This window comes from Dermacentor silvarum, chromosome 10, assembly GCF_013339745.2.
Source record: "Dermacentor silvarum isolate Dsil-2018 chromosome 10, BIME_Dsil_1.4, whole genome shotgun sequence".
NCBI classification, from domain to species: domain Eukaryota; kingdom Metazoa; phylum Arthropoda; class Arachnida; order Ixodida; family Ixodidae; genus Dermacentor; species Dermacentor silvarum.
This window is the reverse complement of record NC_051163.1, coordinates 457,390-529,478: the sequence shown is the minus strand read 5'-3', so window position 1 is coordinate 529,478 and position 72,089 is coordinate 457,390.

Below are 72,089 nucleotides of genomic sequence, written 5' to 3'. Positions count from 1 at the left end.
CTGCAAAATTGCACAACACGATCATCCTGTGCTTAAGCTGTGTTAACGTTGTGTCATGGTCAGCTGTAACACTGCAATGCATATATACGCATAGGGCTGCCTTCTGCGTAATTTAGGCACATTATGTATTACAATGCTTTGGTGAACTTCAATTTCCACTGTACGTGGCAGTTCCTTGTATTTTTTATTTTCATTAAGCTGTCCTTGTTAAAAAAAACATGGTAGTTTCGCTGCCAGGGCAATGGAATATAAGCGACAGCAACATTTAGAGTGACGCTTGAACTTCACGGGTTGCGATAAGATGGCTAGATGCAGCACCCAGATATGCATTTCACGAATCTTTATTACTGCGTAGGCATGTGACACGGTTCGTAAGCCCAATTGTTGTTTTCATTTCGCCCTAGCTTCTGCACGGTGTAGTGCACATATAGAAACAAAGCTACCAGAATAATGTTGTCACCTGTAGGTGCATAGTTATAAACGTTTCATGATATTACAACTTCAAAATATTGACATAAAGGGAGTTGTATGCATCGCTGCTAATTTTATTATATTTAGTTATGTGCTTGACATGGACTGCGACATGTGCATTAGATGTGTAAGCGCTTTCCTAATGCACAATGATCGTTTTCCCGTCTGGAGCTACATACTATAGCACCACAACTTGGGACAACCTGTCTGCTCAGTGTACCAGTAGACACCTTTCTCAGTTTCACTGTGAATCATTTGTGTGATAAACCATCTCGCTCTCAAATTCGTGGGGTCGCAACATTCATATGGGGACGGATTACCAGCGAAGCTGTTTAGCCTGTGTTTATGAGCTGCATAGATAATGAAATCATACATTTTTTTTATACGGCACCCCACTACGCCGGCAGAAGCGCAGCCGCGGTCACCGCACCTCCCATGTGCATCCGGCGCAACCGCTGCTGAAGCCGAACTGGCACTCCGGCGCCCATGACCTTATAACCACAGAAGCGCAGGCCACGTGCACAATCGTCAACATCCCTGTCGCCGATACGGATGCTTATTGTCAATATTTCGAAGATCCCGCCAGTGATCGCTTCTGGAGCCAGACTTTTGGTGAAAAACACTCTCTTGTTCTTTAACAGAGCAGCATCAACACCTCTAGGAAATTTAGCCAGTTGCTGCGAAATATCTTTTAAAAAACTGAACACCAAGATCTCCACAAAAACCACCGTGAACCTTTCCACACGCAACAAAAGGCTTTTAGTTCAACATGCTTTAATCCTATTTAAAAAAACATCTACAAGTTGATAATGTAGTTCAAGTCTTAGGGAAAGCGCATTTCTAGCAGTACACTCTGTCTCCTACAAGGATGTTTAAAAAAAACAAAAACAAAAAACTTCTGGATTGGTGGCGCCCGCTAATGTTTACCAGCTGGGACGTGAAGCCAGCGCTTGCCCAGACTTCACCTCTGAAAGATTGTCGCGCAGGCTGCAGTCCGCGGACACGTTCAGTGCTGTTGTTGTGCGAATGTAAATGCTAGGGTAATTGTAAAATTTTATAAAGGTCGTTGCTTCTAGCTAAAATATTTATTTGGCTAGGTGTTATATCAAGAACCCTCAAAATATACATCACGGCATTCAGGTTTGCTCCTAAATTCTGTGAAACAGAGGGGCTACATTTTATAGGATCTTTACAGCGAAATTAGCCATCTGAAACATGAAAGAGGCGAAAAGCAGGCGTTACCTATATTCCAGTATTCCCTGATGTCTCTTCGTGTCCTTGAGTAAGATGGCGGCGGCCTGGCTTCACTTTCAAAGCAGCATTGCCACTCCAGAAGGTGTTTTTTCAACCTCCTTGTTCTCGTAATTTAACTTTAGTATACTGCTATTAGAGGCGAAAAGTTGAAGAGGCGCCCTCTCACGAGTGACGTCATGGCCAAGGCGCCGTTCGCTTCGGCTCGCTCGGCTGCCGCGCGCGATCGTTCGCTTCGTGCATGCTCGGTGTATGAGGCACGCCATCCGTCCTTCCAGTAGGATGGTTTGGCTATTTTGTGCTGTCACGCCTAAAGTGCAGTGTCTTTTTTGGAAACTGCGTGAATCGTGAAAATTTTCTGCTTGGATATCGAAGCTATATAGAGTTGCAGGGGCTACTGCTTTTTCAAAGCATAGGTGCGCCATGTCTGTCCATAAAGTTTGCGTTATAAGTATGGCTGCAACTTCAGCATGGAAAATTTTAATTGCACGATGCTTCTCACCAAACGTAGCATTCCTTTGGTACATGGTTGTGGCAAGACATGTCGTTTTACGTGGAACAACAATATGGGTATTTGGTGTCAACTTTATATATAAATCAGTATGTTATAGTACGATACTACCTGCCAAGCTTTCATCAAGCTTATTATTGCCCTGGTGAGTCGCTCTTCTCAAATCGAGGCACTGTGGTAATACGTAAATGTTAAGCGCCAATTTTCGAAGAAACAAACTTGCTGCTACTTTCACCGTTCTCCGAAACAGACGCCCAGAAAAAGCATTCTACATGGCTTTTAACCCGACTGTGCTTCATGTATGTATCGCAATCACCTGAAAGAAAAGGTTTGTGGTTAAGATCAAGAGCCAAGCCGTTACAAGCGATGTAATGTTTCATAGTGTCCTGAAGCGGTCTTTATCGATAATATGCTAGAGACCTTCCGCAATGCAAGCAACCGACTATCGTGATGGCGTTATGGCGAGGCACGCATTGTTCGCGAAAACCATCCGTTCGCTACAACTTCCATATGAAACCATGAAGCAGACGTTTAGAACAGCACTTGGAATGCCTATAATATACTCGAGGCACTAGAGGGCAGCCTTTGGCTCCCTGGAAGAGGAAACTACTGTTTGCTTGACGATGTGACGAACCACAATGGCGTTTAACTATACCAACTGAGAACTATTCGAAGCGTCAGTCCATAAAAGACCCCCTCGTATACCCGCCTCATAAATAAGACACTATATGCAAGCCTCATATGAATTATCCTGACTTTTTACCTGCTTTGATGAATGCTGATATGCCCTCCTCAGCGAGGCACCCGAGGACCAGGAGTGGGCCGTCCAGCGGGCCAGGGCCATTGCCGAGGATCTCGAAAGATTTTTCTCCGGCGATGGACCCCTGGCAGCCTAGCCCCAGGCACCAACAGCCTTAACCGCTGGACAAATAAAGTTTATTCCTATCCTATCCAATGTGTAATACACCCCTAGAGAACGAAGCTTCGGCTTCTTGCTGGCCGCAGCCATATGGTCTAATTAAAAGGCATATTTCGCCCAAAAAAATGTTGCGGCGAGCAGCTGTGTCTGTTTCGCCAAGGAGAGAGGTCACAACGGTTCCCCAAGCAACAAGCACTGGTAAATTGTTCAGCTGAGTTGAGCATGTAGCACCGAAAAGAGAATAAGTATTGGTCCATGCCTTTTTGTGTGTGGCAAACAGCTCAAAGCCTCAATTATGATTACCTAAAATTACTGACGCGTAAAGTTAACCGGTTAAGAACGGCGCAATTATTTGAAGCAGCTAAAAAGCAAACGACACTGGCAGAATCTATCCTGCAGTGTTGTTTACTCCTCGCGCTACTGCCGAAGGTTTCTGTGAATAAATGCGAAAAGTCGATATTTTTCCATGAGCAGCTCGTCGTGCGCAAACATGTTTTAGAGGATTAAAGTCAAGCTAAATGTTGTAGAAACTATATATGGCTAGGACTTGTTCGTTTTCGGGTTTTATATTGTTTTTTAAATAGGAGGGGGGGGGGGGGGGCGGTTAAAAATCAGGTGCTCTTTTTCAAGCTGATAATCAGGGAGAAATTGGGACTCATGTGGAACCATTGCGAAATTCGGGATCTGTCAGGTTAAACTTACAAATGTACGAATACAATACTAGAAGGCAAACTAGGGCGAGTAATACATTGCATTCGGTTTTTATGTATTTATGTAATCGCAGGGTATCACGAGCTCCTTAACGCTAACGCTTTGAAACTAGGGATCTGTTTCAAGGTGGTCAGCCAGAAGTTGTAGCAATGTTCTTATCCCTCAAAAATAGCTACTGCCCCGACCCTGATGATCTACAAATTCGACCGGTCAAGTACGTACTTGACATCATTGCGCCAGCCCTAACACATGTGATCAATCTAATCTTTTCTTCTGGCGATTTCCCGATACAGTTACAAGTTGCTAAAGTTACCGTTATTTTCAAAGGCGGTGACAAAAATAATGTATCAAACTACAGGCCTATTTCCATACTGCCCATTTTTTCCTAAGCTATTGAAAAGTTAATACACATAAGAATGAATAGTTTTTTGAGTCGCCATAGCATCATAACGCCGTTTCAATTCAGCTTTAGTAAAAAACGTTCCACGGAATCCGCGTTACTTCTTCAAAAAGAAATCATACTAGGTGGTTTTGAGCGTCAACTTTACATAGTTGGAATATTTATCGATTATTCAAAAGCCTTTGATCGGATTAATCATACCACACTTTTAAAAAAGCTACAGCATTACGGATTCCGTGGGGCATTTTTCACACTTATGCAAAGCTACTGGAGTGATCGCAAGCAGCCGGTACAACTTAATAACTATAAATCAAGCTTTCGGTCCCTAAACAGCGGAGTACCGCAGGGAAGCATCCTAGGGCCTCTACTTTTTAATGTATATATTAACGACGTAGTAAGAATAGATGAAAATACCCACTTTATAGTTTATGCTGACGATACTAGTTTTTTTTTAGGATCAGATTTATTGGAAATTCAAACCAGAGCAAATAACGTACTCGCGAAACTGCATACCTGGAGTTTGAACAACTCGCTAACTATAAATACGTCAAAAACAAAAGCGGTTTTATTTAGAGCTAAAAGCAAGAAAGTCAACTTTGATTTAGCGCTTTTTCTTGGTCCATCAAAAATTGAGGTGGTTCCTGCTGTGAAATGTCTTGGTGTACTCTTTAATGAAAACATGTCCTGGGATTTGCAGTCTGATTCTGTTTGTTCCAGTCTTTCTCGCACGGTTGGTATATTATCGCGCACACGTTTTCTTTTGCCTGAGAAAGTAAAACTGTTATTGCATAACTCACTTTTCCTTTCAAAACTGTGCTATTGCTACCTAGTCTGGGGAACCGCCACAATTTCCAACATTCTGAGGATTTCTAGATTACAAAAAAGGGCTGTCCGTTTGATTGTCAATGCTCCGTATAACGCACACACAAGGCCCCTCTGTAAAAATCTAAACGTAATACCTGTTGACGACTTATACGAATCTTTACTAATGAAACGCTACAAACAAGGCATTAAAACAAACAATCTGTGCTTGAAAGAACTTGCTAATTTGACTGAAAGATTACATGTTTATGACACGCGCGGAATCACTTTTTGGTTTACGCCACGGACCCGTACTAATTATGGCCGACAAATGATCGCATATACATTGCCTACTCTTTTAAACAACCAGCATTGTTTTCTGTAATGCTGCTGCTATCAAGTTTTGATTTTGTACTGGAAAGTTTCTCCAAGTTTTGATAAATTTTGATGTCGTGCAGAAAAGTAAATATTTGCTTTTCAATGTTAATTTCAACACTGTTAGTTTTATTTTTCGATGTATAGTTTTGCCATTGTAAGCTTGTCGCATAGGAATTTTTTTTTGCCTCTGTCAAAGTGCAATTATCAGGTACAGACCCCGTCAAGCCTTTTTTGGCTTTTAGTCTGTGCCCCCAGCATTTTGTACATGTTATAATGTACCATAATGCCGAAATAAAATGAATGAATGAATGAATGAATGAATGAATGAAAAGTGGGGGGGGGGGGGGCATCAAGGATTTCTGGCAAATATTCCAAAGTTAGGCGTTTATTTGGAAATTATTAAGCAATAATGAGAGTAAAGAGCATTGGTACCTGCAAGGAAATTACTGAATTTGTTCACGAAAAGCTGGTCATTGATGTTTTACGCATCGTTGTTAACATTCATTATCATCAACATACGCAACATGACGATCTCCGTCCGAGACCTGTCCAATCTTTAAAAGTATCTCAGCTGAGAGAAAGTTCTCTCGACATCACAGTTTCCATTAGCTAGGCACAACAATGTCAGTGCAACAATGTCAGTTAGTTACTACCTCAGAGTTAGGCGCTCGTTGGGCGGCTGGTTGAGAGCCGTTTAGCGTCCATGGACAGTGCTGAACGCAGCTTGTGAAATTGACTATAGGTCCCTGGAGTTCACTTAAGCCAACCGGTTCTAACTTCGTTGTCCCGACACAGGGTAGCTAGCGCGTGTGCACAGCAAATTCCGTCCAACGTTAAAAAAAGTTGGTATGTGATTTTGGAATTCGGGGATCGGGTTTAACCCGATTTTCCTGAAACATGTTTGGGGTGTAAAAATCAGGTTTTACTCGAAAACAAGCAACCCTATATATAGCCAACGTTTGTAACATGTTTGTTGCCACACGGCAATTATGGTTGCTTAACTGTATTGTTCAATCCTATCTTTTCGCGTTTATGCTTTTATGTATCCACGTGAGCTACCGCTGCAGAGTGTAGAGCTGCGCATGAAAAACCCACACCGCTCAGCACTGAGCTCCATTGGCCGGCAGTGTAACGTCGCCTTTGAGAAATATAGTGCTTTGGAAATAAGCTCGTTCAATAAATTTTGACACACGAGGACATCGCAAAAATATATTTGAGAGGAGTCATAAGTGTACTAGCATATAGGAAACGAGAGGGAACAAACGGAAACACTGCAGAAGGCGCCTGGGCGCAGCCCGAACTGTATAGCAGACGACAGGTGCGAATCCTCGCCATGACGTCATGCGAGCGGTGATCGCCGCGCTCCTTTTTGGTCGTTCTCGGGGCTGATAGTACCACATCCGGGCGGAGAGCAAACCCTTTCCGCCGTGACGCCGCTAAGCAATGGTGTACATTGCTAGTGTTTTCAGATTACACGAAGGAAAATGAGCACAGAGCTCGTCCGCATGCCTAGTGCCGATACAAATTGAAGCCTGATCGTGAGATGTCGACAACTCTCCCAGATTCATCATCATCATCAGACTATATTTTATGTCCACAGCAGAACGAAGGCCTCTCCCTGCGATCTCCAATTACCCCTGTCTTGCGCTAGCGTATTCCAACTTGCGCCTGCGATTTTCCTAACTTCATCATCCCATCTGGTTTTCTGCCGACCTCGACTGCGCTTCCCTTCTCTTGGTATCCATTCTGTAACCCTAATGGTCCACCGGTTATCCATCCTACGCATTACATGGCCTGCCCAGCTCCAATTCTCCCGCTTAATGTCAACTAGAATATCGGCTATCCCCGTTTGTTCCCCCAGATTATTATGCCATATATACATTTTTTTCGGTACATCATAAGTAAATCGCGTGGCAAGGATGTGTATCGTTGGAATCATTGTATGAAATGTTACTGTGCGCTTCAATAATCGGAAGTATCAGAACCAAGTTTAGCTGAGAAAACTACTCTCCTTACTCCGTAGAGCTCTCCACTCATTTGCTATCGCAATTAATGCTTCGCCTTTCTGGTGAAACTGCGACATTTTTCCGTAATAAAGCGGATTCTCATACGCGGCGGCTATTGGTAGCTGCGCTCGTCTACGTATCGTAGATACCGCGGCCACCGCGGGGTGCCGCCACGAGTCGAGTGGCCAAGCGCACTGTGGCTCGCTGAAGACAACCGAGTTTGGCTTATGTATAGCGCGTTGTAGGCACCGAAATCGCAAGTCCTGGGGTATATGTTTACTTCCAAAATTAAAATTAAAGGATAATAAAACTCGTTAAGTGTCATTTCGCTAAAGGACTTTCTAAAATAAACCTTAAGTTCCTCAATTATAGGGTATTACGCTCCAAAACCACGGTTTGATTATGAGGCACGCCGAAGCGGGGACTCTGGAATAATTCTGACCACCAGGGGATCTTTAACGTGCCCCCAATGCACGGCAGTAGGGCGTTTTTGCATTTCCCCCCGATCTAAATGTGGTCGCCATGGCCGGAATTTCATCCCGCGACACCTACACATTTGTGACTGGGTTACGAGGAACACATGCTGGATTTAATAGTAGAAAAGGCAAAAACCTTTCTTACCGTTTTTTTTTTCAGCTGTTCATTAACAGAGCTTGGCGCATAGATGCAGTTTGTTTAAAGCAAGCTTTGGACAAAATACACATTGCACAACAGCCACCGAATTACATTGTACCAGTGTGATACGTGATTATCCCATAAATAATAAAAAAATTAAGTTATGTTTTTTTATCTATATATAAGCGGCCACATTTCATCGCTCGTCTGAGTGTTATGCCCTGCGCATGCGCACTTTCTACGTTTTCACAATTCGGACAGCCTTCGAAAGCGATCGAAAGTTTCCCGGCGAATGTATACAGCGCCTCTCCAGTTTTGCTTCCACCACTCGTTAGGATGTGTGTTGTGGTGCTGCTGTCTACTCCGTAAATCTTCAGCGCAGGGTGCTTATACACCAACTTCTGTAGAATGTATAGATCCGGAGTTGGCCCATCACCCGACATAACCTTGAAATTGGGTAGATAGTTTATCTACTCTAATAGACACACTTCACTGCCCACATTCATAGACACTGAAGCACCTGGGAGAGCCACAATTCCGAAACCAAACTTTGAAGCATTGAGTCTAAACCAAGAACAACTGCAAAACTGCACAAAACCATCCTGTGCTTAAGCTGTGTTAACGATGTGTCATGGCGAGCTGCATAACACTGCGATGCAGAGATACGCATAGTGCTGCCTTCCACATAATTAGGCGCATTATGTATTCAAGTGCTTTGGTGAACGTCAATTTCCACAGTACGCGGTAGTTCTTTGTATTTTTGTTTTCACTATACTTTCCTTGTTAAAAAAAGATTGCAGTTTCGCGGCCAGGGCAATGGAGTATAAGCGACAGCATCATTTAGAGTGGCGCTTGAACTCCACGGGTTGCGATAAGATGGCTCGATGCAGCACCCAGATATGCATTTCACGAATATTTATTTTTGCGTAGTCATATCACACTGTTCGTAAGCCTAATTGTTGTTTTCATTTCACCAAAGCTTCTCAAAGTATAGCGCAGATTTAGAAACAAAGGTACCAGAATTAGGTTGTCACCTTTAGGTGCATAGTTATAAACGTTTCATGATATTACAACTTCAAAATAATGACAGAAAGGGAGTTGTGTGCATCGCTGCTAATTTCATCATATTTAGTTATGTGCTTGACATGTACTGCGACATGTGCATTAGATGTGTAAACGCTTTCCTAATGCACAATGATAATTTTCCCCTCGATAGCTACATACTATAACACCACAACTTGGGACAACCTGTCTGCTCAGTGTACCAGTAGACACCTTTCTCAGTTTCACTGTGAATCATTTGTGTGATAAACCTTTTCGCTATGAAATTCGTGGGGCCGCAACATTCATATGGGGACGGATTACCAATGAAACTGCTTAGGCTGCATACATGGGCTGCATACATAACGAAATGTTATATGCATTTTTTTTTCATACGGCACCACACTACGCCGACACAAGCACCACCGCGGTCACCGCACCTCCCATGGATTTGAGAAACCGCTGCTGAAGCTAAACCGGCACGTCCGACGCGCGTGACCTTATAACCACAGAAGCGCAGGCCATGTGCACAGGCGATATCGCCACACTCTTTGCCCCTCTCCCCCTACACGTCTCCATTCCAGCAACGCTGACACCTCTGACGCGCTTGGCGTTATTACCGCAGAAGCAACGCCATGTGCCCAATCTTCAACATTCCTGTCGCTGATACGAACGCAAGCGACCCCGTATGCGTATGCATATCAAAAAAAGTTGTCGCAGTTTCACCTGAAAGGCGAAGCATCAATTGCGATAGCAAATTTGCAGAGAGCTATACGGAGTAATGAGAGTAGCTTTATCAGGTGTATAACCTTGGACATGCAGTAGCACCGGCAACACGCAGAACTGTTGTCGACGCCGTCGGCGTTTTGCCCGCGTTCGCACAAAATGCGTACGGTGTTGGTGACTGTTGCCGGAGCCTCTGATATAAATAGGCACTTGATGCCGCAGCTAAACGTCGCCTCCCTTCCCTCCCCTCTCCGCCACGGCCTTTCGCGCGTCGGAAGAAGGCGCGTTTGTTCTACATATATGGTGATTGTAAAGGAGGAAAGAGACGCCTACTTCTGCAGCCCTTAAGGGAGCACGGCGCAGAACGCGCGTTTTTATTGCGATAGCAATTATATGGACACTCCTAAGCAGATTTCTGCCGTCGGCGTCGCCGTCGCCGTCGCCGTGAGGTTCCGTATGACGTCAATGGAGATGAAATCGTCGCGCGCGCCGCCGAACGCTGTATGTGCGAGTGAAAGGGCGCGAGGGACGCGCGCTTTCACGGGGAGTGAACGCACGGCGGAGAACAAACGCGCGTTCTGCGCCGTGCTCCCTTAAGGGATGCAGAAGTAGGCGTCTCTTTCCTCCTTTACCATCACCATATATGTAGAGCAAACGCGCCTTCTTCTGACGCACGAAAGGCCATGGGGGGGGGGGGGGGAGGGAAGGGAGGCGACGTTTAGCTGCGGCACCAAGTGCCTATTTATATCAGAGGCTCCGGCAACAGTCACCAACGCCGCACGCATTTTGTGCGAACGCGGGCAAAACGCCGACGGCGTCGACAACAGTTATGCGCGTTGCCGGTGCTGCTGCATGTCCAAGTTTATACAGCTGATAAAGCTACTATCATTACTCCGTATAGCTCTCTGCAAATGTGCTATCGCAATCGATGCTTCGCCTTTCAGGTGAAACTGCGACAATTTCTTCGCCGTGCGTTCACTCCCCGTGAAAGCGCGCGTCCCTCGCGCCTCTTCACTCGCACATAGAGCGTTCGGCGCGCGGTGACAATTTCATCTCTACTGACGTCATACGGAACCTCACGGCGACGGCAGAAATCTGCTTTGGAGTGTCCATATAATTGCCATCGCAACAACACTTCTCAGAATGGTATCGCTTCTGGAGCCATACTACAAGTGAAAAACCAACTCTCGTTCTTTAACAGAGCCGCCACAATAACTCTAGGAAATTTGCCGAGTTCCTGCGAAATATCCTCTTAAAAACTGAACACCAAGATCTCCTCAAGAACCACCTTGAACCTTTCCACACGCAACAAAAGGCTTTCAGTTCGATATCTTTCCATTTTGTTTTAAAAAACAGCTACAACTTGATAATGTATTTGCGGTCTAAGGGAAAACTCATTTCTGACAGTATAGTCTGGCTCTTAACTTTAGTACTGCTATAGTACAACGTGCTGGCGGAGACCAAACCCTTTCTGCCGTGACACCTCTAAGCGATGCTGATGCTAAGGACAATGCTTCCTTAAGTGTCATTCACAATGCTTCCTTAAGTTCTTCTTCTTTCTGGGGTTTTACGTGCCAAAACCAGTTCTGATTATGAGGCACGCCGTAGTGGAGGGCTCCGGATTAATTTTGACCACCTGGGATTTTTAACGTGCACTACAACGCAAGCACACGGGCGTTTTTGCATTTCGCCTCCATCGAAATTCGGCCGCCGCGGCCGGGATTCGATCCCGCGATCTCGTGCTCAGCAGCGCAACGCCTTAGCTGACTGACCTAATGCTTCCTTAAGTGTCATTGTCCTTAGCGATGCTAACGACAATGAGCAGAGAGCTCGTCGGCATGCGTAGTGCAGCTGCAAACTGAAGGCTGATTGTGAGATGTCGACAACTCTCCCACTTTTTCGGTACAGCATGCGTAAGTGGCGTGGGAGGGGAGCGTATCGTTGGAACTATTTAGATGCGAAGCATCTTATGGTCTGGGCTATGTCACTCCCTCCCTCCCTCCATCCATCCATCCGCCGTGCGACGTCCACACCCCTACTGCGCATCCTCCTCCCCCTCCTCTCCTTGTCTCATCTCTCCTCTCGGCATTCCTCCTTCCTCTCCGACCCTCCTCTCCTCTCCGTATTGCGCAACGAATGGCAACACCTGCGGCTCCGCGCGCGATAATGCGAAGCAGCTTAGGTTAGAGGCGCGGCGGTAGGCGCCTCAGAGGCACCGGCAACAGTCACCAATGCCGCGCGCGATCAGTGCGAACGTGGGCAAAACGCCGACGGCGTCGACAACAGTTCTGCGCGTTGCTGGGGCTGCTACATGTCCAAGTTTATACAGCTGATAAAACTACCTTGAGTCGACCCCATGGCTGCTTCGCATACTACTCAGGGTTCCCCTACGGGAAGATGGTGTAATTTTTAGGGGCGAAGCTCCTTAGGGTGTGGGTCGTTCCCTCCTCTGTAGTAGTAGTAGTAGTAGTAGTAGTAGTATGTAGCCACCTGTAGTTTTATGAAGTGTTCACTAGATGGCGTTCCGGTTCCACTTCCACTTCCGGTTCCGGTTCCACTTCCGGTCCCACTTCCGGTTCCGGTTCCACTTTGCGCGCGTTCGGTGCGAACGCGGGCAAAACGCCGACGGCGTCGACAACAGTTCTGCGCGTTGCTGGTGCTGCTGCATGTCCAAGTTTAGACAACTGATAAAACTACCTTGAGTCGACCCCATGGCTGCTTCGCATACTACTCAGGGTTCCCCTACGGGAAGATGGTGTAATTTTCTCTCTCGTTCCCGACGCGCGCTCTCTTTATCTCTCGTCCGTAGCTGTGGTTTACCCGAATGATCCCCCGGTGCTTCGCCCACTCATCATCATTCAATTCGTGGATATGCTGTGATTTTTTTGTATAAAATGGTACTGTGCGATCGAATAGTCGGAAGTACCAGAATAATTTTGCAGTTGCGATCGAAATGCGGAGCACTAACAGCGAAAACAAGATTTCGCGTTGCCCTTCGACTCCTCGGACGCCCTTCTAATTATGTCCGGGTCCCAGGCAGCACGCGAGGCAACGCCTGCTGGGCCGAGGAAAAGTGCCGTCACATTGACCAGGCCTCTCACAATGTATGGATGAATGGATGCTATGGGCGTTCCCTTTGAAACGGGTTAGTGGGTAGCGCCACCAAGCTCTTGTTCTTACATTACCTAATATGCGACCTACCTTGCTGAAAAAAAAGGCACAGACACACATAGAATTTCGAGCATCAAAGATTCTGAACCACTGCTGGGAACATTGTTTCTGTAGGCGTCGGTTGCTTATGATCTCCCTACTATTCTACCACCAAACCTCCAATCTCATCTTACTAATCTGTCTTACGGACATGTTTACATTGCCACGGCTATACCTGAACCGAAGGGCTTTAAGGAAGCCAGAAGAGCCTAAACGGACAGCTGGGTAGATATCTTCATTTCAAGGAAACCCATGAATATAATGCAGTAATTCAAGAGACATCTGGTGTTCCAGAGAGGCCCATGAACCCACATTATAGAGATTTTATGTTCGTTTATGTTAGTTCTTCACAAGAACGGCATGATGACCGCCGCCACTGGTGTTGCAGGCACCGCCCCTCGATGGCGCACGATAGCATATCGACGGGAAAGTGTAGGCGTTAGTCACCGCTTAGTGAAAGATAACGTTAGCTTGACGTTTATTGCTCAATCCACTCAGAACACTGCATACACACAGCGGGTCAAATGTAACACTAGCGTTATTCTAGTGTGCGTGTGCATAACCCGTATGTCGTCCCAGCCAACACTCATGTCCTAGCTCTGCCACCGAAGCGATTGAGCGTAGCCTGCACGGCGCTTCCACTTCCCTTCGACGATTACGTAGCGAAACGCGCGAGACCCTCTTCGCGCCCGTGTGGCGCATGCGCCGTGGACATGCAACGCACAACTCGGACTCCAACCGGGAAAGCACGAATGCACCTCCAGTTTATGTAATTGCAATCACAATAAAAAATAAACCAACCTAACAATACTTTCCTATCATGTGGGACCATGGGGACCTCTTCCCCACAAGCATAATACCTCGCCTTTGTATCCCTGACATGGCTGCGCAAACGTCTCACACCGTTCGTCAGCCTAATTTGGTGTTTAAATTTCGCCATAGCTAGTGAACGGTGCAGTGCATAATGGAAAGCAAGGTATAAAGTTTATGTTCTCACCTTTAGACGCATAAACATTACCATTTCATGAGAACATGCTTCAAATAATGAAATAAACGCCGTCATACGCATCGAGGGAAATATTGTTGAGCGCTTCACATAGACTGCGACATGTGCATTGGATGGATGAACAATCTTTTTCCAAAAGCACATTAATCATTCTTCCGTCAAGAGCAGCATATAGCGCCACAGCTTGTGGCAACCTCTCTGCTGAGTGCCCCAAAAGTCATCTTTTTCACTTGCGCTGTGAATGAATTGTGTGATCAAATACTTCGCTGTTTATCAATAGCGCCAGCAAATACAGCTGCATCGATCAGATTCAATTCAGCACCTGGTAGCGATCGCTCATAGAGCGAAAGTACTTATGCAAAAGGCAACCTTTTCTCAAAGACAGCTGCAATAATACTTGTGAAATAACGTAGTCCGCGGGTAGCATACACTGCTGCAAACATCTCAGCCACGTTGTGCTGTCGTACGCGGTGCGTGGAGCTCGCAAGCGGAGCGCGAAGTCGCCTTTCTCTCAAACGTTATCGTTTCAGCAGAAGCCCAACTCGCTCTTTTGTGGACGCTTTCTATTGCGATACCCATTGTATGGTCACTGAAAGCGGATTTCTGCCGTCGGCGTCGTCAGCGCCGTCGCCGTGACGTTCCGTATGATGTACAACGGCGGTGAAATCGTCGCCACGCGCCGTATGCTGTATGTGCGAGTGAAAGCGCGCGAGGGACGCGCGTTAACGAGGAGCGAACGCACGGCGGAGGGCAAACGCGCGTTCAGCGCTGTGCTCCCTGAAGGGCTGCAGAATAAGCGTCTCTTGCCTCCTTTACAATCACCATATAAATATATATATATATATATAGAGAGAGAGAGAGAGAGAGCAAACGCAACTTCTTCCGTTGCGCGAAAGGCCGTGGGGGGACTGGAGAGAGGGAGGGGAGGCGACGTTTAGCTGCGGCACCAAATGCGTACTCATATAAAAAAATGTGGTTGATCCCTCTTATATAGGAATCGGTATAGAACACGAAAGTGAAACGTGTCTTCACAGAAGTAGTGTAATGTTTATTGCACATTGATATATAATGTCTATTGGTGTTTTGTGGCTAAAGCGCCCTTAGGCGTTGATGCACCCACGCTGACGCCTGGTGGCACGTCTCCTCCATCACGACTACCAACGTCGATGACCATGAGCAACCGTCGTGCATATGGAAGCTGCACTACGCTGCACACGCTAGCACAACGCGAAAGACGAAGCACGTAACTGACACACTAATACAACGCGCAAGACAAAGCACGTAACTGAATCGTCACCGAGTCAAATCAGCGCGTACAGCGCGTCGTAATTGCAGCCTCCGCGATCAACTTCAGAAACATTTTCAGAGCTAATTGCGGAGGCCACGCTCCGCTGTGCTGAGTACGGTGAACGCCACCTAGGTGGCGTTGGTAGTGCTTCTTGATGCCAGCGTCCCTTCGAATGCTGGCATCGAGGCGTCGTAGTACTGAGACCACCGAAGCGTTCACTGTCGGTGCGCGTTAAGGCCGGAATACATGGAGCGAATAACCGGCGTCCGAGCGAAGAACTTCGTCGGGCGGCGAACGTCCGACGGCCGGCGTCAAGAAATTTGCCGTCCGCAGCCGATCTGCCTGTCCAAACATTTTCGTCGGGCGAACGCCGCCGCCGGAAGCGTCTAGCGCGCAGCGGTGGACGACAGCCAATCAGGAGGCACTAGTTCCGGTCGCAATGCATGCTGGTGTTTCGCGCGCGCGCGCCTTTTCGCGTCGTCTGCAATCGCGTTGGTGTTGCCGTGTCTGCATGTCTCTGCACCGATTGAGTAGTTCCTAGTATGATCTCTCAGGAATCGCGTTGTATTTTTACATCCCATATCCGCTGATCTGCGAGGAAACAGACAAGCAGTGCAAGCTCTCTACAACAACCTTCAACAGAAATCTTCTGATCTCAGAGGCCACATGCTGTCGTCATGCCTATCTCCCGACTTCCCCGATAGATGGCGTTGGCATCGGATATTTCTTTCGCTAGGCTTAGACGCGTTCGAAACGAGAAGCGATCTCGAAAACTACTCAAGGTTATCCATAATACTCTGTCGTCGAAGCGGCCTGAGACTAAGCGAAAGCCGTTTACGCAGTCATTTGCTTCCAACTAAGTGAATTCTACAAGGACAACGCCAAATTCAGTTCGAAGCGGGCGGCCGGGACCGCCGCCAACACGGCGGCCAACGCGCGGCGGCGTTCGCCGCATGTATTGCAACACAGCAAACATCCTGCGTCGTGTCGCCGCGTCGTTACTTGACGCGTGAAGTTCGTCGAGAAAGTTCGCTCCATGTATCCCGGGCTTTAGTGTCATAATGCAGTACTTCTCTTTTCTGCTCATAGGCGGCGGCACCGCCCCGAGCAAGAGCGCGGGTACACGGAGGAGTGTTAGATATATAAGGCGCGTCTGTGTAGCTCTCTGCGAATGCGTTTGTGGCGCAATGGGTTAAACGCTCGGCGATCTATCGTCGCGGACCGAGAGGTCGTGGGTTCGATTCCCAAATTTTGCATGTTTGTGGAACTTTTTCTTCTGGTTTCTTTCTTTGTATTATGTTCTATGACGTATTTCCGTGACGGAAATACGTCAGTGAAGTCTTGGTGGACCCCGGAATAAAACACTTTCGTGTTAAAAAAAGTCGCAGTTTCACCTGAAAGGCGAAGCATCAATTGCGATAGCAAATTTGTAGAGAGCTATACGGAGTAATGAGAGTAGCTTTATCAGCTGTATAAACTTGGACATGCAGCAGCACCGGCAACACGCAGAACTGTTGTCGACGCCGTCGGCGTTTTGCCCGCGTTCGCACAAAATGCGTGCGGCGTTGGTGACTGTTGCCGGAGCCTCTGATATAAAAAGTTGTCGCAGTTTCACCTGAAAGGTGAAGCATCAATTGCGATAGCAAATTTGTAGAGAGCTATACGGAGTAATGATATTAGCTTTATCAGCTGTATAAACTTGGACATGCAGCAGCACCGGCAACGCGCAGAACTGTTGTCGACGCCGTCGGCGTTTTGCCCGCGTTCGCTCAAAATGCGTGCGGCGTTGCTGACTGTTGCCGGAGCCTCTGATATAAATAGGCACTTGGTGCCGCAGCTAAACGTCGCCTCCCTTCCCTCCCCCTCCCTCCCCCACGGCCTCTCGCGCATCGGAAGAAGGCGCGTTTGCTCCACATATATGGTGATTGTAAAGGAGGAAAGAGACGCCTACTTCTGCAGCCCTTAAGCAAGCACGGCGCGGAACGCGCGTTTGTTCTCCGCCGTGCGTTCACTCCCCGCGAAAGAGCGCGTCCCTCGCGCCCTTTCACTCGCACATACAGCGTTCGGCGGCGCGCGGTCACGATTTCATCTCCATTGACGTCATACGGAACCTCACGGCGACGGCGACGGCGACAGCGACGGCGACGGCGACGGCGACGGCGACGCCGACGGCAGAAATCTGCTTTTGAGTGTCCATATAATTGCTATCGCAATAATAGGCACTTGGTGCCGCAGCTAAACGTCGCCTCCCTTCCCTCTCCCCCCCCTCACGGCCTTTCGCGCGTCGGAAGAAGGCGCATTTGCTCTATATATATGGTGATTGTAAAGGAGGAAAGAGACGCCTACTTCCGCAGCCCTTAAGGGAGCACGGCGCCGAACGCGCGTTTGTTCTCCGCCGTGCGTTCACTCCCCGTCGCGCGTCTCGCGCCCTTTCACTCGCACATACAGCGTTCGGCGCGCGGCGACGATTTCATCTCCGTTGACGTCATACGGAACCTCACGGCAACGGCGACGGCGACGACGACGACGACGACGACGACGGCGACGCCGACGGCAGAAATCTGCTTTGGAGTGTCCATATAATTGCTATCGCAATAAAACATTGCGAGGCCACCAGGTGGTGAAGACTACCGACGCTGCTCGACGAGTGTCCCGTTCTGATCTCGTCGAAAACCTCCGAGCCGCCCCCAGAGGTACCGGCAACTGTCACCAACGCTATACGCGCGTTCGGTGTGAACGCGAGCAAAACGGTGACGTCGTCGAAAAAAGTTCTGCGCGTTGCTGATGCTGCTGCGTGTCAAAGTTTATACAGCTGATAAAACTACTATCCTTACTCCGTATAACTCTCCACTCATTTGCTATCGCAATTGATGCTTCGCCTTTCGAGTGAAACTGCGACATTTTTCCGTAATAACACTGATTCTCATACGCGGCGGCTATTGGTAGCTGCGGTCGCCTACGTATCGTAGATACCGAGGCCACCGCGGGGTGCCGCCACGAGTCCAGTGGCTAAGCGCACTGCGGCTCGCTGAGGACAACCGCGTTTGACTTATGTATAGCTCGTTGTAGACACCTAAATTGCAAGTCGTGGCGTATACGTTATGAACTTTCGCTATGAAATTTGTGGGGTCGCAACATTCATGTGGGGACGGATTACCAGCATAGCTGGTTAGGCTGCATACATAATGAAATTACACATTTCTTTCATACGCCACAACACTACGGTGACAGCGGCGCCGCCACGGTAACCGCACCTCCCATGCATTTGCCGCAACCGCTGCTGCAGCCTAACCGACACCTCCGATGCGCGTGACCTTATAACCACACACGCGCAGGCCACATGCACAAGCACCGTTGCCGCTCTCTTTCCCCCTCTCCTCTACCCGTCTCCATTCCCCCAGTACTGACCAACGTTTATAGATACTTTTTATTGCGATAGCAATTATATGGACACTCAAAAGCAGATTTCTGCCGTCGGCGTCGCCGTCGCCGTCGCCGTCGCTGTCGCCGTCGCCGTCGCCGTCGCCGTGAGGTTCCGTATGACGTCATTTGGAGATGAAATCGTCGCCGCGCGCCGAACGCTGTATGTGCGAGTGAAAGGGCGCGAGGGGCGCGTCTTTCACGGGGAGTGAACGCGCGGCGGAGAACAAACGCGCGTTCTGCGCCGTGCTCGCTTAAGGGCTGCAGAAGTAGGCGTCTCTTTTCTCCTTTACAATCACCATATATGTAGAGCAAACGCGCCTTCTTCAGACGCGCGAGAGGCCGTGGGGGAGGGGGAGGGAAGGGAGGCGACGTTTAGCTGCGGCACCAAGTGCCTATTTATATCAGAGGCTCCAGCAACAGTCACCAACGCCGCACGCATTTTGAGCTAACGCGGGCAAAACGCCGATGGCGTCGACAACAGTTCTGCGTGTTGTTGCTACCAAAGCCGCTCACCTTACTTCGTATGACATTGCTGTGTTGCTATCGCATTCATTGCTTCGCCCTTAGGGCGAAACTGTGACATTTTATTGCGATAGCAATTATATGGACACTCAAAAGCAGATTTCTGCCGTCGGCGTCGCCGTCGCCGTCGGCGTCGCCGTCGCCGTCGCCGTCGCCGTCGCCGTCGCCGTCGCCGTGAGGTTCCGTATGACGTCAATGGAGATGAAATCGTGGCCGCGCGCCGCCGAACGCTGTATGTGCGAGTGAAAGGGCGCGAGGGACGCGCTCTTTCACGGGGAGTGAACGCACGGCGGAGAACAAACGCGCGTTCTGCGCCGTGCTTCCTTAAGGGCTGCAGAAGTAGGCGTCTCTTTCCTCCTTTACAATCACCATATATGTAGAGCAAACGCGCCTTCTTCAGACGCGCGAGAGGCCGTGGGGGAGGGGGAAGGAAGGGACGCGACGTTTAGCTGCGGCACCAAGTGCCTATTTATATGAGAGGCTCCAGCAACAGTCACCAACGCCGCACGCATTTTGAGCTAACGCGGGCAAAACGCCGATGGCGTCGACAACAGTTCTGCGTGTTGTTGCTACCAAAGCCGCTCACCTTACTTCGTATGACATTGCTGTGTTGCTATCGCATTCATTGCTTCGCCCTTAGGGCGAAACTGTGACATTTTTTAAAGTATCTATAAACGTTGGTGCTGACAGCCTGTCAGCGCTTGCGGCGGTTACAGGTCACGACTGAATAATTTCGGTTCTATCCATCAAGTTGCAATTGAAACATCGCTTCTGGAGCGAGACTTCTGAAAAACACTCTTGTACTTTAACAGAGCCGCAACAATAACTCTAGGAAATTTAGCGAGTTCCTCTCAAATACCTTTTAAACAGCTGAACACCAACATCTTCGCTAGAACCACCTTGAACCTTTTCACATGCAACAAAAGGCTTTTAGTTCAATAGACTTTCATCCAGTTTTAAAAAACAGCGACAACTTGATAATGTAGTGCAAGTGTGAGGAAAACGCATTTCTGGCCGTATACTCTGTCTCTTAATTTACGTTTAGCACTGCTATAGTAGCGTATCCGGGTGGAAAGCAAAGGCTTTCCGCCACGACGCCGCTAAGCGATGCTGTACATTGCTAGTGTGTTCAGATTACACTAAGGAAAATGAGCAGAGAGCTCGTCGGCATGCGTACTGCCGATACAAATTGAAGCCTGACAGTGAGATGTCGACAACTCTCTCAGTTTATTATGCTATATATACATTTTCCCGGTACGTCATGCGTAACTCGCGTAGCAGGGATGTGTATCGTTGGAACTTTTTTTATATAACATGGTACTGCGCGATTCAATAGTGAGAAGTATCACAACAATTTAGCAGTTGCGATCGACGGCGAAAGAATAGCAGCAAAAACAAGGTTTGACGTTGCGCTTCGACTCCTCGTACGTCCTTCTAATTATGGCCGCATACAACATCTAGGCGCCAAGCAGCACGCGAGGCAATGGTTGCTGGGCAGAGGAAAAGTGCTGTCACAGTGACCAGGCGTCTCACATATGATGGATGAATGTATGCTACGGGCGTTCCCTTTGAAATGGGGTAATGGGTAGTGCCACCAAGCTGTTGTCCTTATATTGCCTATTGTGCTACATATCTTTTAGAAAAAAAAAGACACCCACAAAGAATTCCGAGCATCAAAGGTTCTGCATCACAGCTGGGAACATTGCTTCTATACGCCGCCGTTGTTTGTGGTCTCCCTACATTTCTGCTACCAAACCTCCAATCGCATCTTACTAATCTGTATTACGGGCAAGTTTACATTCCCCCTGCTATCCCTGGCCCGAAGGGCTTTAGGGAGGACAGAGGAGCCTAAGCGGACAGCTGTGTAGACATCTTCTCTTCGAAGAAATCCATGAATGTAAGGCACGAGGAATAAGGATTATAAACAGGGATAAGGTGCCTCAGAAAGGCTAGCCTTTCTGAGGCACCTTATCCCTGTTTATAATCCTTATTCCTCGTGTGCTACTTCATTAGTCAGCCATCTTTTTTAATTATGAATGTAAGGCAGTAATTCAATAAAGATCCGGTGTTCCAGAGAGGCCCATGATCCCACATGATATAAATACATTTTATGTTCATTTATGTTAGTTCTTCATAACAACGCCGGGATGACCGCCGCCAGTGGTGTTGCAGGAACCGCACCTCGATGGCGCGCGACCGACGGGAAACCGTAGGCGTTAGTCACCGCTTAGTGATAGATGACGTTAGCTTGACGTTTATTGCTCACTCCACTCAGAACACTGCATACGCGCAGCGGTTCTGCACTAACGCTGGCGTTATTCTAGTGTGCGTGCGCACAGCTCTCATGTGAGCACAGACAACACATGTCCTGGCTCCGTCAACGAAGCGATTGAGCGTAGCCTGCACGGTCCGTCCACTTAATTCGCTTCGTCGATTACGTAGCGAAGCGTGGGCGACTCACTCCGCTTCCGCGCCGCGCATGCGCCGTTGATAGGCAACGCACATCTCCGACTCCAACCGCGAAAGCACGAACATACCTCGAGCTTGTGTTTTGCTATCACAATCTAAAATAAACCAACATAACACGTTATGTTGGATCGTAAGGCTCTTCGAAACATCAGACCCATTGATGTAATTTTTGTGGCAAAGTATTTCTTAAATAGTCTACTTTCTCTTCAAATGCCTTTCTCCAATTGGATAAAAAGTGGTTCAGGGCCACTTTAAGGATTAACACCGAAAAACCAGAAAAATCACACTGAAAGTGTCCACAAGCACCAGTTTAAGATTTTCCAGACCATTCAAAAAAGAACAACGACTTGATAATAGAGGTTTGTGAATGTTCGAAACTTTTGAATAATTCTATTCGATCGAAGCCCGAATGGTAAATGCAAATATTTTTCGATCACTTGATATATACTTCGAAACGCCAGCTGCGCTTAAGTATAGATAAAATTGGAGCAAGAGTACGGTAAAACTTCACCCCCGCGGATTTAGTATAGACACAAAACATGGGAACTTGCGCACTGGAGCACGCTACGTCACTCGGGTATCCCTATTTTGCACGCTATATATACTGCGACCATTCGCACTTTCTGAAGAGTCCTCTGCATGCTAAAAACTACTTGGTTGGCCGCAATGCTTCATATGTGCTTTTAATGTACAACGCTTCCTAATGCACTACTTAAAGACAGAATCTTGTCAACTTTAAGAATACAGGGATGTGAACATCGTTTTATGTCGATTGGGATAACGACTAATCATTGTTCGAAAACTATTGGAAACGTGTTCGATGTTCGTTTCGATTCAATTCGCTTTTGGCACTATTTGATTCGTATTCGATTCGATCTCAAATATCACTATGCGCTGGCCCCTACTTCTTAATATCGGTCAGGTCTTAGAATACCGTGTTTGTGGGTTTTGGTCTGTGGCATACTACGACATTTCCTAATCAACCGTAAGTGCTACTAAAGTGCTGCATCCGTGAGGAGAGCAAACTTTCCGTCAAGGCACTGCCAGGTGCTGCTTTACGTTTCGGCGTGGTCCGATTACGCCAACGACAATGAGCAGCGTGCTCATCGGGATGCGGGATGCTCGGAAAAGGTTTCACCTGGCAGAAATCGACCCCATGCATTTGACTTCCGCGATCGCCTGTGATGCCGGAATTCTAAACAAGCCGCTCGCCTTTCCATCTGTACGCATCGACAAAGAAAAAAGCGTCATCGTTCAGAACATTCTGTCTCGTGCCATAGAGAGGGAGAGGGAGAGAAAGAACTTTAATGAAAAGGATGGCTCAGTGGCCTAAGCGTAGGTAACGGTCAATGACGGGGATCACAATGAAAACAAAAAAACATACAAAAAATTACACATTCATAACCTGCTGGTCAAGCCGGCCTCGCGCACAAACTTCCATAAAGAGTTGATAGTTCGCCGGGCATATATAGAAAACTCTCGAAAGGCGACAGAAGATCATCGCCGGATAAAACTCGTACAAGGTCGCGGCCTCCCTCAGCATTCTCACACCAACGTGCCCTTCGTTTTTTCTGTATCCTCAGCAGTATTCCGTCACCGGCTTTCTTCTTTCCCACATAATCCAAGCCACATGCCAGGCCATTATTATTAGTGGTTCTTAAATAGGACGAGAAGAGAAAAGTACAGCGCCGTAACTGCCTCTTGCGAGAGGGCACCTCAACAGCGCTGTACGGGTAGGGGTAAGGGAGAGATAGGGAGATAGTAGAAAGTGAGTGCAGAAAAAAAAAAAACCCCGAGCGGTAAGTCATGAAAGCGAAGGTGGTACGACTCATAGTCGCGAGCACAGGTTAGTGTCCTCCAAGAAATCCAGTGGCGCCGAGAAAGCGCGCCTGGCGAAAGGATTATACCCTCAAGATGTTTGTCTTCTATTTGAATTGGTAGCCCTTGTCCTTGTCTTCCTATCTTGTGTATGTGTCCTTTCTCGCGCTAATTTACGTGTTCAGCCGCGCACAGCAGAACGCGTGACGTGGACACAGACTTGCCAACCTCCGAAGCTAATTTTCCCCTAACTCGGATAGAATATTCTCTAGATTTCTCTAGATTTAGGCAAAATGTGTTTATTGAGTATGTTCTTCGTTAGATAAACTGCGTATGTGCTATGTAAATACACTGTAGATTTTAGTTTTGAGACCTATTTTTGTATTCGTTTGAAACAATTTATTGGTCACTGTGTTTAAGCTGGAATGATGTCCCAGTCCAAGTCGCAATGCTTACAACAGCATTCATTCGCACACAGCCTCAAGAATGCCCAACGTAGGAGCAAAATTATTCCTATCGAGGCGTTTTGGTTACCATCCGACACGCGGTAATAATAATAATAATAATAATAATAATAATAATAATAATAATAATAATAATAATAATAATAATAATAATAATAATAATAAAATAATAATACTTTGCGAGTATGCTTGCAGAAACTATAGGGAAAGCACAAAAATATTTCCGCTGCCATTCCATCCTGTGAAAGTGATGTACAGCGAAGCTGTTCCCGATCTTACCCAAGCGCCACCACCACAAGGCGTCGCAACGTTCAAATCAATATAGCGTCCACGACCTCGTTCGCGCCTTTTCCGTTTGTGCTTCGACGCCGCGGTGCACGTTCGCGGCGTTCATACACTTGCGCATAACCAGCGTTCGCGAAGTGAAAGTCACTGCTATAGATTTTAATAGTCTTGCTCAAATGTCGATTACGGTCGTAGCACACTCTGCGCGACCGATGCAGCGGACAGAGCGCCCACTCATGAAGGACAGATACATCGTGTGCACACGTTCGTCAAGCGCGCAGGCAGGTGTGTCGGAGTACAGCATATATCCTGTGTATAGTAAACCCTCTGTCTGGCGCAAGTGCGTCATTGAACTAATAAACTTCTGAAAGTGTGTCACAAAATTTGTAATGTACGACTTGCACACAACTTGCACACGTGATAGTATCGGATTGTAATTTGAACATTCAAGAAAACACAGTTCTGTTACGCAGAAACTCAAAATTACGCTAGCTCTGGAGGCGAAAATTTTTCATTCTCGACGCGACGGTGTTCGCGTACGGACACACAAAATTTGCCGGAGTAGCCATATACAGCTTCGCTGTAAAAGTGCTACGATCTACTGCTATGCAGGAGTAAGAGAATGCACATTAGCAAAAAAGTAAAGAAGCTGCATGTGCGCGATGATGTGACCTCGGAGCTTCTCTCCTGCGGACAAGAAAGCACAAGGAGCCCGTGTGTTCTGTGCAAGAAAGCATATATAAGTGGCCGTCATTTACCGGCCTCGATGACTCCGCTCATTCGCATCGGCTAACTTGTACTTTTCAATACATTTCTTAAAGGATGGCTCGGGTTCTGCGCTCCTCATGCGGACAGTTCCTTTTGCAAGGTACGCAGCTATACGTGCGAACGGCAATAGTACAGAGCATCCACACCTAAGTCGTTTACTTGACAATATGCGTTAACTGAGCTGCTGTACGGTCATAATTAAGCTATGCTCAGCATTCCAATGCGGGGACGACTAAAATCATAACACGTCGTCACCTCTGCAGTTCCATCGCGACAGTGGTGTCATTCTTCCATGTGTAAGCGGAAAATTTTAATTTCCCCTAAATTTTTACAAATTTGTCTTTTCCCTAAAGACGACGCAAATTTCCTGGATCTAGGGAAATTTCCCTAGGGTTGGCAACACTGCGCGGACAACGTATCGCGCGCGGGATTCCTATATCTTTATTGACGCCGCGCGGTTACTATTGTAAGCAAGGTTTGTTTGACCAAAGGACAGGTGCAACCCAACGCATAAGCACAAACTTGCACCCGGATGACTTTGAAGTGTTTAAACGTTATCCAGAATGAATTTTCGGAATTATCCATCAGGAGCGCTTCAATTCCCACTATGCACTACGCAGACTGCTCATCAGAATGATCAAGTAATATATTGCCGGCAGATGATCTATTGCCGGCAGAAGACATTAGAAATGGACCTAAAGGGTACATGCCAACTTGTGCGAACGGCGCTTGCGGTATCTGAACAGAATGCAGCAGTACAGCAGGCTTGACGGGTGGGGTTTTGCGGTGCTAGCAATCCAGGCATGTCTGGACATAACGTTTCACGACCGGCGCAAGTCTCGGCCAGTAATACTTTAGCCTAATTCTTGACAATGTGCGGGTGTAGCCCAAGTGATCAGCTGTCGGCTCGTTGTGACAGCCGTGTAGGAATTCGTTCCGGAGAGATGCGGGAACGACCAGAGTAGGAATTTGTAAATGCGACGCCCAACCACACGCGACACAGTAAAGTTGCTTCACCACGGGAGAGTCCAGGTGGCAGGTGAAGTCGCAATTTAGGGTCGAGAGAATGCAAACGTGAGTTGCTGAAACCTGGTGAATTCCATCTTTCAAGTGTGATGTGGCGAGCAAGTGATTGAAGTTGCCGCGCAGCGTCCTTTCTTGAGAGTGGTATAAACGTCTTCCATAACACCAATGCATATTGTTGAAGATGCGGTTAAGAAATCATGCGTTAATTGGAATAAGAATACCAAAAAATTATTTTAAATAACAGGTGAACAGATATATATATATATATATATATATATATATATATATATATATATATATATATTGCAACACAGATAAAGACATGTTGAGACTGGTCGCGGGGATTTATTTTTGTGATTCTCCCGACTTGGTTTTCTATATAATGTGGTACTGCAGGTTATTATATATCATTCAAATACACGCACAGCCATCAGTACTATCAGAGTTGAAATAATTAAATATGCTGGTTTGCCTAGACTACACATTGCTTGCACCTCTAAATTACTGATGGTGCAACTCACTCGCGACCACAAGTGCGTCACTTTGTGAACGGATGAGCGCGTTGAAATGTTACTCGTAATAAGTCGCTAACCTGAAATAGTAAAGATAATTTACTGAACCTAAGCTCTCAACGCTCTTGTTTGAGCCTGAGTGAAGCGCTGTTAAATTTCCGCGGTCCAGCTTCGCGAACAAATGGTGAAAAACTGATCTCATTTTCTGTGTACGCAGAGCCCCGACTCGTTGATCGGCCGCGCGTATTTCTGTTGGCACTGAGGCACGAGAGATGTAATAGCACTAGCGCCAACCTCCGAACCTTTGCGCGTGCTTAGAAGATTGGCGAGTGCGTACGAATACTAGCACGTAGGCGGCACTGTAGCTTGTACTATACTCTATCGAACCTTCAGAGTAGCGATCGTGCGCGCCCTCTTCCAGCCTTTCTGCGTCATAGCTTATACGCGCCGCGAATTCGCCTGATAAGGACGGCACGGATTATTTAGGTAACCGAGGGCTTTCTGGAGGCTCGGATGTTTTGACAGCGAGTTTCCGCGGCCGTCAAGTGAGATGCGTTCATGTTTGCTTCTGCGCGCGTGACATCATGCCTGTTCCTTTAGCTAGTATGCCCATTTTAACGCGTGTCGCAGAAAGTCCGGCGTCGGCGTCGGCGTCGGTGTCCGCGTAAGCATCAATGTCTGATGATGATATCATGATATATGTTGTTTTATGGCGCAAGGGCCAGCTATGGCCAAAGAGCGCCAAGGCGTGATGTACTGAGTGAGCAATGGTTTGAATGATAGTGGGTAGGTGTAGGGTGGCTGTAAAGGGGCCTAAAATCCTGCGCACTAAAGGTGCGTAAAAGACAAAATTGATAAGATTATGACAATGACGTGACAGGGGCGCAATGAATATTATTATGTAACCTGACATAGTATAAAAAGTTATAGGCGATACAAGGCACTACTGCCTCACAGAGACCCTTAGAAGCAAGGGCCTGGAGGAGAGTGCATTCCAAATATGCTGTCGCAGCAGCGTCCTCATGAAGGGGATGCCGCTACGAATCTCTCGGGCGAAGAACTTGCAAAATGTTGATGTCGTTTAAAAAGGCTAAAACTGAATCGTGCTGAAATACCGGGTCATTATGTAAAAACATCGCTGGGTGAAGGGGTATGTTCTCTCTATATAGGCTTGAACAAAGTGCTTTTTTCTTTCAGGTTCTATTAGTGGACACTGTACTAGGATGTGAAGTACAGTAAGTACTCCCCACATATAGTACAGGTCGGGGGTTCGCCTCCAGACAACAGGTAATTGTGCGTGCCGTAAGGGTTATTGAATATTTACCCTTCTTCGAAGAGCTAGAGAAAAAGAAGAAGCCAACTGCAAGGCACGCGGGAGCACGGACGCACGGAAAAGACGACAAAGTGGAAGAAAAGAGACAGCGTCCGCCATGGACAGCATTCGATTCAATTACTGTACATAATGTAAATACAGTTGTGTTTCACTAAAGGCCGTGATCATTTATTCTATAAGTGTGTCCTATTTTGAGCCTACAGAATAGGAGCATTGATGTCTGGCGGAAATAATCATGCCGAACCACATCATCCCGAACCACCCCAACCGGGCGGGCCCTTCGCGTGGCGCAAGGCGTTAGTGAACGAAAATTCAATTTCTCAAAGTAAAATCCGTCAGAAAAATCAAAAAGTACGACTTAACCACAACCTACAGACGTGATATCGTCGGATTGTAGTTTGAATATACGAGAAAAAAAAGCCTGATAAGCAGCCACGGATCTTTGAATGATATCGCGTTCCAATCTTAAAGGCGAAGCCTAAGCGTCCTCCAATTCTGATGGTGTTTCGCTGTACTTTGGTTCTAGGCAACATTGAGGGGAATGTTGAAAACCGAACATTTCTAAATTTTGATCGGGCCCCCTGTCGCAGAAAATAAGGCGTCGGTGTCGGCGTCAACGGCGTCCAATAGCGCTATCACGTTCCTTTCTTAAAGGCGAAGCTTAAGCGTACAAGTTTTTTACAAGTTGAAACGGCAGATAAATCTACTACGCTTACTTCGTATAGCTGTCCAATAATTTGCTATCGCAACCTATAGCAATCGATCGCAGTTTTGCCTTTCGTGTGAAACAGTGACTCTCTTTTTATTATGTTTTCGATGTTAAACGAAGTTGTAGTTTCGCCGGCAGGGGGATGGACTATAAGCGGCAGCAAGGTTTAGCGTGGCCCTTGAACTTCACGGGGTTCGACAAGATGGCGCGACGCAGTACCCAGTTAGGCATGTCGCGGATGTTAATTGCTGCGTAAACATATCCCACTGTTAACAACCCTAATGGTTGTCTACATTTCACCATAGCATCTGAACACTGCTGTGCAGCCTTGCAAAGAACGGTACAAGATAAAGGTTGCGACCCTTATGGGCATACCTATTAACGTTTCATGATATTACAGGTTGCAAATTATGACATAAATTATGGCAAAGCTGCTATTTTTATTATATTTGGTTAAGCGCTTAACATGGACTTTCAAACATGTGCACTGGATGTGAAAACGTTCTTCCAAATGCACAATGATCATTTTCCGCCAAGACCTACATAGTATAGCACCACAGCTTGGGAAAACCTATCTGCTCACTGTCCAAATATACACCTTTCTCAGTTTCGCTGTGAATCGGTTCAACGATAAATTAGTGCGCGATTTTGTCAACAAAGCCAGTGAATACGCAACAGGCTTTCCAGGCAGTGCTGCTGGAGCCAAACTGCATGTGAATAAAGACGGTCTTTTACTTGCACACAGCCCCAATAATTACGGTAGCAAATTTACGATTTTCTCAGAAATACTTTTTTCTAAATACACACGGCCAAGAACATCACCAGCAGCACATTCAATATTTCCACAAGCAACAAAAGCCTTTTAATTCAGTACGTTTCTAGCCTGTCTTCAAGAACAGTGACGCCATGATAATGCAGCTCTGGTTTGCGGAAAACGCGTTCCTGGCACTATATTTCGTCTCCTAATTTAACTTTAGTACCGCTATAGTGCCATCCAGGCTTAGAGCAAACCCTTTCCGTCATAACTCCGCTATGCGGGGCTGTACATTGTTGGTGTGCTCAGATTACACCATCGACAATGAGCAGAGTGCTCGTCGGCATGCGTAGCGCGTATAAAAATTGAAGCCTGTCTGTGAGATGTAGACAGCACTCCCACTTCATTATGCTGTATAATGATACGTGCACTTGCTCATCTTTCTCGTGACCGAGTGAAGAAAGATAAACAAGTACACGTGTCATTGTACATTTTCTACGTGCATCTTGTGTAAGTTGCATAGCACGCGTACTACAAAACAAATGCCGCAATTGCGGTTGTCAAGTGCTCATTTGAAACTTTCTTGTATGAAATGGGACTCAGTGCTTCAATAGTCGGAAATATCAAAACAATTTTGCACATCGATCGAAGGGCGGAGCACTGACAGCGAAAACAGTTTTTGGCGACGCGCTTCGACTCCTCCGACGTCATAACTATGCGCGGGTGCGACACCTAGGCGCCACGCTGCACGCGAGGCAACGGCTGCTGGCCGGACGAAACGTGCTCTCACAGCGATCAGGTGTCTCGCAACGCCGGCGTGATGAGCGTCGCAAGTGGTATTGCAGGCATCGCGCCTCTAGTGACGCTGAAGGGGACAGACTTGCCAAATGGAAGAGCCCTTTCAGCGCAGCAGGAGCAGCAAGTCAAAGTGAGCAGCGCGTCTTTTATTTGATTTTTCGGTCATTTGGTTGCTAGAAGTGTTAGGTAGAGCGAGCAATCTGTATATATAATTTTTCCGGCTCTTCAGTTTAATTGGTCTGTTTGGTTAGATACATAGAAGTATTGTAAGGAATAATTGAATTGTATTACTGTCTGTAAGCGGGATTACTTTTGTACTGTATACGCCATGTTGGTACAAGATAATGTTCGGTATTTGGAACAACCCACGCTTGCGTTGTTCGGAGTGTGGGCGTTCCTACGCGTTGGAATAAACGTGGTTCAGACAGTACGCGAAACAAACGGGGCACTCTTTATCGGTAGGATGTCTTGTGCTAGGGTCGCGACTAGACCGTCCAGCTCAGGACAAGGATAAGCTAGCTAAGCGGGATGGTGAAAAGCTAGAAAAGGAACTCAAGAGCGAACAGAAGCAAAGGAAGGTGGTAGAGGTTAAGCTAGCCAACGTAAAAATGAAGCTCAGGGCCGCCAGTCCGCAAAGCAATAGTGGCACCACGTATACGCTGGGGAGAAATGGGAGGGGGAGGTAAAGTGACAGGAAAGTAGAGACAGAAGTAGAAAGCAAGTGGAAATCGCAGTGTTCAACATGCCAGAGGTTTAAAGGCAGCGGTATGCAATTGAAAGTGCAGTGCTTGCAGTAAAAAAAAATTGGACGCAACCGGCTGAGTAGAACGCCACACACCCCTTCGCTTCCCTCCGCTGCCTCGCGTGAGACAGAAAACGGCGCGCTTCCTCCCCGCTTTCCTCCCTTGCAAGCGCGAGATTGAGCCGAGATTGTCGGACGACCCTCGCAAGCGTTCACTCGCAATACAGCATATGGCAACACGGCGACGATGTTATCGTGTTTGGACTTTAAACGGAACAGAGGGTCCATGTAATATCAATAAAATAAAGAAATGATTGATAGCATTCGAAAGGATATTATAGAGTTCAAGATATCGGTCAAAGGTTATATTAGCGGGAGATATCGTTGCGCACATGGAGGATTTAGACGGATATACTGATTACAATGGTTATATAGGGCTGGATTTATAACCTTATTTGAGCACCTTAACCGAGAAAGTGTAAGAGTGGGATTGAAGATTAATATGCAGAAGACAAATATAATATTCAATTGCCTGGCAAAGGAACAAGAATTCAAGATTACCAGTCAGCCTCTAGAGTCTGTAAAGGAGTACGTTCACCTAGGTCAATTATTCACAGGTGACCCTGATCATGAGAAGGAAATTTACAGAAGAATAAGATTGGGTTGGAGTGCATATGGCAGGTATTGCCAAATACTGACTGGGAGCTTACAACTGTCGTTGAAAAGAAAAGTGTACAATCGTTACATTCTACGGCAGCGTAGTTCAGCGGCGGAGGAGTGACGCGCGATGGGTAGTCGGCATAAGGGAGCGGTGCAGTCGGAGATATGAATAGCGGTGAGTAGTCGGCATGGGAGAGCGGTGCCGCCACAGGAGCTGGCGGGTGAACGGGGGGAGTGCGTCAGATATTTGGGCTCGGATGGCTTGTTGCACGGCCGGAGTCAGTGTTGGGGCAGGCTCCTGGCTGTGAGGGAGCAGCGACAGCTGGCGGGCCGCTTCCTCGGGAATGAAATCCTTCAGCTGAAGGGCGAGAGCAGAAGGATTGGTATGGCCAGCGGCCACTGCAATGGCCGAGACGGAGTCAATCTGTGGGACGTTTTGGCGGGTGACGGTACGTTGGCGGCGCAATTCGTCGAAACTCTGACGCAGGTTGAAGAGTACGGCGCCAGTGGTCGAACTTTTGGCAAGCAGCTTTTGAAAGGCGTCGTCCTCAATACCCTTTAGAATATGTTTGACCTTCTCATCCTCCGTCATCGTGGGATTCGCACGGCTGCAGAGATGCAACACATCCTCAATATAGCTGGAAAATGTTTCGCCCAGCTGCTGTTCTCGATGTCGTAGACACGCTGTTCGGCGCGTATAGCTTGCGGACAGCGGGGCAGCCAAACACCTCGGTTAAATGTGTCTTGAATGCGGAGCAGCTCAAGATGTCACGTTAGTGATGCTTAAACCATAGGTGTAAGGTAGCAAGGTAGACGGTAGAAGCAAGGTAGAAGATGACGTTACTCAGTTTGGACTGGTCGTCCCACTTATTGTGAGCGCTTACACGTTCACAGGACGCCAGCCATTCTTCGACGTCATGTTCTCCGGTACCGCTGAAGATGGTCGGATCGCGCTAACGGAGAACGCGGGTGTAAGTGACAGGGGCAACCATGGGTTCAGTCGGTGCGTTGGTCACGTCAGCCATGATGTTGGTGGGAAACGTACGAGTGTGGAGCTCCAGGGTGACGAGGGATCCCAGCAAACTCCAACAAATGTAATAACATTTAATTAAATTTTTATCAGTCCAGTCTAGCAGCAGCTAGCAGCAGAGCGAACAGCCAGAGCTCTCTCGCAAACACAGAACGGTTCGTCGTCTTCCACCTCCTACCGAATACACAAGGCGCGTATGTTTCATTACAAGTGGAACAAAGAAATAAAGTAAGCTATAGAAGAGTAAGCCGACGTCTACAGATCATCGAGATGCCAAATAGTTGGGATTACACAAAGAAGATGTGCTCCTTTAATGGAACACATACCTACAAAAGAAAAGTTTGGCGAAAGAGCTGGTGCAAAAAAAAAATTAAAAGCAGAAATGGGCGTCATGTCCATAGAATTCGTAAAATAGACAAAGGCACCCCCCAAAAATTCTAGAATCCTGTAAGAGGATTCGAACATCCTACTAAAGGTTGGCAAACGGCTATAGAGGATGGAAAGAGTAACATCTTTGAAGGAGACGATTCCCTGCAGTACACAAGAAGCGTTGACAGATCATGAGAGATCATGAGATCAATTAAGAATCATGAGAGATCATAATTTAGTATCGAAACTTTTACTGGAAAATAGCAGAAGAAAATATCTCCAATAGTACGAACGCAGGAACCCATGAAGTCCAAATACAGCTAATCAAAAACCCAGGTGCAAATTTCAAGGCACTGCTGACTAATGCCATTGAGCAAGTGATTAAAACGAAGAAAATTGCGGTTGGATGGCGCGAATGTGAGATGAACCACATCTCACATTCGCGCCATCGAATATTCGCGCCATCGGGAAAGGTGATAAGGATAGGACGAGCTCATACAGGCCAGTTAAAGTAACCTCGGTTCCGGCTTCGAATCGAATAGAATTATTCGATTCGAAGCCGGAACCGTAAAGGCGAATAGTTTTCGAATACGTTTCGTATATTTCGAAAAGTCAAGTACGCCTGAGTATACATAATATCGGAGCAAGAGTACCATAAGTTTTCACCCTCGAGGGCATAGTATAGAGACAAAACATAAAATTTGTGTAGTGAAGCAGGCTAAATCACTTATGGTATCTTCGACTGGTCGCCTCGGAGCGCTCTAGATCGCTCTCGCGAGCGACGTTGTCTTCGGCTGGTTGAAAGAGGGTGCGCCCTTTCCGTTCGGCTGGTTCTTTTCGATCGCTCTCCTCCCGCGTCGAGCGCTCTGAGGCGCTCCGCGTCCTGTCGTCGGAGCAGTCGTCGAGATAAGAGCGTTTCCAGCAACGTCATCAGAGCACAGCGTCGCCGTTCTTGGCGATGGTCCACCGTAGCCTAGGCAACCTAGGCCACAGCATGCTGGCTCGCTCAACGAACGGTCGTCCCACCGGCGCATCCGCCGGTTTAGCTTTGGATAGGCGAAACATCGGACGTTAGCAGTAGTCACGTGGTTTGGCATCGGCCATTTCCTCCTCCGAGAGCGAGTCACACGTTCGGCTTGCGCGCTTGTCCTCTACGTCGGAGTTCGGGGAACGCCGTATCTGCACGACTCTGCTTCGGGGGATGGATGCGACCAGTCGAAGACACCATTAGGTAGCCCTACTTCACATTCAATAAACAGTTCATTCGCACACTCTAAAGAATCATGTGCTTGCGAACAAAATACTTGTTTAGATGCAATGGCTCATATGCGCTTTTGAAATACAAGGGCTTCATACCGTATTATAATAATGACAGAACCTTGCTAACTTTAAGAATACAGGTATGTGAACAACGTTTTATATCAGTTGTGATAACAGATAATCTTTACTCGAAAACTATTCGCAAAGTATTCCATGTTCGGTTTGATTCACTTCACTTCTGGCAAAATTCGATTCGTATTCGCTTCGGTCTCAAAAATCACTGTTTGCGCACCCCTACTTGATAATATAGGTCAGGTCTTAAAATACCGCGTTTGGGGGTTTTGGTTTGTGGCATAAAACCACGTTTCTTAACCAACGTTTAGAGGAAGCTTTGCTTCCGGCCCAACTCCGATGCGGCCTATTCAAATACATGTAAACGCAGAAACACTTTTCTGAGATAACCCCTGGATTTATTTTAATGAAATTTCTTGCATTTGAGAGAGAAAATTTAATTCTAGTGACTGTTGGAAGCGGAATTTCGATTTGGGGCCTGAATTTTGTTAAAATAATTTTCAAACATTCAAAAGGTAAAAAAAAATAGAAGCACGAAGTTTACAAATAAATAGCTCTGCATCAAAAACAGATATCGGGGTTCTGTAAACGGCATCCATTAGACCATTCAAAGCGGACAAATTTTATACATCAATTGATATCTTACGTGAATTCGTTACATTGTGTACAAGGGTTCTGCAAAAGCAGTATTACCATATTACCATTTTTTTTTGTTTTTTTTAGAATTATGTATAATATATCAATTTGTTCCGCTATAGATGTACCATTAGATGTAGTTCACAGAATTGTCATATCATTTTTCATTGCTGAGTTAGAGAGTTGTAAACTTGATAGTTTCGTTTCCTGAAAATTAGCGGTTTTTGCTAATTTTTAATAAAACCATTTACGACCTAAATCGAAAATTCGAAACCAGCAGTAACCTGATTTTATGTTTTTCTTTTAAATGCGCCACCGGGCTCTGCCATCGTCTTGGCGCCAGGACTTGGCCGGCTTGGCCGTGGACAATATGCAGCGTGCTCATCCGCAGGCGTAGTGCTTATAGAAACTGAAGCACGGCTGTGAGACGTGATCTCTCGCTTCTAGTTGATCATGCTGTATGTACATTTTCTTGATACACCGTGCGCAAGTTCTGTGGCATGCATTGGCATTTACAAAGTAAGCGCAGAAATTGTCAAAGTGCGAATTTTTGAACTTTTTTTGTATAATATGAAACTGCGTGCTTCAGTATTTGAAAATCTCACAACGAAGTTCCAGTTTAGATGGAAGGGCGAAGCTCTTACAACAAGAACAAGGCTTGGCGTCTCGCTTCGACTTCTCAGTCGTTGTTTTAACAATGTAGGCGCCACGCATCACGCGTCGCAACTCCTGCTAGACAGAAGCAAGAATTCTCTCACAGCTACCAGGCGTCGCACAACGCCAGGAGACAGGGCGGTGCCAGCGTTAGAGGACGGAAATAACGTCGGCTCCTGCGAGAACCCAAATTTCCTTCCGAAAATCACGCCGTCGTCCACCCTCAACCGTTGCATCGCTTTCCTAACATAACCAGAATCAAAACTACACTTGCTTTGAAGTTTTAAGGCCGATATGTATTTATTACGGCTACTTCAAGTGTCCAAGCGGCACAAGGTCGCTAACCCTACGACATGTGCAGCCCCCACCACGCAGATGACCGCCGCGCAGCAGGAAACGCGCGCCTTGGACACCCGCCAGCTTTTCAGCTGGCAGCTCCGAAAATGGTACAACGGTTTCACTCGAAGTGCAGGATGTCATTACTCCCGAAGAGGACGACGAGAGCGTCTTGAGCCCGTGGATCAAAGTTACCCGCCGGGTGAACCACGGCTCGCCAACGCTACCACGCCATACAATGCAGGCGCTAGGCCAAACGCCACCCAAGCCGGTTCTCCTCCGAGACCCAGTGCCAGGTCATCCTAAACAGGCATCGCTTCCGTTGGAAGGTTGCAAGGTGGGTATCCGCCCCCGGAACGGACTTACGCTGGCCGAAATCAACCCCGTGCATTTGACTACCACCATCCAGCGAGGTCGGAATTCCAAACAAGCCGCTCGCCCTTCCAACTGCGCATCGACAAAGAACATGTTGCGGTGCACGCGCTTCCCGTGATAAGCACAAGCGTGGACCGCACATGCGCCGTTCTCTCCCTTCGTTTTTACCCTGCCCTTTCCCTCTTTTCTTTTGTATATATTCTCTGCCGAAAATAAACGTGGCTGTTCTGCATGGTGACACGGACCACTTCTCGTCAGAGGCGGCGTGACCGCCGCCAACGTGACAGAACAAAACGTCATCGTTTCCAACACTGTCTCCTACCATAGAGATAACTCTCGAAAGGCTACAGAAGAGCACCGCCGGAGGGACACGTCCGAGGTCGCCGTCTACCCAATCGCATCGGACAACTCCTGCAAGGGAGTAATCTCTACAATAGCAGGATCGATTGCTGACAGTGGCCGCTAAAATTTAGTAAATGTTATTTCTTTATAGAGTATTAAAGTTCAATGCTTGCTGTAGGCACTCTATGCTAACTACACAGCCTAGAGGGCCATGGCTACTGCTTTAAAAATGAAGTTTATTGGATCCTGTGACAAATGAAGCAAAGAACAGCGTATAGTTCTCTTGTTTACGGCGTCGTGGTTCTGCTTGCTGAGACTTCTCAATCTGAGAATACCATTGCACGACAGTGAATTCCTAGCCATTGTGCGATACCTGGAAATGAGCAGGCTGACATCGAGGCAGAACTGACCCGCACTGACGGGGAGATTATAAAAATAAACTCTTCTCGGTATGCCATCAATGTCTTGCTCTATAACTTCATTGAACGCTTTATGGCGCGACTATGCGACTACCCCGACCAACCGCAAGACCGCCTTCATACAATTGACGGTGGTTTGCGATTCTGGCTTCTACTTGAGCTGCGGTGAGGCCAGAAACACTATACTTTATCGATTGGGGCTCGCTGTGGCGTATACTCGCCGACACCTTTTAACGGGAACTGAACCCTGCCTGTAGCGTCTGTCACATTCCCGAGAGAATACCGCGTGTCCCAGCTAACGTTAGCGGAGCTGTTATAATAAAAAAGTGAAAGAAAAGAAAGCAAAACACAGTGCAAGGTATATTTATAATACTTACGGGTAAATCTTCTTTATCTTGTTACCTTTTTTTTCGAACACACTTCCTCATTTCACTGAATATTGAAAATTCATACGTACAACTTTGCCGACATCGTCCAACACTACGTAGAACTTTTACGACTGTGAATGAGACTTCAAATGCCGAGTTTATGATTATCGCCTGCCGCAACAAGTGATTATAAAGCTGCTTGCAATATCCGCAGAAATATTTAGGCGTGCTTATCCAAACTATAACCCTGTACTGACGAGACTTATAAAAAAAACACGGAAAAACTGTTAATTTTCTATCTAAAACTGCAAAACACATCAAGCATAACCAAGAAAAAGAAAAAAAATGTGGTTGATCCCTCTTATATAGGAATCGGTATAGAACACGAAAGTGAAACGTGTCTTCACAGAAGTAGTGTAATGTTTATTGCACATTGATATATAATGTCTATTGGTGTTTTGTGGCTAAAGCGCCCTTAGGCGTTGATGCACCCACGCTGACGCCTGGTGGCACGTCTCCTCCATCACGACTACCAACGTCGATGACCATGAGCAACCGTCGTGCATATGGAAGCTGCACTACGCTGCACACGCTAGCACAACGCGAAAGACGAAGCACGTAACTGACACACTAATACAACGCGCAAGACAAAGCACGTAACTGAATCGTCACCGAGTCAAATCAGCGCGTACAGCGCGTCGTAATTGCAGCCTCCGCGATCAACTTCAGAAACATTTTCAGAGCTAATTGCGGAGGCCACGCTCCGCTGTGCTGAGTACGGTGAACGCCACCTAGGTGGCGTTGGTAGTGCTTCTTGATGCCAGCGTCCCTTCGAATGCTGGCATCGAGGCGTCGTAGTACTGAGACCACCGAAGCGTTCACTGTCGGTGCGCGTTAAGGCCGGAATACATGGAGCGAATAACCGGCGTCCGAGCGAAGAACTTCGTCGGGCGGCGAACGTCCGACGGCCGGCGTCAAGAAATTTGCCGTCCGCAGCCGATCTGCCTGTCCAAACATTTTCGTCGGGCGAACGCCGCCGCCGGAAGCGTCTAGCGCGCAGCGGTGGACGACAGCCAATCAGGAGGCACTAGTTCCGGTCGCAATGCATGCTGGTGTTTCGCGCGCGCGCGCCTTTTCGCGTCGTCTGCAATCGCGTTGGTGTTGCCGTGTCTGCATGTCTCTGCACCGATTGAGTAGTTCCTAGTATGATCTCTCAGGAATCGCGTTGTATTTGTACATCCCATATCCGCTGATCTGCGAGGAAACAGACAAGCAGTGCAAGCTCTCTACAACAACCTTCAACAGAAATCTTCTGATCTCAGAGGCCACATGCTGTCGTCATGCCTATCTCCCGACTTCCCCGATAGATGGCGTTGGCATCGGATATTTCTTTCGCTAGGCTTAGACGCGTTCGAAACGAGAAGCGATCTCGAAAACTACTCAAGGTTATCCATAATACTCTGTCGTCGAAGCGGCCTGAGACTAAGCGAAAGCCGTTTACGCAGTCATTTGCTTCCAACTAAGTGAATTCTACAAGGACAACGCCAAATTCAGTTCGAAGCGGGCGGCCGGGACCGCCGCCAACACGGCGGCCAACGCGCGGCGGCGTTCGCCGCATGTATTGCAACACAGCAAACATCCTGCGTCGTGTCGCCGCGTCGTTACTTGACGCGTGAAGTTCGTCGAGAAAGTTCGCTCCATGTATCCCGGGCTTTAGTGTCATAATGCAGTACTTCTCTTTTCTGCTCATAGGCGGCGGCACCGCCCCGAGCAAGAGCGCGGGTACACGGAGGAGTGTTAGATATATAAGGCGCGTCTGTGTAGCTCTCTGCGAATGCGTTTGTGGCGCAATGGGTTAAACGCTCGGCGATCTATCGTCGCGGACCGAGAGGTCGTGGGTTCGATTCCCAAATTTTGCATGTTTGTGGAACTTTTAACACGAAAGTGTTTTATTCCGGGGTCCACCAAGACTTCACTGACGTATTTCCGTCACGGAAATACGTCATAGAACATAATACAAAGAAAGAAACCAGAAGAAAAAGTTCCACAAACATGCAAAATTTGGGAATCGAACCCACGACCTCTCGGTCCGCGACGATAGATCGCCGAGCGTTTAACCCATTGCGCCACAAACGCATTCGCAGAGAGCTACACAGACGCGCCTTATATATCTAACACTCCTCCGTGTACCCGCGCTCTTGCTCGGGGCGGTGCCGCCGCCTATGAGCAGAAAAGAGAAGTACTGCATTATGACACTAAAGCCCGGGATACATGGAGCGAACTTTCTCGACGAACTTCACGCGTCAAGTAACGACGCGGCGACACGACGCAGGATGTTTGCTGTGTTGCAATACATGCGGCGAACGCCGCCGCGCGTTGGCCGCCGTGTTGGCGGCGGTCCCGGCCGCCCGCTTCGAACTGAATTTGGCGTTGTCCTTGTAGAATTCACTTAGTTGGAAGCAAATGACTGCGTAAACGGCTTTCGCTTAGTCTCAGGCCGCTTCGACGACAGAGTATTATGGATAACCTTGAGTAGTTTTCGAGATCGCTTCTCGTTTCGAACGCGTCTAAGCCTAGCGAAAGAAATATCCGATGCCAACGCCATCTATCGGGGAAGTCGGGAGATAGGCATGACGACAGCATGTGGCCTCTGAGATCAGAAGATTTCTGTTGAAGGTTGTTGTAGAGAGCTTGCACTGCTTGTCTGTTTCCTCGCAGATCAGCGGATATGGGATGTACAAATACAACGCGATTCCTGAGAGATCATACTAGGAACTACTCAATCGGTGCAGAGACATGCAGACACGGCAACACCAACGCGATTGCAGACGACGCGAAAAGGCGCGCGCGCGCGAAACACCAGCATGCATTGCGACCGGAACTAGTGCCTCCTGATTGGCTGTCGTCCACCGCTGCGCGCTAGACGCTTCCGGCGGCGGCGTTCGCCCGACGAAAATGTTTGGACAGGCAGATCGGCTGCGGACGGCAAATTTCTTGACGCCGGCCGTCGGACGTTCGCCGCCCGACGAAGTTCTTCGCTCGGACGCCGGTTATTCGCTCCATGTATTCCGGCCTTAACGCGCACCGACAGTGAACGCTTCGGTGGTCTCAGTACTACGACGCCTCGATGCCAGCATTCGAAGGGACGCTGGCATCAAGAAGCACTACCAACGCCACCTAGGTGGCGTTCACCGTACTCAGCACAGCGGAGCGTGGCCTCCGCAATTAGCTCTGAAAATGTTTCTGAAGTTGATCGCGGAGGCTGCAATTACGACGCGCTGTACGCGCTGATTTGACTCGGTGACGATTCAGTTACGTGCTTTGTCTTGCGCGTTGTATTAGTGTGTCAGTTACGTGCTTCGTCTTTCGCGTTGTGCTAGCGTGTGCAGCGTAGTGCAGCTTCCATATGCACGACGGTTGCTCATGGTCATCGACGTTGGTAGTCGTGATGGAGGAGACGTGCCACCAGGCGTCAGCGTGGGTGCATCAACGCCTAAGGGCGCTTTAGCCACAAAACACCAATAGACATTATATATCAATGTGCAATAAACATTACACTACTTCTGTGAAGACACGTTTCACTTTCGTGTTCTATACCGATTCCTATATAAGAGGGATCAACCACATTTTTTCTTCTGGTTTCTTTCTTTGTATTATGTTCTATGACGTATTTCCGTGACGGAAATACGTCAGTGAAGTCTTGGTGGACCCCGGAATAAAACACTTTCGTGTTAAAAAAAATATTTTCCGTAATTTGTATAGACAGTTCTCGTCATGTGTTAAGCACAGGTATACATTTCATTTGCTTTACATCGCACGTGCGACACCACCGCAGTTGCATATCTTGCATCGGAATGTCTCCTCTTACGTTATTTGCAGAAGACAGTGAGTCACGTGCCCAACTTCCTCGTCCACGTTCCGGCTCTAAGCCACCATATGACGCGTGTGGTCTGTCATTCAGTGTTGGCCGAAGACATTTAGCCGGAAACTTCGTACTCAATACTAACAACATTTCGTGAGATAGTTTACCGTAAAAGGCAAGTCTCAGCACGAATATTCCCAATGCAACTAGCACACTGTGCTTCTCTTCCCATTAGGAATTATTTATGGATTTCTTACTTGCTTCTGGCTACGTCAAAAGCTCAAAATGTTAGCTTCGAAGCCTTCTCAGTTACCGTGATAGTGAAGGCTAGATTTTGTCTTTATGAATAAACTGTGCGCCAATTCATTTTTCTCGTGTTTCTGCTTTGTGGGGGCTTTGTGGCATCCTTTTAAAAATTGCGTCTTTTCTGACCCTTCCATTTGTGATGGGCTAAAACTCCTTAACGTGGCCCTGAAGCAGATTTCTAACTAATCATATAACGGCATCGCTATTAAGTTGCGCGGCCTCACGAATGTCCTGCCGCAATTTTTTTTTCAAATTCTTCAAGCACAATCGAAGTTAGGCGCAATTATCGTCCGGATCAGCAACTTTCTCTCTCTTTTCATTTCCACTAGCACGCTGTATACACAGGGTAGATGGTGTGGGGGAGGAAGGGAGCAATGCCCCGCTGGGCCCGCCCAAAGGTGGAACGCGAGACGGCTAGTGGCCACATCTCGTGGCGATCATGGATCTACACTACGCTTTTCATCTCGGAGGCAACTCGCAGCTGTCGAGTTTACACCGGCAGAGTAAAAATGAAATAGATTTACTGTCCTTTTCAGATCGCATACGTACGTATTTTTAATTTATGTAGCTAAAATAAGCAATATTTATATTCCTGAGAATGTTCTCGCGAACACGCAACAAGTCAATAGCTGTTTTGAGTCCACCTGCTTGCAATCACGCTGCGCGACGGCACTGTGAAAGCAAGAGCAAGCGATTCTTCAATGCTTTTGACACGAGATTGTAAATTTCATGCTGCATGCAGTGCAATAGTGTTGGTATCGTATGTTCACATGAGCCCCGTTAAGAGATTGAGAACGTTTTCCTACTATGTTCAAAAAAAATGTGGTTGATCCCTCTTATATAGGAATCGGTATAGAACACGAAAGTGAAACGTGTCTTCACAGAAGTAGTGTAATGTTTATTGCACATTGATATATAATGTCTATTGGTGTTTTGTGGCTAAAGCGCCCTTAGGCGTTGATGCACCCACGCTGACGCCTGGTGGCACGTCTCCTCCATCACGACTACCAACGTCGATGACCATGAGCAACCGTCGTGCATATGGAAGCTGCACTACGCTGCACACGCTAGCACAACGCGAAAGACGAAGCACGTAACTGACACACTAATACAACGCGCAAGACAAAGCACGTAACTGAATCGTCACCGAGTCAAATCAGCGCGTACAGCGCGTCGTAATTGCAGCCTCCGCGATCAACTTCAGAAACATTTTCAGAGCTAATTGCGGAGGCCACGCTCCGCTGTGCTGAGTACGGTGAACGCCACCTAGGTGGCGTTGGTAGTGCTTCTTGATGCCAGCGTCCCTTCGAATGCTGGCATCGAGGCGTCGTAGTACTGAGACCACCGAAGCGTTCACTGTCGGTGCGCGTTAAGGCCGGAATACATGGAGCGAATAACCGGCGTCCGAGCGAAGAACTTCGTCGGGCGGCGAACGTCCGACGGCCGGCGTCAAGAAATTTGCCGTCCGCAGCCGATCTGCCTGTCCAAACATTTTCGTCGGGCGAACGCCGCCGCCGGAAGCGTCTAGCGCGCAGCGGTGGACGACAGCCAATCAGGAGGCACTAGTTCCGGTCGCAATGCATGCTGGTGTTTCGCGCGCGCGCGCCTTTTCGCGTCGTCTGCAATCGCGTTGGTGTTGCCGTGTCTGCATGTCTCTGCACCGATTGAGTAGTTCCTAGTATGATCTCTCAGGAATCGCGTTGTATTTGTACATCCCATATCCGCTGATCTGCGAGGAAACAGACAAGCAGTGCAAGCTCTCTACAACAACCTTCAACAGAAATCTTCTGATCTCAGAGGCCACATGCTGTCGTCATGCCTATCTCCCGACTTCCCCGATAGATGGCGTTGGCATCGGATATTTCTTTCGCTAGGCTTAGACGCGTTCGAAACGAGAAGCGATCTCGAAAACTACTCAAGGTTATCCATAATACTCTGTCGTCGAAGCGGCCTGAGACTAAGCGAAAGCCGTTTACGCAGTCATTTGCTTCCAACTAAGTGAATTCTACAAGGACAACGCCAAATTCAGTTCGAAGCGGGCGGCCGGGACCGCCGCCAACACGGCGGCCAACGCGCGGCGGCGTTCGCCGCATGTATTGCAACACAGCAAACATCCTGCGTCGTGTCGCCGCGTCGTTACTTGACGCGTGAAGTTCGTCGAGAAAGTTCGCTCCATGTATCCCGGGCTTTAGTGTCATAATGCAGTACTTCTCTTTTCTGCTCATAGGCGGCGGCACCGCCCCGAGCAAGAGCGCGGGTACACGGAGGAGTGTTAGATATATAAGGCGCGTCTGTGTAGCTCTCTGCGAATGCGTTTGTGGCGCAATGGGTTAAACGCTCGGCGATCTATCGTCGCGGACCGAGAGGTCGTGGGTTCGATTCCCAAATTTTGCATGTTTGTGGAACTTTTTCTTCTGGTTTCTTTCTTTGTATTATGTTCTATGACGTATTTCCGTGACGGAAATACGTCAGTGAAGTCTTGGTGGACCCCGGAATAAAACACTTTCGTGTTAAAAAGTGTTTAATCGAATCTGGAGTTTACGTACCCTGTAATGTTAGACATCTTGCAGTGGCAGGGACGAACTAAGAGGCTGGCCTATGTACCAGCCACGGCCGCTGGATAAAAAAAAATCAGCGCATATCCACGGGGTGAATGATGATGAGTGGGCGAAGCTCCGGAGGGAATCATCGGTAAACCGTGAATCTTCCGTGTAATTCGCCCAGTCTCGCCGCACTGAATCGAACGATTGACTTCCACCAATGACACGCGCCATATGCGACGTCATTCCTATTTTATAACAGCGCCCTTCATTATAATTGCACCATCTCCCGCTTAAGGGGACGCTAGCACAAACGCGTTAGAAACGTGCAGTACTCTCTAGTAAGGGGGAGAGGCCACAGTGTCTTACGCAGCCGTTTACACATGCCGGAACGTGCACCGCGTTTGCCGACGCCATCACATGACTGATGAGAGAGTATAACCCCCGTATTCGTAAACGCTCCTCGACTTGACTTGCCACCGCCTTCAACGCGTTTCGAACGCGCTGCCCAAGGCGGTGGCAAGTCAAGTTCAAGTCGAGGAGCGTTTATGAATACGGGGGTAAGGTGGAGAGGCCACAGCGTCTTACACCAGCTTCTTACACGGGCCGTAACGCGCTAGCACAAACGCGTTAGAAACACGCAGTCTTTCGTTAACGTTGGGTATTTATTGTCATCGTGGTGCGTGTGTCCATGTGCGCTTCGTGGCGTAGTGGTTAGCGCCGCGCGTTCGGAAGTGAGGGGTCCCTGGTTCGATTCCGCGCTACGGACACAACTTTCGAATTTTTTTTTCATAAAAGTAGACGTGGCTACCTACTACTACTACATACTACAGAGGAGGGACAGACCCACACCCTAAGGAGCTTCGCCCCTAAAAAAGGTGCGGCCTGCCGCGTGTATCAAAAACGGTGTGATCCGCCGCGGCGCCACGCGTCGGGGGCTATTGTCTGGCATCGGCATAGCAAATGCGTCAGGAACGCGCTTGGAACGCCGTCGCACGTGCCAACCGACGACGCGTTCCATCGCCGATGACTAGCGTCGTTCGGCCCAGCCAAGCGGCCAACAATGCAACTACGGCTGTCACATTCGCTCCCATTGCAACGCGCCCGACGCGGCAGCTGGCCGCACCTTTTTTTTTTTCTTTTTTTTTTCTTTTTTTTATCCAGCGGCCGTGTACCAGCGCTGCTAATGTACCAGAAGTCTTCAAACAATTCCTAAACCTGTTGTTCCCACCACATTTTCTATACGACGTCAAAAACTGTGTTTGCCATACGGCGGCTTATAATATTTACAGATGCTTCAAAAAGTTTCCACTGAGGCACGCGCAAGCCATGCATAGCACAAATGTGATAATATAACTGTTATAACTAACACAAAAGCTGTGTGTCGTGCAAGCCATTCCGCCACAGAAACTCAGTCAGATTGCTGCTAGAAATAAAGAGTAGAATGAAAGCAAACTAACTATCTCTTTCCAGGGGTAGGCCCTTGCAGTAAAAGTAAGGACATTTTGTAACAATTCAGCTGTTACAATATGCTTACCTCTACAGGTTGTATATCACATTTTTATAACAGACATTCTTATTGTAAAATGCAATGGCTGATTGGTTATTGACCTCAAATTGGCGTACATATGCCTCAGGTAAATACCAAAAATGTCTAAAGCCAAACCATGGACACAACAGTGGTCGCTCAACGTGGCAAGTAACCTCGGAGTATTAGAACTTCGGCTCCAGCTCACTAGTTTGGTGGCTTGAATAGTAACGAATTGCTTCAATACACTGAGATGTCTCTACGATCTAAGGCTCTAGCAGTTAAAACAAAAGTTTGCGCATATGCACATTATGCTTCTAGAGTTGGAATCTTGCCCAACAAGGTCGCAGCTCAGCTAAATAAGCTAATAAACTCCTTCCTTTGGGGGAACGCACCACCACCGATAAAGAGGCACCTCCTCCAGTTACCATCAAAAGCTGGAGGTCTAAGTCTACCTCACATTACCAATTCAGGAAAATTTTTGGCGTTAAAAACAGTGATATCACTCTCTAAACTGCCAGACTATGTAGGAAGTTGTCTCTTGACATATATGTCAAGTACATATTATGAGTTCCTAACAGGAAAACACAGTACAGGCCCGCTCTCTGAAAAACCGGCATGTTTTTACCGTAAGGCAGCTTTGACCCTAAAAATGATTCTCGCTGAGTGTCCAGACGCACAGGTCACTGAATCCTCAGTATCTAGTATTATTGAGGAGATAACGACTAAACAACTTAGCATTGAAGAAAAGTTGAAGACTAGTCGGAAACACTGGAAGCACTGGACACAATATCCTCTTCCCAAGGAAGTACAGGACTTTGACTGGAAGCGCCGATGGAAAGTGCTTCCAACAAGGGACCGCCTTCACAAGATGGGCATTGTCCCGAATAAGCGTTGCCCCAATTGCAAATCTGATGAAACAGCACAGCACGCTCTATTCGAATGCCCACCGGCAAAAATAATATGGAAATTAGTTAAGAGGACGTTCCACATTCATAACCTAGAAAGGGTGAAACGAATGAGTACCTTTGAGCACTTAGTTTACATTTGCACCATGTTTGTTATTTGGAAAAGGAGAAGCCTGGCGGAAGTGCGTCGACAACCTGTCAAGGCTGCCTATCCGGCACTGCAAAAAATAAGACAACTAGTGTGGAAATATCTCATTGAGGTTTTGGAAGAGGGTGGTGAGGAAGAATTCCTCAGGCGGTGGCACACTAGATTCTTTTATGTCCAAAAAGGCACTCTACACTATCCAATTGTTCCGTATTAATTCCAAACACGAAGTTTTATGTGTTCTATTACTCTGTTACCCCATCCTAGTCATTGTATAAAATTTATATTTTCCAAATATGTCTTTGTAAGCTTCCCCGTATTGTGTATTCTCTGTATCCTATGTTATTCATGTAATGTAGTACCTGTGTGCTTGAGTACTTGAGCACAGTTGAGATGTCCAATAAACTTCCCTTTGTGTAACGTTAATGCTTGTTGGTTGGCAGTTAGTCAACTCCCTAGTTCTCTAAAAAAATGACAGCAGATCCACGAGGTGAATGATGATGAGTGGGCGAAGCTCCGGAGGGAATCATCGGATCTCCCGCTTAAGGGGACGCTAGCACAAACGCGTTAGAAACGTGCAGTACTCTCTAGTAAGGGGGAGCGGCCACAGCGTCTTACGCAGCCATTTACACATGCCGGAACGTGCACCGCGTTTGCCGACGCCATCACATGACTGCTGAGAGAGTATACCCCCCGTATTCATAAACGCTCCTCGACTTGAACTTGACTTGCCACCGCTTTGGGCAGCGCGTTCGAAACGCGTTGAAGGTAAGGTGGAGAGGCCACAGCGTCTTACACCAGCTTCTTACACGGGCCGTAACGCGCTAGCACAAACGCGTTAGAAACGCGCTAGAAACGCGGCCTTTCGTTAATGTTGGGTATTTATAGCCATCGTGGTGCGTTTGTCCATGTCCGCTTCGTGGCGTAGTGGGCTAACGCCGCGCGCTCGGAAGCGAGGGGTCCCTGGTTCGATTCCGCGCTACGGACACAACTTCGGAATTTTTTTCTAATTTTTCTCAGACTGGTTACACACTACTACTACTACTACGACGGGGACGGAACGGGTGCCGCTATAAGGAGCTTCGCCCCCAAAATACCAGCAGAGCCCATCTCACGACGATGTCGGCGAACCCGCCGTGGTTTCTCAGTGGCTAGAGTGTTGGGCTGCGGAGCATGAGGTCGCGGGATCGAATCCCGGCCATGGCGGCCACATTTCGATGGGGGCGAAATGCGAAAGCACCCGTGTACTTAGATTTAGGTGCACGTTAAAGAACCCCAGGTGGCACAAATTTCCGGAATCCCCCACTACGACGTACCTCATAATCAGATCGTCGTTTTGGCACGTAAAACCCCATACTTTAATTTAATTTCGACGTTTATGCAATTAGGATCGAAGAAGTGCAGCGACACACCGTATTATGATCCGACGGTCAAGTTTGTTCCTCGGCATTAGCGCTCGATTACTCCCCTGGCGGGAGAATCGCACTTCACGCGGATGTGCGTTTCTACGAACCTCCGCTTCCCTGTACGTGTAGTATGCAAGAGGTCTTGTGGGCGATGGCTGAAGCATTGCCGATGCCGAAAAGGGCCACCGCGCATTACTGTTGTGTTGCTAACAGTCCTTACAGCGGTAGAAATGCACAGAGACTGACACCACCAGTGAAAACCTACAACTTCCCGAAGAAACGCTATGCGGAAAGCAGCCGACGTTTTAACCCTGCTCTCGCTTTCGAGAGCTACGATCGTTCTAGAAAGCGAGAACGGTGTTCGCGTTCCTGCGCGGCCGTGCCAGAGCATGCTTCACGCCTCCGCGCCTTTTTTTCGCGGGCCTCATGAAATGAATGCACACGGCGCCCACGCTTGGCGCGACGTCGGCGCCTGCAGCGAAAAAAAAAAAAATAGTTGAAATAGGTGGAACGACGGCACCGCTCTGCAGTGCTTCTGTTATCTACTACCAACGCTGAAACGCGTCATGCATAAGGTATGGATGCAGCCAGGCTCCTTTCTCGCGCTTAAAGGCCCATTCACACTTGCGGCTATAGGCGAAGTCGCGCGACCAAGTTGGTCGCAAAGCGACCAGTCGCAAGTAGTCGCAAATGGTCGCTTTTCTCGAAATGCGACCATTTCGGGCCAGTCGCTCACTGCTCGATTTTGCAGTCGCGCGACCGCCGTCGCAGAACAGCTGAACCAATCAGATGCGAAGGAACAGGACGTCCGTATACGCTGACGCTTATTTCACGCGGCGATGACATTTCAAGCAGACGTGAACGGCATATTGTGATACATTTCGGTTTAGCGACTCGTCGGTCGCATTTGTAAGCGTGAACATCGTTCGTCTTGAGTAGTTTTCTGGTCGCCAGTCGCAATTGGTCGCGCGACCTCGCCTAGACGCAAGTGTGAATGGGCCCTTAGACTGCACAACGCGCAACGCCACCACGAAGTCCCCGCAAGGCTCGGGTTTGATTCCGCGGACAGCCGCATCAATTTTAAAGGATGTTTTTTTTTTTTTTGTCATTGAAGAGCACTGACCCAAGTTGACGTCGAAGAGGATCTTTGAAGATCGACACATGCCCAGCGGCCAATAGCCAGTGACCCAAGTAGGCGTTACTGAGGTTTGTACGGAGATGTGACGGCAGCCGACGAGCCGCGCCGTCCTCCCTACATTTATTTGGGGAGGCGAAGTGGCGAGAGGAGCGGTGGCCGCGGCGACCAGCCCGCGGTCTAGACGCTTCCTTTAGATTTTTTTTTCGTCGAAGCGGTGTTTTTCTCATTGACATAATTCATGCGGGATTGTCGTGAAACACCGCTAAAGCACGGCTAGGAAACTATCAGGTTCTCACTCATTACTTTCCATTCGGCGCAATGTTTCTTCCGGGCGGAGCCACGTCACGTTGTCTCGGAAAAGTGGGAGTCCGCAAAGATTTATAAAATCATTCTGACACGTTCTCTTTAGTCGTCTTATGATGGAAACACACACGAGCGAAATAGCTTAAAGAGTGAGGATTGCAAATGTCTTCCGTGACAGCGTCTTCCAGCGTTTTCATGCTTTCAGGCGTTCACGTCATTGGATGGTAACGTTTCTACGTACAAGCCGCAAAGGGCGAATGAGAACTTAGACTTGAAGTATGCTGCCTAAAGCCACACGAAATCGATCCACTGACATTGCCAGCCTCCCGTGTTTTGCCACATCGACGGGCACGCGTTGACATTAGTTGGGCGCGCGTCTTAAGCTGACGGCCGATATTATGCAAGACCTTTCATGACGCAATAAGCTAAAGGGAAGCGAGAATATACAACGCCATTTACTTTCCTTTGATGATCGAAAATGTGACACGAAATTATAAATAGGTGTTTGGCATAAAGTGGGAAACGTAGGCGTGGCCATGTAAATGTGGCTTATGTTGTTTTTGTTTTATTGTAATATTGGACGGCACTGGAATACCTAGCCTAGTACTGCTCCACTATTAAAGAGCCCTGCAGGATGTAAGCCATGAGATCAATGCTGCTGACCGGTATGCTGGAGATTGCAGGGTAGTTGTCGCACGTATTGATCTCTCAGTCGACCATTCTGAGCAATTTGTAGAGCATTGGGAAATATACCACTGCACTTCTATGTCGGCAAACGTTGCTGCAGATTCATCATTACGTTACCGACACTCTAGCTTAAGTCCTAGGAGTGTTCGCCAGTTCAAATCACTGCCACGGTGGCGGATGTAGAACGTCCTCTAAACCGCAGCCGTCCCGTTAGGTGAACTTTGAAGCCACGTACCAGGCCAATGAATTTTCGTGCGCTACCTCATCGCATCAAAGCTGCCAAAGCCGGTGCTCTCTCGATGCAATAATTTTTGCTGGGCCCACACGATGAAAACAGACAGTGAAACCAAGGAAACCTTAAGAGTGGACTTGCGTACGATTAATAAAAATTTATTGTTATTTTAGTTTCACTGAAACACCCCGTTTGTAATTACAGGACTCCAGACACTCTGCCTGCCTGAAAACTCGGCGCACAAATGCATTTGTAGTCTCGTTCTCGTGCCGAGCATCAAGAGACTGAAACGCTCTTCCTCATCAAGTATCTTGCCATTGTCTCTTCATCACAACTTGCATGGTCAAGATGTAACAACTAAATTTTTTTATTGAACATATTTATTTGAACACTGTGGAAACAACTTTTTGTATATCTATATGCCCATCGCTTATGTAAAACCTCTTACGCATATATATTAGACAATAAGGGGAAGTGACGAAATACTCCTCATGCCGAAAATTACACTGGTGTGCGCTTACTGCAGCGTTTATGACATACAATGAGGTGCTTACGAGGTAAGCCTTTCAGTCAACCATCCCGTAGAGATTCTGCGTCCAAACAACGTCCCTGGAGGCCCACAAGAACACTTACGAACACATCATTTATAGTCTGTTGGAAAGTAGATATTTGAGCGAGTTGGTAAGGTTGCCCTTTTTTTCCAGCTTGCTATGTTTTGATTGCACTCCCCTACTTCACCATTATATTTTATTCTTGTGTGTGTTGTTTTTAAAGTCATTCAAACTTTGACCGTGTGCGCAGAATAGACATTCGATTTGTGCAATGAACGTGGGTTGTACGCTGGCCTCGTGCACTTAAAGACCCATACAATTTTCTTTTTTTTTCTGCTTGTTTGTGTTCTTAGTTCATGAACTTATATGGATAGTTGTTTTTTTTGTTACTTGCGTATTTTCTATTGTATTATTAGACTAATGTGTCAGAATGATGCAAAACTTCTAATCCATCGCAGATAAGGAAGGAGGTTATCCGATAATGCCAGGCGAAGGAGGAAGAGGAGTAAACAAAGGGAAAAGGCAGGGATATTAACCAGGAGGGCGTCTGATTTTCCACCATACGCTGGAGGACAGGAAAAGTTAAATAGAAAGATAAGGGCAGGAAAAGTGCAGTGGACACACTGAAGTGTGCGACGGAGTCCTTAAGACGCACAAAAACAAGTCTCGTGCAGTATTACCCACCTTATGAGTAGAGCATTGCTGCCTGTTGAGCATTGCACGGTGGCGTTCAGGTTAAGACCAATGTTAAGCATTGTTTTCGTAAGCATTCGTTAACTCAAGTCAATGTGAGTGTCATAATGAAATTGCTTGCAGCAATTTGTGGCTCGGGGCGATGGAGTCACCGTGATGTTTCTCGCATAAGTTTCCACGCCAGTTAAGTCGTTTTCTCACGCTGAGATATTGAACTGCAATTTTCGAAGTGGCGAGCATATAGTTAAAAATTGAATTATTCTTGGCATAGGCCTATTTAGTCATCTTCTTTGAAAACAACGTAAAATAATCAAGGATAGGTATTTAAGGAAAGTTCTTTGTGTTTTAACTCCTGCCTCTATCATAACAAAAATAAACAGGTAGACCAAAATAATGTTGTGTAGTTCGCCGTCAGAAAACACCTTATCCAGGTATGATTGAAAACAACTTCGGCATTATTGAATTTATAGCACGTTGTCAACAGTCTCAGTGAATATCGCTGTATTATGTCGATTGTGAGTTGTTACTAAAACTTGTCGACGAGGTAAAATAAACTAGAATTGTTGTGGGCAAAACAGGCCTTAAATCAACTTTCAGACAGCTTCTTAAGTACTACTGCGCTTATGCTTATCTTCAGCAAAAGCGAACCGAGCTTTCGCAATTTTTCGGTGTTCTTTTTGTTTTCTTGACCAACTGTCCTAATGGACGAGCAGCAAATATAACATAATTTCTAGGCATTAATCATTCTCCCATGCCCTTTGGCATCCATATCAGTCTACGCTGAAACAGTTCGACAGAAAATCGACAGACCAAGATCAGAATTGACACAGCTCTTCATTCATAAGAGATGTTTGCCGTTAGCCGGATGGCTTCGCTAATACTATCTTGAACATCACGAATGGCTGGCGCCTACGCTTACCAACAGTTCAAGCTCTTTCTCGTAAACAGCGTTCCTATTTCTGGAAAACTGGTAGGGGATAACTATATTGCAGCCTCCTCAAAAAAAATTCTTTTTCATGCCATGGAAAGTGCCAGACAAGTTTATTCCAGCCTAAGTGAGTTATCATTTATCTTCATTCTATGTTCTGCCATGCTGTACGCCCACTGTGTCGAAGCCGCAGGTAGCCTTCCTATTAGAGAAATCTACGGAGTAATGAAACGCATAACGACAATTCTTGTCCTGCGCTTCTCCTGATACGGAAATAAGAAAAGAGGACGTAGAGTCTGTCGGCACGAGTAAATGCAAACGAATCCACAGAGCGTGAAACAGCGTGCAGGCAGAATTAAATATATGCACGTCTACAAGAGAGCGCTCGTCACAAGACTGGCTCGTGCGCTGCGTCGCATTTCTGCCGCTCCTGAAGCGTGAAACACGTAAATTCACGTTCATACGGTTGGTGTCGACCACCTCTGCTGCCGCCTTCGCATTCCAGCCGTCATCACAATCAGGGTGACAGAGGGCATTCATCCTCTCATGCACGACGTTTTCTCTCCGTGCACGCACCCTCGCATGCCGCCTACACTCCATGCTCTGTTCCCTTCTTCGTTTTCTCTGGCAGACCCTATCTATCGCAGCATGAGTGGTACGAAAAGGTCACAGCGACTCTGATTTCTCTTATAATCATGCCATTTTCTTGACTCTAACCAGGTACTTTGCACAAGGCATTATTACGCACAGATGCAAGCGGAACGGCAGATTTCAATTGGTAATTGAAAAATCCGAACGTATTGCTTTAGACCCGCTGTCGTCGATCTATGCCTGTGGCATTCTGCGTGTTTTAGCGAGGTCAGATGTTTGGTTCCTGATAGTGCTGGCCACAATTCGATAGTGACAGATTGCAGAAACGCTCGCCTGACCTCTGCTTTGGGTGCAAGTTAGAAAAATACCCCAAGTGGGTAAAAAAAGATCTCGAATATTCCACTACGTAACCTGTATAGCCTACTGTGCATACCTCGGTACGTTGGACTAGAATATTTTTACTCAGCTTGACATAGAGGGCGCCTTACGATGTATGATTGCAACCAACAAGGGCGAGGATCCCTGGCCGCTTCCTCTCTGGCCTTGCTTGATAATTTTTTTTATGTATTCTTTTATCACAGAAGAATTCGTTTCCATGGTTTTATCGTTTTCATGAACAAAATAATCACGCATGTTTCGATCGGTCAGTTCGTTTCACACATCCGCGGTAGTAAAGTCAGCGTGAAATTTTCACGGACAACGGGACCTGAGAAAACTAAATTCACATTACTCTGTAACCGCAATCAGTGAAGCCGTACAACACTACTTTACCACTAAATACTATTAAAGGTTGCAAAATACGAATACAGAGCTATATGTGCGTGCCCAGGCTGTGGAAATATTCCGCTTTGTCTCAGCACCCACGGTCTGCGAACTTCTGACGCCGAATCTGCTTGTCAATGTACCGAGCTCTCGCTAGCCGGCTTGTTTCAGGTTATTTGCTTTCTTTTCTGAACAAATGGAGGAGCAAGAACTAAAATCACGAAGCCTGATAAATGCTCTAACTCCTGCTGAACTTCGACATCAAGCTATACATAGCTTTTTGTGTCATTTGGTGAATTACTGATGTATGTGTATAATGTCTGTCAATGTCTACGGTTGTCGGCCATCTAAATTCTTGCACCTTCTCTCTTTTTTTTCCGAGACTGAGATTAGTCAAGGCTAGCGCTCCGCCTTTTTCAGGTACTCGAGATTACTCGCGCGCACCTGGGGCCACAATCTGTCCTGTCCTTTCACCACGCCTATTGCTAAAGACTAATGAGACTAAACGACGCTTCTAACTTTTGTAATCACCAAGTACAGTTGTTGTGAAGCTAACGTAATCAACTTTCTGTCACAGTTATTATTGTAAGCATGAACGTCATCATCATCATGTTTTCTTCAGCTAATAAATCCCCAAAACTCCATTTGCCGCTCCCCAATATTCGACACTGAGTCAGCGATATTTGCCGTCGTCTTCCTGTCATTATCATCGTGTTGACTTTCTCGCATCGTAATTTGTTTACCTCTGCGACCATTTCTTGCACCTAATTCTCGTCATTTAATTTAACATTACGCGAGGTTTGTTCAGAGATTAATTTCTCCCAAGCTGTAGGAGAAAGTACGGGACAACCTTTCAACAGTAGTTGCAAATGTTCTTCATGCACGAAATATATGATGCAGAAAAAGAATCACACGTAAGTTATCATACTCGCATCACTCACAGGGCACAGACAATGACATTTGCTCCAACATCTAAGGCTGCACGAATTTGAATGGCGTGACGTTACAGTAAAGACAGGAAACATCCACAAAACCATCTTGACCCTTTCCCGCTTTCTTTTCATCTTCTTGGTCCTCACCGCGTGCCATGCATGCTGAAAACCTCAGGGAAGGGCAGACGGACAAAATGTTTACAGAGTGGGCGAGGAAGTTTTGAGGTGGAAAGTTTTGCTTTACTCAAAACGGACTTCATACTCGCTTGCAAGCGCTTCATGTCTCTACCAGAGCGCTCAAAAAAAAATCAGAAAGGTAATGTTTTCCTACCCTCGTTAACTTGTAGTGTTCTTTTTTCTTTCTTCTTTCTGTTCTGCCAACCATTTCTCTCATACCTCCGGGCTATTCCACTAGCGTTTGTTTTGCACATTAGTATATATATATATATATATATATATATATATATATATCTTCTTTGTTTGGCCTGCATTCAGCAAACTTTTTGCCCATTCTACGTTGAGAACATGTCCTTCGTATCCGAAAATGGCAAACTATGGAAACTATACAGAAATAAAGATCAGAAACTAAACTACAAGAACCGACGTTCTGGAAAGGCCTCGCTGATTTATGCGGTTTATTTTCGAGCAAAGTTCAAGCAGGGCCCTTTATACACACACGTGCTGTCTGCACTAGTTCCTCTCAGTTCCTCTGCGATCAGATCCCTCATGCCGTGTTTTTTCCTTTAGAATATTCAGCGATCCTTCTTGATTCGTAACGTGCGCCTCATTTTTCTGAAGGGGCACCAAGCTGTCAACTCCTCATCTCGAAACAAGGTTCTTTCTGACATTCCCTGACTGTTTTATTATTAGATTATCTTTTCTCCACCGCTAAAATTTTCATCTTTCTTACTGCACATCGAAGTGTTGTTTTTCTATGGTTCTCGTCCGCACATAAAGTAACAGAAAGGTTACAAAATAATGGTGAACTATCCTTTCAAAACTATATTATCGTTTATTTTCATGGAAAAGGGATGATCACTAGGCGAGAAATTATAGACCAAACTCTGTCCTCTTTAATTTATCACCATGACGTCACGCGAGCACGTCCGTTTGATGTTCGTGATGAACTTAAAATGTAAACAAGGCAGAGAGGTTCAGATGAAAATAAAGTCCTGCAGTGATCGATAGTGGTCGAAGAAGGGACCTCTGAGGTTATAGCCAGAGCACACACCATTCAACACTTAAATTGATCATAAACGCGCATATATTCAACAAAACATAAATAAAATGAGGCAAGACGGCCAAATGTGCACACTTTCAAGCTGAAATACCACTTTAGCACGACTCTAAGCGTGAGGTGGTAAGTTGTGCATGTAGAACGTGAAACATAATTTCTTGTTTCAGCACTGTTAATTTCGGATTCTGAGTATTTGTATTTTTATTAAAAAGATAATTATCCTAATTATGTTAATTATTCGATTAGGCGTTTTGATTTCTCGTGGCAGTAATTTCCGCCTCACCGAGTAGTTTAGATCAACGATTAGAATTCTGCTATCTGCCACAGGCAGTTGTAAAAATGTGGTGCAGCTAAAATAAAACACCCTGTATTATATCAACCTGCTTTTTTTTTCTTCGGTTTTTTTGCGATAACACAAGGTAGGAAGCCTGCTAGTGCCTTGTGAAAAGCTATTATCATTTTAATTGTTTTCTTGCCAGGAGCAGAAAATGATGTGCTTGCAATAATACCAAGCAAGTATAGGGGTTTCGCAAAACGCCACAATGCAATGCAATAAGAAATTACAATGGATCAGTGAGGTTAATGGTAAAATATAACTGATTAGTAGCATTAAAGAGAAACACGGCTGCTTTTTTTTTCACCGCCATAGCTTTAGATTTGTAAGGTACACGACATTAATGCAGTGGATGAGGCCTACACGAGAAGCCACACAGAACTGCGCGTTTCGTAATTTCGACGATGTTCGCTGCGTAAATGACTTCAATTTCTTTATTTCTCTATTGAAATTGCGTATTCAGCTAATCTCAAGATTCCTGATGAACAAATTGAAACCAGTAAGACCGCAAATACCGAATAATCGAGGACAATAAATAAGCACATGTGACTTGAACATATAGACTGTATATGTCTAGGCGAAACCAAAATCCGTCCGTGCGATGCGGGCAGAAATGTAGCCCGATCCTGGTGATAGTGCAGAAAGGGTTCAAGCGCGATGGCACATACCCCTAGGGCCTCCGGGTGGTCGTCTCAGGGACCTGTAACGCGCCCTTGAACTACCCTTGTCACGCGCAAAAATAAAACGAAATGGAGACGCGCCATTGGCTGCAACGTCAGTGACGTCGTTCTCTCCGTCTCAGCCGAGCGCACGTGCAGCAGTTTCTCTCCAACTTCAACATGGGTAGGTCACGCATCGTACGAACTCTCGAACAGCAGGCAGCTTACGAAGAACAGCGCCGACAGCAGCACCGTGAGAGAGCTCGTGTTTGCCCCTGCCGATGCTGCAGTCCGGGCACAAGAAGAGGCCCGGGTGGCCGAGCGAAAGCAGCAACTGCGTAATCGAGGATCCCGCAGCCTACCAAGCCGTCGTTTAATGAACCGTCGGGATTAACCCAGTGATAAACAGTGGGGCCGCACGTTTCAGCTTCCATTTGCTTCCTTAACCATTTGCACGGATTGCTTGGGTGTTGGCGTTTTTTAAAGATTAACGCTACGAGAATTGACCCGCCGCGGCGGCTCAGTTAGCTATGGCATTGCGCTGCTCAGCACGAGGTCGCGGGATCGAATCCCGGCCACGGCGGCAGCATTTCGATGGAGCATCAGTTAGCTAAGGCGTTGCGCTGCTGAGCACGAGGTCGCGGAATCGAATCCCGGCCACGGCGGCCGCGTTTCGATGGAGGCGAAATGAAAAACGCCCGTGTGTTTGCGTTGTAGTGCGCGTTAAAGAACCCCAGGAGGTCAAAATTAATCCGGAGCCCTCAACTACGGCGTGCCTCATAAGCAGAACTGGTTTTGGCACGTAAAACCCCAGAAAGAAAGAAAAAGAACGCTACGAGAAACTGATGCTTCTACGTACTATCGAAGAATAATTACGAGGTCACCTCGTTGTTCTTCCGTCTTCTCTTTATCAAAGTTCAAAACCGAGCCGGAATACTTTTCGTGCAGTAGCCTAAGTATAAGACATTTCTCGGACGTTCGCAAGCCACAGAAGCCTTTATCGTTCTGCGCATAGAAAACGGAGAAACGTGCGCTGAAACAGAAATACCGAAATCATTCGCACCTTAGCACAAGGGCATTTTAAGAATGATCACAACATTTGAAAGTCAAACCTGAGCCCACAACGCACAGTGCTCCTAGCATGAAAATACGCATTATAGTTGGCCCAAGGACGTCAATGGGTCGTGAAGTTTTCTTGCTTGCTGTCGAGTTGCGACATGGCACTTAGAAGTTGCGAGAACGTCCCGCGAAAAAGCTTAGTAGGTCACGCACGCCTGTTGTCAATGGCGTGCGGCCAGTTCCAGCAACACATCACGTCCCGTAGATGGATCCACTTGCTCTCAGCGGATCGAATCGAGCTTTCACTGTCGTCTACGTGCTACTGAGACTTCGAACGATCCGTACCGTCACGTTTACTTTACGGGGAAAGTGGTCTTCGCACGTCATGTCAACACACACGGAGGTCTGAAGAAAGATCCATGATTTAAGACCTGGCGACAGGCTGTCTGACCGTGTAGCGTGCTGTGCTGCGAACGAATGGGCATTTTTTTTTCATTCTTGCTATCTTTGAGACACGTTTTAAAAGAAACACATCATTTCTTAATGCTTCTGTCGTCGCCAATGTTCCCTTCTGCGGGCGCACGGCAAGACGTGACGATAATACGAGTGTCGCACTTCACCTGAATAACGTTTTTCAACATCGTAAAAACGTTGCAAGCGGTAAGTCTTCGCAGGTATTGCGATCATAAAGATGTTTAATGCGTGTGTGTGTTTACCTCCTGAAGGCTAGTATAACGACGGAACGATCGTTGCGTAAAAATATTCATCAAGAGTTAAAGAAATTACTAACATGTCGCATACTACAGTGCACTCCATGCGTTACTTTCCTTTTCATCGAATATACATGGAATATTCGATGGATAGGAGCTGCGCAAGTTGGATAAGGAGAACGAACCGATCAGTTGGATACGCTGCGGTGTATGCAGTTAACCAAATTCATAATCAAATACTATTCATAGTCCAAGTGGTCATAATCATATTTGAATCTCAGTGTGCTAACTATCGAACGCGGAAGTGGCAAATCATGGAAGAAAAAATTCACCAGCCCTTCCCCTGTCGAGAAAATGGGGGTAAGTGAAGCTTGTCCCGTGTTTATCTGACCTTCGTCAGGGTAACGTAAAGTTGACGACATGTTGCGGTAATAAAACATAAACGTTTATTGAATGTATGCATCGAGGTAAGGAAACGTACAAAGCAACGGAAGGAAAAGTTGCACGAAAGGGAAACAAAAGTAGAATCAAAGCGAATGAAAAGTAGTAGGAAATTGAAGGGAAAGTAGCAGGTGAAGTACACACACGATAGCCTTTGCTTACCCCCATTTTCTTGGCAGAGGAAGGGCTGGCGATTTTCTTTTTTCTCGCTCTTTCTTTCGCTCTCTCGTTCTTTCTTTCTCTCGTTTTTTTTCTTTCTCTCTCTCTCTTTCTCTGTTTCGTTCTTTCTCTCTTTCTCTGTCTCTATTTTTGTCCCTGGGATGTGCCATTGGGCTTGGACACTTCCTGCACTATCGCCAGGATCGGCCCACTTTTCAGCGTGACACCGCCACTAACACCTCGTGACACAAGAAGTATCTAGAAAAAAGAAATAGATTGCGAACTATGCACCTTAAACAGAAGGTTTCTGTCACTGAAAGAAAAAAAAAGAAAAGAAACATTGTACATATTGTGATCAGAAATCGGAATACAGGTTAGCGTCATGCAGGGCCGGTATCTTGTAGCGATGCCTTTCCGGTAATGATGCCTTTTCGCGCTTATAGCGCTTTGTCAGTGGTCAGAGTGACGGTCCGCTCGCATTATCAACGGAATCAGCCGGCCGTGAGCGGTGGATGATAAGACTAGTATTGAATAAGTCATAAGGCACCGCTACAAAATCTCGGCCCAGTTAGTGTCGTGAAAACTTGTTACAAGCTTTAAATCGCACTGAACGGTTTTACAACGCTCAAGTCTCCTTCTTTTCCTCTGCTGCTACACATACCACAATTAATGAACCTCAATTCAAACTACGCGTGGCAAATAACGATATGCGCAAGGCGTATTGTAAAATGTACTGATAGAGTGAGAAGCTTGGTTGGCGTGGGACCTACAAAAAAGAAAAAGAAAAAAAAACATCTGGGCCCAAATTTGCAATGCTTTCTATTCTTAAGTGCTATTTGCTATTGGCTGTCCGGCTTCGCCAATGATATGTCTAGTGTCAGGATTGGCTACAATTTGCGCTTACGAACAGTTCTTAGGTAAAGCTTTTATTGCGATAGCAATTATATGGACACTCCAAAGCAGATTTCTGCCGTCGCCGTCGCCGTGAGGTTCCGTATGACGTCAACGGCGATGAAATCGTCGCCGCGCTCCGGACGCTGTATGTCCGAATGAAACGGTGCGAGGGACGCGCCCTTTCACGGGAGCGAGCGCACGTCGGAGAGCAAACGCGCGTTCTGCGCCGTGCTCCCTGAAGGGCTGCAGAATTAAGCGTCTCTTTCCTCCTTTCCATATATAGAGAGCAAACGCAAATTTTTCCGTCGCGCGAAAGGCTGTGGGGGGACGGGAGGGAGAGAGGGGATTCGACGTTTAGCTGCGGCACCAAATACGTATTTATATAAAAACGCCGCGCGCGTTCGGTGCGAACGCGGGCAAAACACCGACGGCGTCGACAACAGTTCTGCGCGTTGCTCGTGCTGCGGCATGTCCAAATTTATACAGCTGATAAAACTACCTTGAGTCGACCCCATGGCTGCCTCGCATACTACTCAGGGTTCCCCAACGGGACGATGGTGTAATTTGTTTTTGTTAAGGCTAGTATATAACCACGAGAAAAGCGGCAATCAGCACCTGCTAAGATGCCTCGACGTTGAAAAATAAGATACGTTCATTAAAGAAAACGCGCTACGCAGGTAGCGGTAATTTTACCTCTATAGCTGAGCCAACTCTTCGTTGGGATTCGCAAACACAAGTGCGCAGGTCCGTGTAGAAATGAGTGGGTAAAACGTGGCGGTAAACTATCACCATGTCAGACCGATGCAGAATGTCGGCCTGCACCGATGAGGTGTTTCTACGTGGCATGGTCTTTTGGACCCCATTAGGACCACTTCGTCTTCAAAGCATGGCAGGTCACATGCTAGATCCCACCCGCAGCTCAGTGCGCACGTGGATAAGCGTTACGATAGTGCGTAAAAGATTTACGCTGAGCGTACGCTATAAAGCTTGACAGTTATCGTTTCGCTGAGAATTGCCCAAATTATCATCAGTGACATACAACACTCACGCGTTTATGGACAAAATGGCACTGATTGCGACAAAGGCACTTGCACCAGACCAAAAGCAAGGAACCTCGACCATTTCATTCTTTGGTATTTTACTGATCTCCATTTTCTTCGTTCGTGCTTTCAACCACGCGGAAATAGACACCAAGCAAGAAGCTCTCTCCGAAATGCGGAGCAGGCAGCGTGCGTCACCCCCTGCCGACTTTTATTCAAAACAAAAGAGCCGCAGCGATGGACTTGTTGAGAAACCATGTCGCCATCTTTTCCCCACTGAGCACCACTTTGCTCTGTCGAGGCGCAACCGTTCTCGGAGTTCTCGGTTAACAAAGCAGCGTTAGCAGCTGCAGTTAGAGAAAGGCGGACCCACGCAGGACATTGTCTGCCACAGGACCACGTTTATACGCTTGGGGATAATTTGCGAGTGTGAGCATCCTCGCTCGCTAAACTAGTCTTCTGGCTCTTGGCTTCGTTATCTTCTTTTTTTATTCCTCTGCCGGTCGGAGCGCAAAGCCATGAGCGCGAAAGCTACTACATGCATCCACTGCCGGAGGTGGTGTGGCACGGCTCGGCTTTCTCCCCTCAATTACCTTTAATGATATCACCAGAGCGAATGAAAGCAATCATTATTCGCGGGAAGCTGGTGCCCTTTTTTCAAGGGCTGTATATGCCGGTTTGCTTGACCCTAAGTAAATCTGTTGTCACGCCACTGGGGGGCTATGCAATAGCGCAACCTAATGAGCGACTATCTTTGAAACACCGGCCGCACTTCGGCAGAAAGTTCGCTTGCGTCGCAGTACCTCGAATGCCCACAGAAGATCTGTCAAGGCCGGACAGTCGGCAAAATAATTTTTCTAGTGGCAGCGACAAGACGACAAGGACCTCAGGCATATTGCGCTGTATAATTCGGGCGTAGTGTATACATGCTCGATGATTGACTTTCAGAGTTGCGAGAGGAAATCACTACGCGGTCTTCGTGTTCGCGAGCCTGTCCTTGCGTGAGATTATGTCGTGGTGTCTTTCTTTCTTTCCTTTCTTGGACTTTTGTGCTCTCCAGTGCATCATGAAGAGGAGAAGGCAGCATGAACTTCACTTCACTCACGTAAAGCTTCAGCGCTTGAGACGCGGCCTTTCAATGTCGTGATTAGAATAAAGCATGAAATGCTTTGAATACATATAAATTTTCGTCGTTTTCACAAATGCGCAAACAATAAAAGCATGGCAATAAGAAAATGAAGATTATGACGCAATGCTATCACGATTGGAGAACATTTATTTCGGCACAATCGTCGGCGTTTATAGAAACAAAGCAAAAACACCTCTCTCGGTATTCTGCCAACCATGTCAGAAGTGGGAAGGCCTGTGATTGGAACACCTTTTCTGCAACCTATTCCTGTTTTAACAGCGGAGCTGTTTAAGCCGGTCGTAATGTGTACCGCCTGCCATGGCGTTGCCTAGCAACCACCTCGCGAAGCGGTGTGTGCTTCGCTTCCTCTCCGTGCCGTGCACATGTTTCCTTGACATGGGACGTTAAGGAGAGAGAAGGAGAGCATGCGCGCGTCGCGCGCTATGCTCGGAAGTGAGAAAGAGGAAATAAGGGCGAGAGAGAGAGAGAAAAAACTAATTGTAGCAGCACCAACGAGGCAAGGCGCAGAGGTGCTGCCGACGCCATCAGCGCTTCACCGTTTCCTTGCAATAGCGCCGAACGCTCGCGGTGCCCTTGACTGCAGCAGGCGCCTCTGGCGGCGGCTCGGCCGAGCTCCCACCAGCTGAGCGCTACTGCGCATGCGCCGTGACGTCATCCAGGCGTGTCGTCTGCTGCGCGCCGCCCGTACACTGTGCATAGCTTTCGCCATACTTCCCCTACGTGTGCTCGGACTGCAAGTGCTTCGCGAGGCTTTCGCCGATGCCACGGACTACGAGGAAATGCTTATACACTTCGTATAACTCAGCATCACTTGGCATTACTTCATATAACTTAGCATCACTTCGTATAGCCAGGACCAGCTAGGAACCGATCAGCTCAGCTGTGGCTTTAGCCTTGCCCTACTATATAGTCAAGCTACCCCGAATTTTTTATATCTGTTTTCTTTTTTTCCCTCTCTCTCTTTGCTATCTTTCCAACCCCTATATCGCCCAATCCAGTGCAGGGTAGCAAACCGGAAACTCGCCTCAGGTTAACCTCCCTGCCCTTTCTCTTTCTCTCTTGCCAGAAAAAGAAATGACGAAGAGGCTGCGCATGCAATGTATTCTTAATTAATTCACCTGGCCAATCTGGCCAATCTTAACTCATTGGCAACCTCCCCCCCCCCCCACCCCCAAGTGGTTATAAGCCACTCTTGAAGGCAAACAAACAAACAATAGTGTGAACGCTTATTTCGAGCATGCCTCGGCACAATGGAAGCAGTCCTGGATAAAACGCCACAACACAGAAATCACTCATATAGTCTCACACACTTCTGGTGCAAAATTTATTTCCTTCTCTGTCACTTTCACGTAATGTATAAGCTCTATCTTGGCGAAATCGCAGTAGTTCTATTGTTTGCTTTTTGAAGATTTAGATCGACGTTCTGTTATCTACCAATACACGCACTGTAAGGCACGGTGCTTCTAGAATCCTTGGACACGCAACAAAATATCGGTACAAGGCTTTCTCTCTTTCTTTTTTTTTTCCCCGTGATTCTGCTTTTCAGCATGTGGCACATTGAACAACACGTCCAAACATACGCTTTTTAAAGGGTAATTCAATTTTTGCACTACTCAATACAATGAGTAAAATATTACTCTATTCGGTGTAGTTATTAAAAAAGAGGATACCCCAAATTTGCGCAAGCATTTATTCTTTTCATGCCGTACAGACAATGTCGACTGTAAAGACAATTACGTGGAAACAAGTTCCTCTTTCAAGCCTTTAATACTTGCCATGGAGAGTGCATTCATACAAAGAATAATGAAATGCTAAATGAAGTCTAAATTATTTATGTAGTAAATATATTATTTAGTAATTAACTTGCTGAGTTAGACACAAATGACGCTTCACTCCTGCGTGTCAGGTACGCTATCACGGGTTTCCAGGCAATCAGCAAAGCTCACATCTGCGGCTTATTATTAAAGTTTGTAACTCTCTCTTTCTCTTCTCAAACATTATATTGGCAACAAACTTAAAGGTTCACGTTCTGTTTTTTTTTAACTACCTGTGTAACACATACGCCCCATGCGATTTCATAATATGTTCATTTGACGAGTTTCACTTTTGCTACAACAGATTTCAGCACGCACCCACTTGAGGGCATACGCGACCAGCATTATATGATTACAAGGTTGAAGAAAGAAGCTAGCATATATAGGGCGCAAAACGCAGTTACAGAGCCGCAACTACCTCCAAAATATTACACACATAACAAAATATAGACGCTCTTTGAAAACCAATATGCCCTGTGATCAAGGTGGGCGCAGCTGCCCAACAATAAATAATGGTGGGCTTCCTGTAACGTTAAGCAGTGTATTTGATAACAGGGTATTCATTTTTAAGTTTTACGGAATTTTTAGAAATCGCCTGTGGCACGTAGCATAATTCTTATGGAGCTTGGTTATTCGATGAGCCGGATATTAGTAGCACGAGAAATCAAAACACATGCTCAACTAATTAACGAAAGTCACTAATTAACTTCTTAGTTCATTACTTTACGACACATATTGCAATTAACGAATTGTAGCCGGTGAGCTTGTAAGGCGTATCCACTTGGAATGAATTTGCAGAATGACACCAGTTTTGAGAAATGCGCCATCAAACTCGCCGTAAAAATGCACTGTTGTTCCACTTAATTTTTTACCAAAATGCTGTTTTATACACTGAAGCAGAAAAATAACTGGAATGCCCATGTATTTCGTCCCACACTTTGGGAAATAATATATCGAAACTGGTGTCATCCTGGAAATTCATTTCAAGTGAATGCGTCTTGCATACTCACCGGCTACAATTCCTAAATTGCAATATGAGTCGTAAAGTAATTAACTAAGCAGTTAATTACTCATTTTTGTTATTTAGTACATATGTTTCGATTTCTGGTGCTACTAATATCCGCCTCTTCAAGTAACCCAGCTCAACGATAAGAATTATGCTACCTGCCACAGGCAATTTTTAAAAATTCCGTAAAACTTAAAATTAAACACCCTGTATTTACTTCATAAGAAAGGCATACCTTTGAGCAATTTGGATTGACTCAAGTACCATAATAGTTAGACGACTGACATGTACAGAGGGAATGACACATGTTGGCGGTGAGTTAGATTGCAATTAAAATTTTATTTTGAAAATTTATTCTAGGCCTAGCAGGCTTAATATTGCTAAAGTAACGGCAATTGCAAAGCCGTGCACTATAGCGTGCGTTAGCGGTTGTCTCAATCACTCAGTATAAAGGGACTTATCTTGAATTTGCAAACTGTACAGGGTCGACCACATCTAAGGTGAACACCTCATTAGTATTCAAGACATCATAGAAGCTGATGTTCAGTACATAATTCGAAAAAATCATTATTGTGTTTATCGACACGATGATTACGCATCGTATAACGAACATTTCACTCGTGAAGTAGAATAAACGCTGTAGTTTTACCGGCTTGAATACTAATGAGGTGTTCACATTAGATGTGGTCGACCCTGTACATGCGGTTATTTGTCTTGTCTCGTTTCCGTATCGCATTTGTGGTTCACTTCATGTAAAAATACGTGAAATTTAAAGATAAATTTTCAGCTGAGAGTGTACCGCGTTGTCTACGTCGGTCATTCCTTCCGTTCGTGTCCGTCGTTTAATCGTTATGGTATAGATACCTGCGTTACATCACCAATTTATAGCGAATGATTGGAGATCCCTATGATCTGATGGTTTCTCTAAATGGCGGCTGAAAATCCCCGGCATCGCAAATAAATTATATTGACCGCTTTTCATTTCATTTCTGCATGGGTAAAAGGTTTTCGAAGCTCTGTAGCTATTGAGTGCGAAGATTTGTAATATGCTCTGATAAGGCTCTGCTTCCACTGACATTAGTTAGTTGAAAGAGCCAATTGGGGTTAATGAGTTGCAAAGCGAAAATGTCGTGCCAGATAGGCTGTAGCAGTGATAATTGTCCCCTGACGACAGAAGGGCTCCACACGCGAATGTGACACGTAAAGCTTCACTTTATCTACGCTGTTATTTAATCGAGAGTTTTTGTTTGGGATTACTTAAAACAATAAAGTACGAAGTAAATGCACACGAACTACGTGATCCATGCGCAATTATCCCGTCGCTTTCACATATTTTGAAATACTCTCCTTGCAAACCATTCTTTCAAAACGAAAAAAAAAGAAAGACACTACAAAGACAGCGTGGACGTTGTCAACTGAGTCTTTTTTTTTTCTCGACTGAGTCTTTAGTATCGGCCATCTTTCGTGCTTATAAGTACGATAACTAAGCCTTTTGTACATTTACTAACTTTTTCGTCTCAAGAGTAACGCGCACCAGTGCTAATTGGGCAGAATTATGAAACTGTGCATTCTCGCCAAATGGCGCGACGACATTAACAAGATTGGTTAAGCCACAAAATGTTTGTTGAGCACCTAATTCTATTGCAACTTAAATTTCAAACAAACGCATGTCACCTATATGTAAACAAGTATTACAAAACACTAGTTGTTGCATCCTATACTACTTTGCCCTTTCATGTATTTACCCTAATTTGAATTGAAGTGCAACAATAAATATCTACCGCGGAGAAAATACCACGATATGACCATATTTGCTCAACCCAGGTAGCCCAACGAATCATTTTTGGTACGCTAAGTTGCAGCCGTCATCACGTTTATGTAAGCGTGGGAAACTTAAATGAAATCTAATGGCATTTCTGACACGCTGGAGCGCAGTTTTATTAGTAGATTGCTCAGCAAAACAATAAGTTATATGTTACGATACTAACTCGTTTTACCTCAAAAAGTACATATGAACTCTCTGGTGGTCACGAACAAACGTGATGAAATCGTTGTAATTACCTTCATGAGAAAAACGTCTTCGAGCGTTGTGAGTTTAAGATCATCGTCACTGGGAAGAGCGGTAGTGCGAGGCAACGGAATGAATCATACTGGAACCTTCAGATATTTTTCAATCCGAGTAATATATATCCGTAAATATTTAAATATAGGGTCGTATTTTCTAACAGTTGTTTTCATCCTCCTACGCCAGGTGATCATAGACAGTATTGCTGCTAACCAGGTATGTGTAAACACAGCGATTCGTCTACGTAGGTCTCCATTTCAACTGTGGATAATATCAGTTGCTCATCGGTACTTTAATCCGTGGGTGCCTGACATGTATTTTGCATTTTGCTCACAGAAATGAACACTACCTTAAGCCTTTTCTCTCTCTCTTTCTTTTTTTTTTTCAGTGGCTCCCACGACGCCCGTTCCACATTTATTACCAGGAGCGCCCATTCGGCACGAAAAATTATAAAAAACCTAATAAGAAAAAAAATGCTTACAAAATATTGCCCACATTTGCGTACATTGGAATTTCATTATTTAACGAAATCAAGGAAGCAAACAAACAAAAAAATATTTGAACAGGCACGCCTTGTTAAATTACGCACATTACGTGCATATGTGCCAACGCTACCCTTACGACTGCAACTTACATAATTCTTCGTACGACGTTCACCAATTAGCGTATTAGCAAATTTTTATCCGACACACAACTCAGTTTTGCTGCATTGATATGCTCTCTCCATCAGAATTGTTTATTTGGAAACCTAGAATCGCTTCCGAATGGGACGGCGCTATTTATTCCTCGTTGTAATGACTAGAGCACATGTTTGTTTCAAATTAACCGCGACCTCTCACTGCAGCCATTACATGATCGTCGCCACGACCTTCTCGACATCATAGCCTCCAAAACGTAGCATAAAAATTTCAGACATCTACTAATAATGCATTTTTGTAATGACTTTGAATAATTATATTTATTATCAGATCTTTTTTAATATTGCGTGTTTCTTTTTTCATTCGTTATCCATGTGCTTATTGTAATGTTATATGTTTCCTATTAACGTTGTTTTATAGCATAATATTACGCATTGCTCACTCTCATTTTATTGCCTTGTTTTCTTTTATTTCTTTTTCTTAGCCAAAATTATAGTGTCTTGTGTTCACTGCCCTGTGTAGTTTTATTGTTGGGTGAGTGTTTGTGTCATGCCCATGTACTTTTTTTTGTTGTTGACTCTTAATATATTTTTTTTTGTTGTTGTTGCGTACGTCTAAGGTAACATAGCTTTATATGTACAGTCGCATGCAATATGAGCTGCAACACCACTGCCCATGGCCAAAGGGGCTAAGACTGTACGGCAGTCTAAGCGTAATGGGCAATGAAGGCATTTAATCCCTCAGATCCCAAAAATCTTTCGGCTACGAACCAATGAGCGAGAAGGATTAGGGAATATAAGGTGCTTAGTATTTTTTTAGTAATCAGCCATACGAAGAAACAGTAATTGAAGCTGGGGCAAATGGTAGTTATGTTTGATTAACGTGTAGAAACAAAAAGTAAAGGGTAACGAAAGTGAACGAAAAGCTAACTTGTCACAGGTGAGAGTCGAACTCACGTCCTCCACATTGTTCGTGTGGCCATCCAGCTGTTCAATTTCTCGGGTATTTTGAGTAAGTATACAATATAAGTGGTGTGAATTTTTGCGAGTGCCACTCGCTGCCAAGGAGGCGGACGCTGCAGGTGTCATGTATATTACGTGAGCTTAGGAGCAGGCAACGGGCCAATAAACCTTGATATGCTACCTCGCAGCATCAAGACTACCAAACTTAAGGCCCTCGTTTCGAATATGGCATTGCAACAAAACACCACAATAATCTCCCCTATGCTTTCGCTGGTTTCATTGTGAACCTGTTCGCTTGTTACTAACCGTTGCAGTTCCGGGTAGCGGGAAGATTCTCACTCACTCCCACAAAACGAAAGCGGAGAAAAAATGATAGTCGCTTACGAAGCAATGATCTTATTTGTGTTAGTTCTAGTTTTCAGTAGTTGACTTAGACGAATAGGGAACTCGCAGTACGATATTATTTCTTTCGAAACCGATACGAGGAACGCACCTGCAATAGGAGAGATGAAATGCTCGTCTGTCCTACGAACGTGTTAGCACTTTCTCCGTGGGAACCGAATTACGCCGTTCTCGTCGAGATGAAGTGCCCTGACGCTACCACAGGCAGCGTCAGAGCTGCAGTACCCCCATGGGAGATCACCCAGAAGCAGCGTTATTCGTGAGAGCCATGTCGGCATCATCTGTTCCTTCGGAAAAGCTCCCACCAGCTCCACTCATAGTATGTTATGCAATGTATACTTCTGCGTCAATCTGCGCATTGCGTATTCCCATCACCCCGTCTTCTCTCGCCCCCCACCCTTATTTTTCTTCTTCCTTGTTATTGTTCCGCTTCGTATAGCTGTATTCGTAGCATTGGCGAAAAGCGAACTACCAGGAAAGCGCTAAATATATTGCAATTATCTTCGCAGGCACCCAGAAGAGGCATAGTCGATACACGCCATCCAGGTTACGCAAAGCGACGCGGTGCACAGACTTGACGCATACAATCATTCGCTGTCCCGTCTCAACCTGCTCGTTGCGCGTGATTATCATTAACTCTTGAAGAGTGCTAGAAGTGTTCTTACAGGAGCGGCCAGGCACAGCATAGCAGCGTGCTCTACGACGGCCGTTTCAAGAGCATGTGCGTCGAAAATTTGTGAGGTGTACTTTGCGGTTAGTAGTAGCACTGCCCCTACACCGCAGCTTGTGTTGCATGTAATTGTCTGCACTGTAAGCACAGTGAACGTAATCATGGTTTTAAGCAATACGAATTTCTTCGGGAAGGAAAGAAGTCTCTATTCTATTATATTTTGTGTTCGAGTACCCGTGTTTATTCTTTCTTAATATAACTCGAGCAGTTTTTTTTTTTCTGCAACAGCTACCAAAAAAGAAAACAAAGAAAAGCAGATGAAACGCAGTTTTATCAGCTACGACGTCGTAACAAAGTAGATATTCCATATCACATGGCACCAAGCTTCTCCAAATGCCACCCCATTAAAGACGCAATCGTGTTGAGAAAAACTATATAAACGATTGACAAGCCTTTTGTGTGTGTCAGAACCCTGTCAACTGATAAATCGCATAATAACAAAGATCATTTCGTAGTTTTTAGACATGGCTCTATAGGCAAAAAGGATTGGTATAGAAGATCTTGCAAGCCACATTCTGGAATGCCCCGCGCAAAACGTCCACAAGCATAATTATTCCTCGTACGGGCACTTGCATTTCTGGTTGAACGAACTGTAACTAACAAATGACGTCAATTCTTGGCGCTGAAAAGCTTCAAGTGCGATTCCAACATATGACTATAGCATTCTTCACTATGGCCCTACGATGTCCTGCATGGGACCAAAACCTACTCGAGCAAGTTTCTTTAAAAAGATACCCGTACGAGCCGCTTTGGCTCAGTCGCTACGGCCATCGCGGTGCTCAGCCCGAAGAAGTGGGTGCGATGTCAACTCTCAGCGGCCGCATCCGATGTATGCGGAATGCAGGAACGCTTGTGTGCCGGTGTTTGGGCGCACGGTATAGGAAACAATTGAGTGAAACACTGAATCACTTTAGGTTTATAAAGTACGCCTACCGCAATTTTAACTATATCGTGCGGGCGTCCATAATGCATCACTTTAACGCCTTTAAGCGGCGTTAATCAGTGAGACCAGCAGAAGTACTCTCAAGTGCACTAACCACTCTCCTGTGCAAGAGCCGTCTAATGCGATCTTCCCTTCAGGACCATATTATAGTGTTCTCGCGCGATATAGTTAAAAATGCGGGAGGCTGTACATTCTTGAAGAACTCTACCTGCTTTCGTTAATTTTGCGGTAATAGGTTGATTATTAGAACAAAAAAATGACAACCAAAATTTCAGCTTTGAATTTCGCACCGGAACCCCATTGTTGGTACGTCAGTGTAACGTCCTGAATTGCAACGCGTTCTTTTTTCTTTTTTTGCCGTTGTGATTCAGTAATAGCTGTCAAAAATTCCTGAGTTCAGTCTTTGGCTCTTTTAATTTACAGTGCAGTCCACTTTATCGATTAATATTTATCAAAGCCCTAGCAGACGTTTTCAAAGTCAAAGATGTAACGGCGAGCTGAGGAAATTTCAAGGCGGCCTCACCACTCGTCTGTTGTTTTTGCTTTCTTTCTGGCCTACAAAGAATCCTATCGCGAGATGAGTAGCGCCTTTAGGTACTGAAGAAGGATTAGGTTACTAACACCGATTAAATATTTTCTCTCTTTAGAAAGAGAGAGAGAGAGAGAAACGAAGAGGGAAAGTTAGGGATGTTAACCAAGGACGTGCCCGGTTGGCTACCCTACACTTGGGGAGGGGGAGATGGGAAGAATAGATAAGGAGAGAAAACGAAAAAAATGGAGTCAGTCATTCGCAGAGACCGTCAAAGAAGAATCTCCGCTGTCACAAGCATTCGTACAATCCAGTACTCTTCACTAA